The sequence below is a fragment of the Pagrus major genome, chromosome 22, assembly GCF_040436345.1.
Source record: "Pagrus major chromosome 22, Pma_NU_1.0".
NCBI lineage: Eukaryota > Metazoa > Chordata > Actinopteri > Spariformes > Sparidae > Pagrus > Pagrus major.
The window spans coordinates 13321352-13393440 of record NC_133236.1 but is presented as its reverse complement, the minus strand read 5'-3'; the positions used below and the strand labels follow the sequence as shown (position 1 = coordinate 13393440).

Below are 72089 nucleotides of genomic sequence, written 5' to 3'. Positions count from 1 at the left end.
CAATCTTGAGCTTTCAGTTGAATAAAATCCAAATAAATAAAAAGTTTAATGGACAACCTCTTAGAAAGATTACCAATGGTGCTCACAGTTTTCCACAGTTCTTATCTAGTATGAGATGAACCCATCGTAAGAAATAATGATGGTCACTTCTGTCTTGGAAGGACGTATTGGAGAATAATTAGCCATGACCGTTCCAAAGCTGATGGAAGAAGAAATTCCTCTGTGTAATCAAAACAAATCTCAGTTTGATGAAATGAGGCCGACTGCTTCTGATTTGGCTCGACGTAAAATGTGACAAAACAAAGCCATTTTTACTCTGAAGGTCAGTCTGTAACTTTATGTGTCTGTCAGATTTGGAGAACTGCTACGTGACTTCTCTTTCGGCAATTTTTTTTCTTTTTGAGGAAAGTTATCATTAAAACACGAGGCTTTTCTTTGCCTTTTTTGATAGGCTTGTCATTGTGGGTGGCATGAGCCAGCAAGCCAACACCAGTGCATATTTCTCCACACGTTTCCTCCAACTGTTATCTGAGAGTGGAGTGCGTTTTGTGAACATCACCGAGGGCGTACAGTTGCCTTAATGACTGACACATTGAAAACAAAAGTGACATTTATAAAAACAGATAGCAGCTGCAAGTGGGAGGGATCAACTCTAACGTCTAACGATGTTGTGCTTTGAACTCGATTGTTTCAGAGAATTTGGTTGCCAAAAGAAACACAGGCACTTCAGGTTCAGCCGGTTCAGCCCGTGTCTCTATATGAGCGTTAGGTAAATGATGGAAGTTTTTATTTTTGTGAGGTCTGTGTTTATGTTTGTTTATCCTGCGGAGTCAAAACTCAAAGTCAACTTGTTGATCTGTTATCAGACCTGTAGTCTATTTTAGGGGTTTCCAAACATTTTATGCCAAGGACCCACACAAAAGATGCACATTAGGCCATAGACCAACAATTTGAGAGGATACTTTTGTCCCTCGGAATCTATTTTCTAATTATTTTTCAGTTTGAAGATTTTTTTTAAAAAAGTCTTCATAGTCAGTCAGTGGTCAAATTTGGATCACTATACATTACAATCAGTCAAAACAGCCAACCGTGTTTCTCTCCTTCCAACTTCCAAATGTGATAAAAGTTATAATACTCTAATCCTCCTTGTAGTTTGGGACCCACTCAAAGACCCCTTTTGGTCCCCGGACCCCAGATTGAGAACCACTGTTATAAGCTATTCAGATGTAACGGATACATTTTATAATCTTGTTTCGTTTCAATTTTATGTGTGTTTTTCTTTGTGTAAATTGCTCAAATTTGAGTTTAAAGCCAAACATAGTGTTGACTTTACTCTGAAGGAAGCCATATAACAGTAGGTAACGCTGGTGATTGTTCTTCAGTGCTCTTGGAGGACTTAAAGGAAAAGTTTGACATTTTAGAAAATAAGCATATTTTCTTTTTTTCCTGAGAGTTAGCCAGGAAGATAGACACCCCACTCTTGTGTCTGTATGCTAAATATAAAGCTACAGTCAGCAGCTGGCTAACTTAGCTTAGCATAACGACTTAAAACAGGAAGAGGTTAACAAAATATACCTACCAGCACCTGTAAAGCTCACTAATTAACACGTTTATCCTGTTTCTTTTCATAACTCCATCAATTGAAGTGTAAAAACATAAATATTTTCAGGGGTTTCATACCTATTTCTTGGTCAGGACCAGAAACTTCCTGGATTCTTCCCCGGTTGCCATGGAAACTGGTCCTGGCCAAATACAAAAAAACCCCGGTGAAGAGATGAAATTCTTCCTTTACACTTCGGTTTTTGTACAGAGTAACAAAATATAGGGTGCTAATGTGAGCTTAATGTTTGGCTAGCAGTTTCCCTCCGTTTCCAGTCTGTGTGCTAAGCTAAGCTAACTGGCTGCTGGCTGTAACTCCATATTTATTGTAGAATGGTAACAATCTTCTCATTTAACTTAGCAAATAAGCGTATTTCCCAAAATCTTGAACTATTCCTTTAAGTCTCCCACCGCGACAAGCCTAATCTGCCGATCAGCGACAAAAGTGAACACACTTCTGACAGTCCAGAGTGAGGTTGCAGACTGTGCCACTGGTAAGCCATATGCTTCTTCTAATAAGTATAACAAATATTTGAGGTAAGTAAATGGTATAATTCACTCTTGCCTATGCTGGATATTAACCATTAGCCCAGCATTGGACATTTCTACCTCCATCACTCAGGCACATGAAGAAAATATTTTGTGTCCGTTTGCTTTCTTCTGAGACGCTGACATATCAAATTCTCAGCAACATGTCAGAAATGTCAAAACTCAGTGGTCCTCCGGGACAGAATACTTAATTCATTGGTACCAGACTTTTATAGATGTACCCCCATGGCTATGCTGTAGTTGCTTCCTCAACTGTGATTGTTTCTTGTTTTTCTTCTGTTTGTGCACTGTTTGACAATTTCTTACTGTATTTTAAATGATCATGAGCTGAACAACAGTTAATCATGAACATGTTTTTAAAGGTGCTATGTGTAGTATTCTCTAATTAGAGGTGTGTTACTGTTAAAATTATAACTTGGACCACGGATGTGACAGTTCAAACATTACCTCTGGTGATTTGCTCAATATTCATGTGTTTCATTAAACATGTAGTGATTCTTGATTTGCTCACAAGTCCTGGAAAAGGGACTTGATTTTGGAGGAAGTCGGTCACTTTTGCTTCTTTATTGGCAACTACTGCTGGCTGAATCTTCAAAAGCAAAAGGGGGAAAGTAATCAGAATTGCTTCTGTTAAGCCGTTCAATGTGACGATAATGTGTAGCACATATGTTATTCTATTAGTAGTGAGATATTTAGTGACGATCCTACACATAATACCTTTAAGTGAAAGAAGTATTAGGATTTTTCTCATGGTAAAGACATAAAGAAATTTGTCCAATTGTGATTTTTTTTTCTGGTGTCTTACACTGAATTTTTGTTTTAAAAAATGTTTTCTGGGAAAAAAGAAAAGTACAAACATGAACATTGCAGTTTTACGAACTTATCATGTATTTTATGCTTTATTAAAAAAGTGTATACTCATTGTGGGCAGTGTTTTAATTAATGTTTCAATTTTGTTAATTTATTACCTAAATGTTAAAATATTTAACTTTTAAAATATGACACTTGGTACAAACATACAATATATATTTAAATATGATACTTTGCATGTGCACTAACTGTGTTGGATTAAACTGCATTAAGTTGAAATAAAATGGGTTTGATGCCCAAAATGTCATATTTTTTGTTCTGTAATTTGTCAAAATTTTTAGTGTGTCTGTACTTTCTTTGCCAGAGATAGATAAGAAGATTGATACCACTCTTATGTCTGTGCACCTCGTGTCAAGTATGAAGCTCGAGCCCGGAGGCGATTAGCCTAGCTTAGCATAAAGACTGGAATCAGAGGGAAACAGCTAGCCTGGCTGTCTTTGAACCCTTTGAAGCTCACTAATTGATCAAAATACAAACAGGAATGTAATAACAGCAGTTTGTGGTTTAAGAGGAAGTCGTGTTGTCGAGCTACTTCTTGGCGACTTGGGTGCACTGACTTCCTAGAGTGAGGTTGTGGGCAGGTTGATAAAATGCTGTTCGTCAGGACATAGTTAAACAACTTAAAAGGCCATTAAAACCACAACTGATGAGCGCTCCAGGAGCTCACCTGGTACAACCTTTGCATCATGCACTACGGCTGGGTTTGATTCCAACCCACAATATCAATTTTGTCATCAACTAAAAACTAGTTATTGAATGTGTGTAAACTGCTTATACATATCAAATACAGGAAATTTAAAAAATGTGCTCCCTAAATTTTATGTTAGCATAAAGTGGTGAAGCAATTCATTTCACTTTCAGAGAAAACTGATCAGCAGGTGATTAACCTGAAATCCACAGCACTTCCCTGATGCTTTCATGGATCTGTCAGCAGCCTTTATGCCGGCCGTTGATATACATCTTCTGTTATGAACAGACACATTCAGATCAGACAAAACTAGATGTGGATCAGGAAACAGGACGACACGTTTATGCAAAGAATCCCACTGTGGACATGAGCCAACGCAAATGTAAATTCTTCAAAAATCTGATCTTGATGGGCTTCGTGATAGGTTTCTCAGAAATGAAAGCAGGGTTCTCACATTTAGCCTGAGAGAAAATAAAAGCTGTTGTGCTATGGAGCTGATTTTATCTAGGATGATTCAGCAGCGGTGTGGAGGTGCAAGACTGTAGGGAAACAGGAAGAACATTTTTCACTTTTTGCATCATTGCAGACAAAAATGACTCTTCAAACTTCAAAGTCTTCCTCCTTTCTAAAATGTTCAACAGTCTGCTGTCTAATATTTGTTTCAGCAATGTAATAACTGAAAGCCTGATTATTTTCTATATCACTTTCACTTTATTTACTTTCCTTTTTGAAATGCTAATACCTCACATCTGTTGCTTTCAGAAAAGCATGTTGCCTGGGAACAAAATAGCAACAGGTCGTGCTGATACTCCCACTTTAATATCAAAACATGATTCTCTGGTAAATGTCACTCTCGCAGTACGGAAGTACACTATGGAAACATCAGACTGAGAGGTTTTTACTTCATGTTCCTTTAACACTTTGACCTTAACATTAACACTGAGAGAGAAGTGTTTGTCTTTTTACCTGCTGCTGTGTCCTCACCTTGTTTTTGCTGATCTGCTGAGTCTTTCTAAAACAGCTCTAAAGTCTAAAGTCAGCTCGCAGCTTGTTGCTGTATAAGCTCACATGATTATTAGGGGCTTTCTCCATTTACAAACCTTTTTTCCTTAGGTTTAAGATTTGAGGTTTGAACCTTGCAATCCACATCAACACATGTGGAGGGGTCTAGAGGATTTTAGATTCAGGCTTTAATATTTCTTTCACTTTCAGACCTTAAAGTAGGACGTCAACATTTTGGGCAATACTTTTCATCACTTTCTGAGTGTTAGGTTTGACAATCGAGACAGTCTTCTCTTTTAATTACAGTGCAAGAACCACAAGGGATTTAGCTTAGCTTAGCATAAAGACTGGAATCAGCTAGCCTGCTCTGTCCAAAGTTATGACAACAGCCAACATCTCCAAAGGTTCATTTGCATCAATTTCATCCATATTTCTGCATGTTCTCTGAAAGCTTACAGACGAGGACCAACGGAACAGTTCCTCCGGTAGTTGCAGGGGGGTTTTTAGCAGTGTAGCCAAGATTTATAATGTTTGAAACAGGCGTGTCTATTTTCCTAAGTAAAGGAGCATAACGTAGCCATTAAGCTCTCAAATTTATACGCTGTGTCATCTTTTTTTAATTTGAACACATGCAGAAATGTAAAAATGACCACTTGTGGGTTTTAGCCGGAGTCCCCTTGTGTTGCAATTTCTTGACAAGACTCCAGAAAGTTACCGCGCCCAGCTGTTGTTTGCCAAAAGAAAAAGTTACAGAATATACAAATTGTATGAAGTTGAGATACAACATGCTAATCTGTGAGCTTTAAAGTTGCTGGTACGTGTATTTCTCAACTGCTTCCAGTTTTTATGCTAAGCTAGGCTAATCGCCTCCTGGTTCTAGCTCCACACTTGATATTCAAAATAAAGAGTAGAACTGATCTTCTCATCTTAATAACAGAAAATAAACGAGCGTACTTCCCAATATGTCACTAATGTTTTCAGCTAATTACAAAAGTCTGTTACCGTGCTAGTGGTCCTGAGAGGCTGTAATGCTAATTACACAACAAAAAACTTGTGGGCATCAAATGGAAAAGTGTCTGCCCAGTGAGACAAAACAAATAAAGCTTATTCTTAAAGAAACGTGTGTATGAACAATAATTCTGTTAATACATCCTCTCCTCGCCGCCACCCATCCATCTGTAAGAGGGTGGTGGATGGATGGGTACTTAAATTGCGTCCCTGTTGCTTTCATGTTGTAACTGGACACATGGGATGTCTCTGTTCTCCAGAGACCATCTGGTTGTGTGTGTGTGTGTGTCTGTGTGTGTGTGTTACCACAGCAGATGGATTACCGACCCTCTCTCTCTGAATGAGCTCCATTCACAGGTGGGAGCTGAAAACCTGCCCTTTGAAGGAAAGACAAGATCCACCACTGCAGTTAAGAGGTGCACAACACCAGAATGATTCCAGCACACTGACACACTCTCCATCTGTATGTAAATGAGAAGGTGTGCCTTTAACATTGTCAACCTGTCTTTCTTAACAAACCTGCTGAACATCTTTTGTAGACATTAGTAGTGTTCATGAGCTGACTTTCCTCTTTGCCACTTTGCGCCTGTACTGAAACTTTTGACTTACTTTGAGTGTGGTTACCAACCTTTTTGGATACAAGTCCTCTAAAATAAATGACAAAATACATCATTAGTCCATGCCCAGATCTTACACCTCTGTGGTTAAAGTGATAGTTCTGGTCTTTTGATGTGAGGTTGTTTGAGGTACTTATCCCTGGTCTGTGTATCACCTGCTGTAGATGCCCGTCAGCTCTCCTGTGTGGAGAAGCAGCACGTAGCACCGACAGGGAAGCAGAGCATTGTACTGCTAAACGGCATTGACGGCAAGGTGTATTTTAGCCACCTAAAAGAAGGCACACCTAAAAAATATATATCCTTTTACGCCATATTTTGAACATTTTTGGGCAGGTACAGCTGTACCTGTGCGTAGGAATACAGATGTAAGGTTTAGGGAATGTAGTGCCAAAGTTACAAACTGATCGAGGCAGCAGTAGACTAGCATCTCCTTTGTTCTGCGTTCTGCGACTGTTTTGATCAAAGTGGTTTGGTGGAGAGCCCAGATGGATATAACAGCTTCATTTCCCATCGGTAAAATCCAACACATATACTGTCTGTGCAAAGAGCAATCAAGGTTACTCGTCCAAAATTACTTTTGTCACATTGTGTTCATAATTTTGTGTCATTTGTCATATAGTACAGGGTCACGGCAAACATAAACAATCAACAGGTTCCGCCGTGACGTCCATTTTGCACAACATAATTGGCTGATGCCTTCATTTGTGGTGTGAAAATACCTCATTCTGAAACCAAATTATTGTATATTTTTTTTATATTTGCTTTCTGTGTAAAAGTAGAACAAAAAAGATTTGACATTCAAGTTAAAAAAAATGCCCCCAGTGTGTAAAGGCCTTTATCCTGCTACTGTCTGGTAGCCAGGGCCTTTAAACATTAGCGACTACAATTGAATCTCTTGATCGGATCAAGAAATCCATCGTTTCTTATCTACTTTTGCTCCAAACCTACTCGTAAAATCACTACAAGATGTGCTGCTCTTCTGCCCTCGACTCTTGAGCAGTTAGGTCGTAACCTTGGATTAACATGGCATCGCACTTTGAGGAAGAGCAGAGGAGTCTGCTTCAGACTGATAAACAATCCTCGATAGGAACCAGGTGGATACCCACAACCTGTTTCTGTTTTAAAGGGCTAATATCAAGGTGGTCATAAAGGTTTTTCTGCTCTTTTTGTGAGTCCTTGTGCAGCGTCTGTTGGGCCTTATCAGTGACGTGTATTTACGAGGTCCTGGGCCGTGCATGCTGGGGTGGATTAGAGCAAGTCGTCCTTTAGGTATCTCCACATGTGGAAGGAGTCGAAAAGGAAAGACTTATTAACCCTGACGAGGAACGAAATCTGAACAGCTACCACATATCCTCTTTAATCATGTCTTTTTAATCAGTTATTTATGATACGACAGGCGGCTTTTAGGTAATCTGAACATCATATCTCATCTCTTTCAGCAGAGGAGAGGAAGCAGCAGAAACAATAATTCAGGTCCAAAGGCTTTAGGATGCATCCTTCGCAGCTTTATCCTCCTCGTCTTCTCTCAGTGTTGGAGAAGATAGGATATAAACATGGAACAAAATCAAATCAAAGGGTGTTCAGGACGAGCAACCGTTGAGTTTGTTCTCTTGTCAAATATCTTAAAGGTTAAATGGGGACTGCTGTTGCACAATCAGTTCAAGGTATGAACAGGAAAAGCAGGACACACAGTATAAAGTGACATTACCTTACCCGACTGGTTAACAGTGACACGGCGGCTTTTCCGTTCAAAATCAGTTTCAAAGATATGTGTGTGTGGGATGGGGAGAAAGACTTGTGTTCCTGTTCAAACACTGTTATTGAAACCCAACTATGCATTTCCTGTTAGTTTGAAAATGTCTGTCACTTCCCGTCTCCTCTAAACAGTAACATATCACACAGAGTGGCATGGGCTGTATGAAATCTGAGCCGTCCGCATGAGAAAACACAAATGCATACAGTACGACCAGCAGAGCAGAACATAAGGGTACGAGAGAGGTGCGCTTCAGTGTCAGTGGTGGCTACATGTCTCATCTTATCGCTGCGGAAATGACCTTTTAACACACTCGATGGCTCAGTCAACCATGGAAACTGAAGGATGAACTGGGTAACTAAAGCTGATGAAACACTACTGCCTCGTTTACAGGAAAGCTTGATGAGGTCACAGTACTCGTCCGCAAGATCCGTCTTTTCCATGCTTACATTCATTGAGTGGTGTTGTTTGTAGTCCTACAACCTGGAAATCGGTTAGCATTTTTGCACATCCAGTTCCCTCGACTCAGAGTCAATTAGGTTTTTTAATTGTTTTTGGTTAAAAGCCTGAAATTAGGTCTGTGGTTACCACAGACACAGGATACATCACTGAATGCCCCACAATTTAATTATAAAACACTTCTGTGTCATAAAAACGGCGGTTGCTAACAAGTGGCTAAACGAGCCCTCAGAAGTTGTCACAGAGATTAAACGTCATCACACCGAACACGGAGACTCATCTACTCACCAGTCCGTCTTTACAGGCCAACTTTAGTTACAAACTATTCTCACAGAAAACAAGTTAAGTAATTGTGTAGTAAGGCCCTAAGTGGTGTCACACTCGGCATCCGGTATTGCAACATCTTTTTGGTTTACTGTAAACACATTCTGGAAGTGGCTCTAACCACGTTCAACTTGTTTATTCCAACGACTTCTGTCCTCTGCATGTTTATTTTTTTTCTAGCATTTGCTGCATTTATCTGATGGCCCACAGCATGGAGTTACAGGGATCATGGGGAGAGAAAGTGAAATCAATGGCCAGAGTTGAACCGAGGACGTCACGGTTATCTGTCTCCTGCACTTCAAAACAAATCAAGGTATAAGATATCAGTAGTGCAGATAAAAGCATATACTCCCTCACACATGAATCGTGCTTTCGTATCTTCTATCCATCGCTGTTCAAGGGAGTAAAACGTGTTGTAGCAACAGATTTAGTTATGTTTATCAACTGTAAAAAGAATGGGGAAACTGCAGTGTGCACTGTACCAAGGCTGGCAGCAGAGGAATGCAGCTTTACTGGCAGATTGCCAGGTACAGACCATAAAACCATATGGCACTTAGTGAGTACATCAATAAAAATGATTAGACTGCTCTGTCAGCTGCCGTGTTGTTAGCTCGTCACAATGCAGTAGCAGCAACATAAAGCAGACAAAATAATGGCTCATTAAACTCAGTCCAGTAAAATTTAACAACCAAAATCACCATCTTGGACAAACCAACTAGCTATTTCTGTTATTATCATTTAGCTTGTGTGACCACGATGTTGTTCATTTGTAGCCTAATGTTAGCTTTTCACGTCTGGGGATTTATTTTAACTTCAAAAATCATGAAAGTGGTGTTCATCTGTGAAGAACGAAACATGTAAGTGTCACAGAGCTTATTTTCCATAGGCTTTTTGTCGAGGGAACTAGGGTGATGCTAACTTCCGGGTTAGCCTACAAAAATCCCCCAGCAGCACTCTATATGGTCAATAGAGAGCCAGAGTCACGCCCCATCCGGTGGACCCCATGAAACCTTATTTCAGAAGAACTTTGTGTGGTAGTGAATGGAGAGGGACAAATAATGTTTTGATCCTGTTTGAATTGTGCCACGAATCACACATATGATGTCTGTCAATTTGAAAGATCATTTTCCAAGTCAAGAAAGTTGCAGGTTGTCAGAAAAATAATAAAATATGAGAGTGTGAAAATATGTCCTTATAAAGACTACACAGCCAACAGTCGTCTCGTTGAACGGTCACCAAAACCCTCAACTTGAACATTGTAGAGCTGCTCCTGGATGTTAGCAGAACTGACAAATTCTCCTTTCACATAACTGCAGTCGTCAATATGACCAGATTCAAAGTTACAGAGAAAAGATGTGTTAGATTACAGATACATTCAGTAAAAATGGGGATTACTAACTGGATTACAATTTTAAGACAAGAATGGTGTCCTAGTCTGTTACCATGCACACATGACAACACTTCTCAACGGGGATTAAATTATTAGGATTAAATAAAAGTCATCCTATCAATTTTTATTTTCTCTCGTCTTTATTTGCATATGTTTGGTAGTGAGGTACCATTCCGAAAGTAATGAAAGGAGATCAAGTTACATTACTTTGTTATTGTGACACTTGAATTACGTCACTGACTAAATTTTTTAACAGGTAATTAGTGACGGTGTCGTAATACATGTTTAAAATAACCCTCCAACCCTGACTAGGAATGAGCTTGTATGGCGACAGATGACGTTAGCGTTGGTTAGCTTGCCTAATAATTTCTCCAATTGGTCATTTGACTCTTACTCGACACTGTGCGCTGCATCCTGGTATGAAAGCGTTAAGATAAATTAAGATAAAACACACAATACATGATTGTCAGTGGAGGCAAGACCAAATTTGTTGTTCACCAATCCAACCAGGAAGAAAATAGCAGTTTTTCTGGTGTTTTAGCTTTTTCGTTGATGGTTGTCATTTTCATGACAATATGGCATTTTCAGATGTACATCCCTCAGTCTGGATACAGGCCATAAAGGCTGAAATGACTTCATACTGAATAACTTCCTCTCTACATAGAAATCTTAAAGGTCTCTCTAGCTCGAGGGGAACTCGAGGGGAAGGGTGGAGGCCAGGAAACAAGTTTGGTCAATGATGATGAACCTTAGAGGTCACAAACAGAGGTCATTAATTATTCAAAGCCCCTTTTTTAAGAGACACATGTGTTTGCATTAATTCACAAGGGGAATAAACTCCTATTAAACAGCACTGTTTATGTATGGTCCATGTGGAGTGACCTCCATAATATTCCTATGAGATCTCACATCACATCCTTTCATCAGTCTGTGGAAAACACACAAATGCACATCGTCTTCACTGAATATTTAGATTTCAGTAACCATTCGAGAAAGATATAATTAAAACCATGAAACCATCCGCAAATGAGCATCGTCTGAGCAGCCAGTGTGGTAAGATCGTCATTAGAGCTCGATGAAAAACAGCATGTCTCAACCTTGACCCATGCCGCCACCATCAACCCCCCCAAACGCCACCAGACACACACACTGAGTCCCCAAAAGATGCTTAAAGATAAAAGAGAATCGACCCGTCAGCCGTATGTACAGAGACTGGAGATCTGAAAGGAGAAAAGCCATGAAAAATGGATGAGAGAAGAAATCCACTTCACCTCCCCCCTGGAGGCTGGCAAACCCCCCACAGCGCTCCCACTCATAATCCCTTCTCCTGCTGCACACACACTCCTCGCTCTGTGCCTCACACACATGCATGTGGTGTATGCAAACAGGAAGACAAGGTAGGCACACACCACCACCCCGGGCCCTCTGGTAGGTGTTAGTATTCAGGAGATAATATAGTTTGGCGCTAGATCGGACTGATATTAGCCTTTTAGGACATATTATTCAAGATATTATTCAAGGCCAGTGTGAAGAAGCACAGCATCATAAATCAATCTAGAAATCTAAAATCCTCATCTTTTGTTTGTTATATTTCCTTTTGTGAGATCCATTTTGTGTCTGAAGGCATAATGTGTTCAGGTTCCTCCGGTGCATCACTCAGGCTTATAGAGATGCTTAACAAATGTCATTAGTCACGGTTTCAATGGCGAGGATCATATTAGTGAATCATTAAGGTCTAAATGCTTTTACAGAGGCATTTCCGTCTTGACATGAAGCTGGTCTGGGGGTAAGCACTGAATGCTTTTCATTTTCTATGCATGAAAATGAAAAATATCTCTAAAAAATAAAGGTTCAGCACAAGAAATTGGTTATCAAGCAGCCTATGTTCAAGACAAAACAGACCATTGAATATTGCATGTATAAAGATGGACAATGCATCTTCACTCCCTCCCACAGTACAGAATGAAGCCAAGATATCCTGGAAACATGTGCTCCGCACTGCGCTAGTGACGCCATAGTATCAAGTTCTTGCCCATTCACCAGCCCGCTTAATCGTGAGCAGGGCTCAGCTGTCAATCATGACATTTCAGCCATTTTTAAAGCATCAATTAGTAAAATGAACACTTGAACATACATCAATGTGATAAGAATGACAGAAAATGATAGAAACCGTATTTGGGAACAAATTATTTGACGTGTACTTTGAGTTTTCAGATGGCCCATGTACCATCTGTGGGGTCGGATTATGAACCAGCCACCAGGGGGCGATCCAGATGTTTTGGCTTCTCTTTTGAGGAGCTGTCATGTCGTCCATCTTTATATATGTCAATGGAACAAATTGGAGATATACTTGTTTTTGAACCACATGTTAGCGTCGACAACCAACTGTATGGTGGACGTAGTTGTTCACGTACTTGTGTCACCGGAGAAAACCACTAGATGTAACACATGTTAGCTTGTCCCTGCTGCTGCTGATGTACTTACTGACGCCCGACCAAGACCCCAGGAAGAGCGCCAGGCTTTCAAGTTTTTGTAGTGGCCAAACCGTGTAATTACGTCAAGTGATGCACTGGGGCCCCAAAAGACTTTTTCCCATAAGCTCACATTGTGAAAGAAGGGTCTGTAAAATGCTGGATACGTTCATCTCAACCTCCAGGAAATGACTGGTTTCACTGCCATAATTTGAGCCTTTGGATCCAATAACATTGGGAAAGTCCAGAAGAGCTGCGTGATTAGATTATTTTATCCCCATTCAAGTAAGCTGGGTGCTAACCCGGAAGTTAGGAGCCGACTCTTCCTGTCTTTATCTAACTGTTCAATCAGCTGCTGTAGTTGCTTGTGAAGTTCGCAGACTTGCCATTCAAACACCTGTTTGCTGCAGACGTCCATGTGGAGCGTGGAACGCACCATTAGCCCACTGCAGACAGATTGTCCGCCAAATCTCCTGCCAAGTACTTCTTGAAAGTGCCCAACCTTTATCAAACAGTTTCTATTGCCGTATTTGGTTCTGTGCAACAAACCCTCTGGCGCGTCAGGTTACCCTGAATCAAAGTCTGTACTAAAGATATGGTAATCCATCCCAATGTGGTTGAGACATTTACCTCAAATCTGAAAATGTTATCCTGCCGGTGTTGCGAGAGGAAAAGTCTGCGTATTGCTTAAGTTTGTAGGATTCAGCTTCTGGGGACCATTAGCGTCTGTAAACAATTTATCAGCCACCCATCCAGCAGTTGTTGAAATATTTCATTGTGGAGGACACGACCAACTGTCATTCCCACACTAAGAGCCACGCTGCTAGCATGGCTGAAAACCCACACTGGTTAAAACACTACAGCAGACACACACACTCATATACACACAGTCCCTTCACCACCTGAGGCCCTTCACTAGGTGTGATCCAACTTAAGGCACTCACATGTACTTGTGACAGCATGTGAAATGTTCCAGTCAAAGCGGCTGCAGCGGCTCAGGCTATCGGCAGCCTGCTTAAAGGCCTATCTGACGGGCTGGCAGTCGCCTGATGAGGAGGAGACAGAGACATGGAGGGGACGAGGGGGGGGGTGCTGTCACACACACTTTGATTGGCAGCTTGTCTCTCGTGTTTTCCTCGTCAGAAATGGAGTGGGGTGACTTCAGTGATGGCATGGTGTATGTCACTTACACCTGAGCTGCACAACTTCTTGTTTATAGAAATAATAACACTTTATTCATATCATTTTTTTGTTTAACCGTATATTTTTCACTTCAGTGTGGCTGTGAGGTCTCCTGGAAGTCTACTGACCAAGCCAGAACCCTGTAGAACTGGAGCTTGAGAGGCCTACACACAATTAGTAGACAAAAGAAATCACCAAACAGGCTTCAACATGGAATCCACAAGGCAAGAGAAACGTAGCAAGAGATTAATGTCAGCTACCAGACCAAAGACGATGGAGGGCTTTCATCGATACCCTGTTCTTCAGGGTATATAAAGACGTAAGTGACTTTTGCATCACCACAAGAACGACTCATGGTCACTGTGATGGATTACCTGACGTCATTAAACTGTGTGCACACCGATACCGAAAAGAAAGGAAGTCAGTTTACTTTTGGAATGACGATGAGAAGGAAAGAAATGCTTTGGGAAATGCTTATCCCTTATTTAGAAATAGACTCAAGATGCAAAACACTGGCATGGTCCTTTAAATGGGTACAGCCACTGTAACCATCGGCCATCTGTTAACAGAGATCAGATCAGCTGACCAAGCTGTCACTGGCCCGTTCAAAAGGCACTTGTGTCTGGGGTTTCCAGCTGATCTAAGGTGGAGATCAGCTGAAGGAAAACTAGTTGATTCAGTAAAAACATGCTCCATGTTTTATATCACAGCACTGAGGCAGGTGGGACGAGAGGAATCTGAGATATGAGGTCGATGCAGCAGCAGATAGTAGTGGGATACTGCAGAGAAAAACGATGGTGGAATGTAACTTATTATTTACTCAAGTATTGTACTTAAATGCAATTTCGATGTATTAGTATCTTTATTTTACTGCTAATTGTACTTCTACTCCACTACATTTCTTAGCAAGGAGGTTTTCACCCGTGTCCATTTATTTATTTGTTGGTTGGTTTGTCAGCATATTTAGGTGGCGGGTCTCTATGAGTGTGTTATGGTATGCCCTCTGGTATTATGAATACCAACAATAAATCAACTAATAAATTACAATGCATTATTATGAATTAAGCCACCTGGCAGTATATAAGGTAACTGAAATGAGCTCCAACTTAACCGACTGCAGCATCACTGATCTACACATTAAAACATCCCTCCTTATAATCCAGTCATATAATGATTTTGAAAGGGTTTCCATGTGTTTCCTTTGTGTACTTTTACTTAAATAAGATTATGGATGCAGGGTACTTTAAAAAGTACACTGCCAAGTATTTTTTTTACGCTGTGATACAGCAAACATATCTGAATACTTATTCAGCCACTGATGAGAACAAACCAGACTGCATGAAAGAAAGCAATTATTTTACAATAAGAGAAAAGAAACAGGTGCATTTTTTCCACTTAAAGATGAATCCAATATCTAAGAAGTTATAATAACACCAGCATAAGAAATGTGTGTTTCTATTTTTGTATATCTTACTCCCTCATATTAATCAGGTTAACTTGTGACTGATGCAGACAGTAGAGGGCGCTCTACACTACTGCAATGAATGGGGTTGAACTGAGGAGAGCTCCTTGTTAAGTCTAGTCTCATTACTGGAAAAACTGATGTGTTTTGGTGTACTGTGACTCTCAGCAGCCATTAATACTGCAGAAACAGACGAATAGAAGTCAAGAGGATCAAATAGATTCGTAATAATCGCAAATGAGTCAAAAATAAACTGTGTCTAAGCATCATTGGGAGTAAAAGCGACTCGATAATGAAGGAGAAATAGCAGGAAAATCAATTTGGATGCAGAATATTTGAAATAAAACACACTCAGAGCTTTAATCACATCATCATAATCAAATCACATGCAATCAGTCCACTTTGCTGTTAGAAATTTAGTCCATTTTTTAAACTTGTGGTGACAAATGACACCACTCAGAATTAGTTAGGGATATTGGGGACGTGGATGTGCAATAAAAGTCAAATGAAACATTAAAATCCAGATACGTCACAGAATAAACAAGTGAAACAGCAACATGAAATAAACGTGATATTAGAAAGCCAACATAATGACAGTAATTAAATCCAAGGACTAAAAAGCCCTGTTTAATTAAAGTCCAGCCCTGCTGCTGTGCGCATGCTGTAATGCGGTTTTGTCCAAATGAAGCTGAATACAAGCCCCAGTATAATTCAAGTTTTGGGAGGAGGAGGAAGAAGAGGAGGAGGAGGAGGAGGAGGTGGAGGAGCAGGGCTGGTGGGGGTTATCATACTATTGTCCGCCCCTTAATCCGGTTGGCTCAGAGACTGCCCCGCAGGCCAATTTGTAAGTGGTTTGCGGAGCTGCCAATCAAAGCAGACGTCCTCTCCTCAGGCTGTGGCTGGGAAACATCTCAGTTGCTGTGTGGAGATTTGACGGAGGGACACTCCTGTTCATGGACCATCATCACTGCGCTGCAATCCGCCGCCTCGCTCGCACACACGCATGTAACGCCTCGGTGAAATCCGGCCGGAGGAGACGCGCATGTGAATATTGTGTTTTTGCATGTCAGGAGAGGAGGAACTAGTCGCCGGGTCCGCGGCTGCTTGTCTTTTCTTATCGCTTCTCCCCCCCTATGTCACTCTAATTAATCGGAGGCATGTGGAATCGCACCAGGATTAGGAATTGCCTCCCAATAGTGTGCCTGCTGTTGACGTTATGGACGGAGGTAAGAAGGAGCCCTCTTGGTTTTTTTTTTTTTTTAGATATATTTTTTTATTCCCTAAAATTATCACGCACGTAAAAAAAAAAAAAATGTTTTAAAAATGAGCAATGTCAAAAGTTGGTGGGCGTGGGCAGATGTATCCGCTCTCTGCATATTCGCATCACATTAATCGATAATTGAAATTACGTAGCCGTCAGTTGTGGAGCATGTGATCATGTTACCATGACAAGATTGAGGGAATTGATACAGGCTACTCTCTCCATTTTGGTGGAGGGCTCTCTGTCTCCCTGCGTGTTTCTGTATTTTAGGCCTGAATGAAGAAGTTGTAAGTTGCATTGCATCAATTGGCTGCTGCAGCGGTTAATTCGCCCCCCCTCCTCCTCCTCCTCCTCCTCCTCCCGTCTGAGAGTAAACCTTGATTGTCTGAAAAAGCCTCCCATAGGCTGTTCACGTGCTCCATTCATGGTGCAACACATAATTTTGGATCATGCACCCGATCTGCATGAGCTTTACGCTGATTTTAACGAACGTCCAGGCGCAGTTTGGCCACTTATTCCCCCGATTTTTACGCACCACAACCCCACGCTGCAGCCTCTTTAATATAGGCCTAAATATAAATCTATATATTTTTTTAAATGTTGTTTCTAGGTGTCCCAGTCAACCGGCTATTTCGAGCTGCAGCTGATCTCCGTGGAGAATGTGAACGGTGAGTTGGCGGACGGGGAGTGCTGCGACGGCTCCAGGAGCTCCCAGGACCTGCGCTGCACTCGAGACGAGTGCGACACTTACTTCAAGATCTGCCTGAAGGAGTACCAGATGGAGGTCGTCGCCACCGGCACCTGCACGTTCGGAGCTGGATCTACGCAAGTTCTCGGTGGAAATATGTTTTCTTTTAAGAGCGCCAAGAATAACCCGAACAAAGTCGACGAGACTGGCAAGATATTGATCCCCTTCCAGTTTGCATGGCCGGTGAGTGTCATCTCCTCCTTCAAGTTAAAGCTACAAGAGTGTTTTGTTTTTTTTGTTGGCATCATAACACAGAACTCCATTTAGAATTTCAGCGATTTAGTGTTCATCTCCTGATCTATGCCCATAAATGCCTGAGGGAACACATCATAAAATCATTTATGAATGGTTTGAGGCTACTCTCCCATTCAGCATACATTTAGCACACTAGAGCAGCACAGATGTGGATCAAAGTGAACTCTTTCAGAATAATCTGCTGGTTATTTTACTGATTGTCTATAAAATATCAGAAAACAGTGAGAAATTTCTGTGCTGGCAAGATATTGATCCCCTTCCAGTTTGCATGGCCGGTGAGTGTCATTTCTTCCTCAAGTTAAAGCTACAAGAGAGTTTTTTGGCATCTTGTTCTCTGGGGAGAGCATAACACAGAACTCCATTTAGAATTTCAGCGATTTAGTGTTCATTTCCTGATCTATGCCCACAAATGCCTGAGGGAACACATCCTAAAATCATTTGTGAATGGTTTGGAGCCACTCTCTCATTCTGCACAAGTCATTGCAAACTAGGTCTGCAACTAACGATTCAGTTAATCTTCTGATTCATCAGTTAATTGTCTGTAAACATCAGAATACCGGGAGTAATATCCGTCCGAATAAAGTCGACAATGCTGGCAAGATATGGATCCCTTCCTAGTAAAGTGTTTCTTGGCACCTTCTTCTCTGGAGAGGGCATAACAAAGAGCCCCATTTAGAATTCATCAATTCATTGTTCATTTTCTGATCTATGTGCACACATGCCTCAGGGAACACATCTTAAAACCCTTTTATGAATAGTTTGGTGCTACTCTCCCATTCTGCATACTTTCAGTACATGACAGCAGCACTGATTTGGATAAAAATTCACACTTTCAGAATAATTTTCATGTTTTTTTCATTGCAGACTACAGCTGCATTTAATGATTCAGTTAATCTGCTGGTTATTTGATTGATTAATTGTCTATAAAACATCATAAATTGGTGAGAAATATCCCTCTAAATATACCATACTCATCAAATTTCTTCTTCTTTTGTCTGACCAAAAGTCCAAAACTCACAAGATAATTAGATTTGCTATGATGTAGGACCAAGAAAACTGGCAAATTTTCACATTTAACTACTTAAACGATTGATGGATTATCTTGATGATTAATTGAGAAATCATTGCGGCTCTTATTGCAACCATCTTCCTGTGCAGGAGCTCCACAGCTCCACAGTGGAAGGCTTGAAGGAAAGAAGTTGAAATTTTATCCAAACAAACTGCAGCTAAATGGATCACATCGGTGCTAAATTGACCGTAAATCATTAACAATCTGGTCAAGGTTTTGGGGGGCCACATGTATGTGCTCCTCCAGAGAAGATGGACCTCATTAAACGGGATTCTTGGCAGCATCTTGTCCTTATGAGCATCGACACACATCACTGCTAAACGATCGCATGCTTCACGAGGATCCGATTGCAGCTACAGTGGTTCGCAGTGTCATCCGGGTCATCTTTTAAAGTTGCCCTGATATATGAGGGCTGGCTTTGTTCCAATCCACCAGCCTGCACCTGCCAAGGCCATGATAGGGTAATTAGACTGGGGGAAACGCTTCGATATGTAGACCCTGGAGGGGGAACTCTGTTACACCTCGTATGGAGGAACGGTTAGAAAACCTGCTAACTTCTGAACATGACAGTTAGGGCAATTTCAGCAAATTACAATCCATCGAGAGGAATTTGGTAGATTAAGACTTCAACCTTTAGGGTTGGCTGCGACTGCCAGCTTTCTTGGATGATTGTGTGACATAGCAGTTGATTTATGTAGAAATAAGTGGTGTTTGATTTGCATGTTGAGAACAGTCCATGAGGTATCTAACTTTTACTTTTGGGCAAGGCTGCAAGTAAGCTGCCAAATGCAGCTGGTGTGATGCACGCGAATGGCACGCACTGTATTCGGAGGTGCAGCCTGGTTGCGTGTGTTGAATGGACGTTCCAATTAATTCTCTATTATCATGATGAATGGGTGACATTATGCTCTGAGAATGAAATGTGTGGAGCTGAAGTGAGCGATGCCTCTGGGCAGTGGTTCTGAGCAGGCTGCCGGCTGGTTTTGACACCTTTCTCCCCCCTCCCGTCTGCACCCAACAGCTTCCTCTCCTGCTGTGGGTGCCAGGTGGCCCCTGGTGGCCCCTCCAGCGCAATTAAGCTAGTCTGACTGCAGATGAGTGATAGCTGATGGATAAGGCACGTGAATAAGGTGTGCATGCAGTAGTTAAAAAAAACATCCTGAGTACTGAAGCACTGACCACACTTTAAAACGTCCACTGTAGTTCTTGTTTTTGTCGAGTTTGAATGAACCTATTGTACATTTATTTGGTGTTTTTAGAAATTAAGCTGCTATGTTACATAATATTTTATTTCCGATGTTATTGTAGTGGTGTTGGATCAGACCAAAGGAACTGGACTGTAATGTGAATATATTTTGAAGTAAAGCTGATGAGTTGATTGAGAGAGAGTTATTTTCAAAGCAAAAATGCCCTTTAGTTTCAACTGCCACCTCTTTATTATTAACAGTTGGCTGCTCTTCTCTGTTTTCTTTGTTTTTATGTGATTATAAAGAGAATATTTGGGGGTTTTGGGCTGTTTGTTGGACAGAACAAGACTATTGAAGACATCATATTGGGTTGTGGGAAGTTACGATTGCGGAAAAATGTAATTTTTTTGACGTTTTTCTAAACAAATTGATCGATTAATCAAGAACATAATCAGCTAATAATGAAATGTGCATAAGTTAGAGCCCTAGATTAGATGATCGACAGAAGATTAATCATTTAAGGCATTTGATTAAACAAAAATGGCAAAAATATCACCGGCTCCAGACTCTCACATACCATACGATATGATACAACTTTATATTCATGTTTAGCGTTGTTCAATATATTCAAGTTTACACACAAATTAGACTTACAGATACACATTCATGTCATTCAAAAAGCACATCGAACAGTCGTGACCATGAAACGTATCGCATAATATGCTCGGATCCAGATTTTCTTTAGCAGCGCTCTGATTTTGGTTTTAAATGTGCAAAGTTTCTGGTCAACTTCATCGTCCGTCATAGTAAACTCCATGTCAGTGTGTATTTGATTATAAGTCACACAAAAAAAAAGACATTTGAAGACGTCACGTCATTTGCTCTCAGGACTTGTAGGACTTGGCCGATATTGGGCTATCAAAGGTAAACCGCAATCGGCTTACATGATGAGGTATCATTGCCAGAAATGTGTGTACATCATCCGATATTTTGATACCAGATATTTTTTACTCGCTAATATCTTTCAGGTATCAGTCAGGCTGTGCTTGTGATGTTCATTTTTCTTAATATAACCACATGAATAAATGATTAATCGAAAAAATAATCAGTAAATCATTAGTTGAATAAATCTTGAGCTGTTTTTTGGGGGAGAATTTCAACCTGAAAGGCTTTGATGATGATTTCCAGGTCCAAGTAATGAGATGCTCTGTGTGTTAGCAATGTTCTCCTGAAAGCCTTTTTTTTGGTTGTCTTTTGTGTTGAAGGCTTCACATGCTTGATCCAGGTTTCTTCTTTGTCTATTTAATGATGTGAGGGTTTCCCACAGCAGTTTATAGCAGAGGCGGTCCACCTTTAGTGAATTAACGGCCGCCCCCTCTCACGTATTTCAGCTTCAGGGTAAAATGTCAGAGGTGTGATTTCACACTGTAAAGGCCATATATTTAATGAGGGAGGCTGTTGTTGACACCATCAGGCTGCTGAGGTGGGTTAGAGGCAGCGTTTACCACCTGCTCTAACCAATTTTCTGGGGCCAACCCTGGATTTATCTTGACGCTACTCATATATAAAACATCACACGTCTGACATTCAGTATGAACCACTCGTAGTCTCTTATGTGACTCGTTGACTGACACCTCGAGGCGGAGGTGAAGAGGGCTATTCTGGTGTGTTGTCTTTCTGTTAAGTGGCCCGGCCTGATAACGGTGCACTATTCCAGTGCCAGATGTCACAACAAGCCTGCGGGGTCACTTGCTGTGGCGTTGTCGCTTTCCCGACTGAAGAAACAAAGATGCAGTGTACTATTGGCTGTGTCATCTGGCCAACTGCCCGTTTAAAGCCCCATGGAAACCAATGAGGGCCGGACTCTTCCGTCATCCGAACACAGCATCTGAAAATGAAAGTTATTTTGCTTTCGGCTGCAAATTCTGAAATATTGCATCTCTTACTGATGGCTTAAATGTCACAATGAACAGAATAAAGCTGCACAAACCAATCTCCTGAGACAGCTGACATAATCTTAATAAGTTAGTCATGTTGGAAGTTAAAGTGATACCTTGATTCAATCAAAACTTAAAGTAACTTTTATCCCTAAAATGTTCATAAAATGTGGTAAAACTGTAGCCTTTGAGGTCTACAAACACTGATGTCCTTCTGATGTTGGGCTGTAACTAATAATTATTGCATTGTCAATTTAACTGATTATTTTCTTCAGTCTATCGATTAGCTGTTTGGTTTATAGTCTGTTTCCCAAAGCCCAAGATGACGTCCTCAAATGTCTTGATTCTCAGTTTACTGTCATAGAGGAGTAAAGAAACCAGAAAATTCATTCAGGAAGCTGGAATCAGAGAAATTGAACTTTTTTCCTGCTTAAAATTACTCGTTCTAACGATCATCATAATAGTTGGTGATTAATTTAGGAGGAGACATATTCTGCTCATTTTCAGATTCATAATATTATTTTGGGTGACTGCTATAATAGATTTACATGCTTTGATGCTAAAAAAAAAAACCCACCTGGCTTCTCATACTGTCCAGTACTGCAGCTGTGTATTCCCCCTCTGTCTGAAATGCTCCGTCTTAGCTCCTGCCTCTTTAAGAATACCTAGTCTCCTCTGATTGGTCAGCTAACACATGCCTGAGCCATCAACGCTCACCGTGTCTCCAGTCGGCTCTGTCGTGTTTTCATCTTACGGTTAGCTTCTCTTCCACTGTAAACGTAGGTATAAATTATGAAAATGTCACAGAATTAAAGGCGAATCCAAAGACTTAATTAAGACTAATTTTCCCGCAACACATTGATTCTTATTGACCTTGAAAGCCTGAGTTGTGATAATAACCTTTGAAGCCTTTAATTTTCTGAATTGGAGCTCATACCAATTCTCAAAGAGCACTCATCATCTTCCAGTCTATTGTAGTGCAGTCGAGCTCTGACAGTGAAAATCCCCCTGCATTTCTGGGAAAGGCGTCTTCTTCTGTGAAGACACTGAGACAGAGACATCACAGCGTCTTCTCCTCCCGGCCCGGTTATCATCACGCCAGTGTGATGCAGTCACTAATGGCTGCTTTGACTCAGATTGCATGATGCTTATCCATTCTTTGGAAGTCTTCCAGTGATTCTACAGCTCTTGTTCATCTTGCCAGCAATGCCGGTAAAGAGACTGACTATTGATGCTGCTGCCACCTCTGAGCTCAGCCCACACTCAGTGTTTCCCCACAGGTTTGCATTTACAGTAAACGCACACTGCTTCTGCTTCCTATTCTCATGCATTTATAGTCCGTTGTTAGGGTGTCATCGTAATAAACTTACAGTGAAAGCAGTGAAAGCACTTTTAAATATATTATGTACTTCAGTCAACCCTAATTACTACTAGTTTTTAAAGAGCTTACATTTCAAGGAATAGTTCATTTTGGAAAGTAAAGCTTAGAAAGGCAACTGACTCTTTTCTCATTGGTATTAGAAGAGTTTGCCTTTTTGTTTTTATTTCTGGTGTCATGTTCGATGTCACAACTTCTCTGGAAACCAGGGAACAGTAGAAAGCAGCGTGGAGGTCAGTGATGTTCTCACCTGTGTCCGTCTGCTGGTTTGTTGGTTGGTTTGTCAGCAAGATTTCACAAAAATTACTGAACGTATTTCTATGAAACTTGGATGGAGGATGGCTCTTGGCCAAGAATAGACCCCTTTAACTTTTGGTGTGGATCTGGATTAAGGGATCCAGTAATTTATCCTCGCTTTCTTTAACATTCCAAGACAGGATTTGTTTTTTCGACATTTTCATCAGTTTTTAGTGCTTGAAAATCATTCAGATGGCAGAGACTGATGGAAAAGTATTTATGCACCAACGTCCTTCAACACACGTCATAGCATTGCGCCGGAAAAGGGGCGTAAATTGCCGCATCCTCCTGTGGTGTGACTGCCATTCAGAGCTGCAGCCAATAAATACCCAGCACTACCACAGAGTCATTTGACCCGGGAATAATGCTGCATTCACATGCTCCTCAGGTGGTCCCATATCCCAAGTTGGGAACTCGTTCTTCCGACTTCGGTGTGTTCATGTGTGTCATGTCGGAATTGGGGAGCAAAATGGACGGCAAAAATATGTAGACATGACTTTGGAAAAAGTTCATTTCCGCCAACCCAAATTTGACTTTCATCCACCATGTTTCAGCGTCATAAGAGGTCAACTGGGCAACTTGTGTACCAAAATTTTCTCCGACTTGCTGTCTCGAATTGAGATGGCATTCATGTGAACGTTCGCAGTCGGAAAAGCGTTTTTCCGATAATTCTGACAGCACATGAAGGCACCATAAATGCTGATTGTACCCTTTTCCACTGAAGACAGAAGCCAGATGTTGGTGTGATGTCCAGTGTGAAAGGTGTATAAGAGTCTACAGACATGCAGGTCTGTGAGGCTATACTTACACTCTTAGTTTAGCATGTTTATGCTAACGTTAACTAACTAGCAGTACAGCAGCCCACTGATGGGAATGCCGTTAGATTTTTAGCGTTAGCATAGCTAGAAAATTAGCCTCTGCCAGCATCTCTAAAGCTAACAAATTACTATGTTTGTACATATCTTGTTGGCTCAATCCCTAACTCCCCCCCAAAAACCCTAAATTGTTTTTAAATTTCTGTTTGTGTAGCTAAGGATTAAACAAACAAGATCTGATGTTTGATTACCACATTTATGCTAAGCTAGGCTAATCACATCCTGCCACGAGCTCTGTAGAAAACACTGGTGTTAATTTTGTTATCTACCTCTGAAATAAAGAACATTAACATGTTTCCATCCCCCCAAAAAAACAGTTCTTTAAAAAAACAGAGTTTGGATGTGTATTACCAGACGGTGTCAGTCGTATGTGGCCCATACTGTACCTCTGTGTTTAACATGGTTCAGCAGTCAGCTGACCAAGTTAAGGCCTCGTTAGGCCTGATTGAGTTTCCATTTTGTTGTGCTGTGTGAGCACTTCAGAGGAGAGAGAGAGAGGGAGGGAGAGGGACACGTCTTACTTCCATTTGATCACTAATGAAATTGCCGGTGAAATTTCTCTCTCCATCCCTTCCTCCCTCCCTCCCTCCTTCTCCCTCCCCGCCCCCCAGCTACATCAGCCGGACGTCCGTTTGATACAAGCCTGCCTGTAACTGTATCTGCTCTGAACTCGGATATGTATCAGACCTCCCTCGGCTAGTAAATAGATGCATGTAGTCTGACCTGCAACAGCCACCAACCTCATCAGGGAGCGTCATTCTTACAGCAGAAGCTTGAGCGGTTTGTTGTAGTGTTATTTTAATAGACCGTCAAGGCGATTTAGAGCTCTATATTCCTGTGAAAATAACACTCAGCCTCTGGAGTGTCTCTATGATCAAGGGATGAAGTGTGTGTACCAAGTCGGTTTGTTTGGTCTGCTGCTCATGCTCTCCCTCAGCGTGCTGTCAGTCTCAAGAGGCTGATCGTCTCAAAGTGGGAGGCATGATTGGACGATCTCATTCACATTTAAAGGAGGTGTTTATCTGCGCAGACCTGCTGAAGATTGTTTTTCTTGGAACAAACCCAAACTATTTGAATGGCTTTGGCTTGCTGCTGTGGCCACGTGTACGTCAAATGCACACAGTGTTGCTGTCCCACTTATTTTGTGCTACTGTGAGGCTTTGTTCTGCACGTCTTGTTTTCTTCTTGTAAATCAAAGACAAATACTTGACTCACTTGAAAGCCAAGGTCACACTTACTTCGCTTCTACGCACTGTTATTTTCTCAGTGAATTTATGCTTGGACTTTGAAACAACAGAAGATATTGTAATGCAGTTAGGGGTGCAACGATCAGTTGATTGATTGATAAGTCAGTCTTAAGAAATTTAATTGGCCACTAGAAAACTGATGGTTCAGTCATTTTTCAAGCAAAAATGACACTTTCTGGTTCCAGCTTCTCTGATCTAAGGATTTGCTGCTTTTCTTAGTAGTTGAAGCAATTTGAAGATGTCACTTTGGGCTCTGGGAAACTGTGATGAGCATTTTTAACAATTTCATGTGACATTTTATAGATGAAAACTGGTTTGTATAGCATGTTGTTTGGCAACATCTGAAAGCAAAAGTGATTATAGCCTTTTGGAAAGGCCCGTTGCGTCAATTTCTCCCTGTGGTATATTGAATATCGAAATTTGCTTTCTGACAGTCAAAATTTAGCTAGCAAGGATAAGTCATGTGGATAAAATCTTCTGAAATGGGGCTCATTGGCTTATTGTCTCTATAGATTTACAACTCTTTATTATTTGGATGTCCAAAATTACTTAAAGTCACAGCAAGCAATTCAGGACAATGACAGTTGATTGTTGTGTCTTATTCCCTGGTCGTTGGAAACCAATGCTTTGGATTGGTGGCAAGCCCGATTCCAACCTAAAGTGTTATTTGACAACCTGGGAATAAGACTCAACGATCAACTATCTTACTTTAAGGGTAGACCGATTATTGGTGCCACTCAGGTAAAGTACCTCACAACAGTACCTTACTTGAGTTAATTGTACTTTATTTCATCACTGGCTGCTCGAAATTTTGACACAAAGATTTTCATTTTTACTGCAAATGAATATCGGTCCTAAATATCAGTCTTCAGTCTCCTTGATTTCTAATAATCATCTCTTCAGCGCAGCTCTTCATAATGCTGATCTATTTGGGATTCCTGTTCATATGTATTCTAGTATTTAATCTATATTCTGTGAAAACATTGAAAAAGACCCCCATCACAAATTAGTTTTACACTCATTTATGTAGGTTTCACCTGACAATGTTGTTTCTATTTATCTATCATACAAACACTTGCAGTTGAAGCTGATGCTGAGCTACATGTGAGGGGGGGGGGAAAGTTATTTTGGATGCACACACACTCACACAAAAAAAAAGCTAACGCAGGCTGCCATGGTTAGCCTCACCTGATGCGGAGCTTGTCAGGGCTGTTGCTAGGAGACGGCTACATAGGCCTCTAGTAAACAATTATCTTCCCTCTCTGCGGCTCCCTCCCCCATCCTTCCTCCTGTGGTCCCAGGGCTGCTGCGTTGGAAAGCCACTTACACGAGTCTCACCTGTGATTCAGCTCGGCTCTGTATTGATCGGGCAATTACCCAGGCAGGCAGAAATGACAGCCTTTTTCTAAAAGGAGGTGCTTAGGGTCTGATATTTGGATTTCAAGGTTGTAATTGCACACGTACATGTCGTCTTTGTATGTGCTGCAAAGAGGGTTTGCTGTGTAATAACTTCCAGCTTTCATTAGCTTATTTCTAACAGCAGACCGTTGAGGGGCAAGCACAATTCTGCGAGGAAGCTTTAACCTCATCCCTAATGGTCCCTTTACGACGTGTTTACTGTGTGAATTCATGTTCCTGATTTGTGACTAACTGGATGATTTTAATGTCTAGCCTGCTCGTAATGCTTGAATCACAAAGCAGATGCTTTAGTCACAAAGACTGCATGAAATCTTCCTGCACTGTTCCAACAGCACACTTCTGTTCATGATTGTATTACCTCCACCAAGAAGGTTATGTGTTTGCCTATTGGTTGGCTTGTCAGCAGGATAACACAAAAAATACTGAAAGGATTTCCATGAAACCTCGATGGAGGAGGGGTCTTGGCCCATAATAGACCCCATTAACTGTTGGTGTTGATCTGGATAAAGCAACGGAGCCATAGACTTTCTCCAAAATTGCAGCGTATTCCCCGCAATGCTAAGAGTAATGCATCTTATTCAACCTAACACAATTCGTAAAACATGTCGTCCTAAACTGACATTTATTTTGTGTAAATCTCATAGAAGGTCAGAGAATTAGCATGCAAAGTTGGAGCAGAGAAAACATTCAGGTGCTCTTTGCTGCAAAAATCAACAACTACAAGCCTTCTCACTGCTCCACCTTCATTATCATTTTAGCCCCACGCTCTGATTTCTTCCCAGCGAGGCCTTCCCCCTCAGACACTGCACATTCTGTGTCTCAGAAATCTTACGTACTGTTGCCTGTCGTCAGAGTTTACAAGTCTGACAGACATCTGTGTTGTTGCGTTGGCTGCTCATCAACAAAGATGCAGTGTAGTAGTGGCTGTGTGATCTGGACAGCTGCCCTGTGGAAACTCGTGTGCGCTGAACTCCATCTGACTCTGACAACATTCTTAATATTAAATGGATCGGTGTTGTGGTGTAAGGGGGCAGGCGGCGGGGATTTCCTCTGAGAACACTTTGTTTTTGTTCATAAGGTACACAGTGTACAAGTGAATTTGTTTAGGGTCCGGTAATTAAAAGGTAGTTTTCTTACCTCAGGGACATGATGATGTTTTAACGTGTGTTTTGCTCTTTAATGTACAACTTTGGATCAACAAGGATCTGGTAAATAGGTCTGTAATCAGCTGGAAGTTTCTCATTATTTTCTCAAAGTATTTTGAACGTCAGCTATCAATAAAGCATAGCCTCATTTTAAATCCTTTTTAACTTTTGCCCTTGTTCAGATTATTTGAACTTTGTTTGATGGCGTACGTGTTCGCTGTTTCAGTGACTTTCTACTAATTTTGGACATATTTCTGCCTGTGCCAAAATGCGCCAGTTTCCCTCTGGTCCTGTCCTCCTTACCTAGTTTACTTGCAAAGCTGCCAGTCCAAACTTTATCTACAAGTTCAGTTATTTCAACAGCTGTCCTACAAAGTAGGGTCGGGACTATAGATGATGCCATCCTGCATCGCCGATGGCTGGCAGTCATCGATCATCGTAACATTGTAATTTAAAAGGCGCCCCACCAGAGAGCACAAAAAAGTAGTGTGTCCCCTCAGAGTTGCCGTAAGACAGGAGTTATTGGTGTTTGTCTCTGCTAAATGCACTAAAGTTGTGTCTCCACGTCCTGTTTTTTATGTTCTAATTAAACCTACCCTGTTTGGCGAACCCAAGACGCTTCATTACGTTGATGGCAGCGGTGTTACTTCTGCAGGTCGCTGTTATTGTGCTTCTTTCAGTCATGCCTTTTGTTATTTGCATTTTCTAAGCTTAGTTCCTCAGTATAGCTAGCAAGCTAACTTTGTCTGAAGCTTCTGTGGCTGAACACAGCTACCCGGCACAGGGATGTATATCAAATGCTTGCCAGGAAGGGATGTGAGAGTTGATCTGACTCCCCTTGCTCATGACAGAAGACCGTTTCCTTGGCTGGGTGAGATAATTGTTGGCCTCCATCGTGTCTCTTCCCTCTGTTTGCATGCTACCAACTAAGGTATTCAAAAGCAAATTGAAAGAGATGCATCCTGTGGTCGCTGTGTATGAAAATACTTGTATTCCTGTTCAGGTTGATGCCTCACTGCAAACCACAGTTCAAGCAAACCATTGCACTGTGAATGGTCCATCACTACAAGTGGCCTCATTGTTTTTGAATGTGTAAACCAACATTCAAATTGGTTTTGGGCTGTAATGGAAATAGAAATGTTTTGCATCAACAGGATCATGAGGACTTTGTGTTGAGATGATTTGAGTTTTTCGTGATAAATGTACAGTGTGTACCGTTTCCCCCTTCAGTGAGAAAAACAACCTGAAGGTGCGTGTGATCTGTGCCTTTTAAAGAGACAGTACCGCTCCATGTGTTGTGACAGTGCAGGTATTCCTTCGGGTGCATTCATAAGCACGTTGGCGTGAGTAGTGTCTTTTGGGTCTGAACTCGTGACACTTGAGGAAGCTCCACAGTGTCTGAGGCCAAAGTGATCGTGTTGTGTTGGCCAATCAGAGAGTTACTTTACCTTTTAACTGTAACCTAAATTTATCACAATGTTTGTCCTTATACTGCAACGAGACTCTTCCTCATCCCAACATTTTTACAGATTGCACTGCTGTATATTCGGATGGTGAACATCGGTAAATCAGCACGTTAATTGTGACACAGTCATATTAACTTCAGTCTTCTGTTAAAGAAACTGAGAAGACTGGAAGCCTCTACAACTTTATTTCAGTTGTGCATGCTCAAGGCACCAGGCTAACTTTATTAATTCTCTGTCCCAAAACAACCTTTAACCACCCCGAAGTGAATGTTAACGTCCCAAAACTCAAGTTTGCTCATGATAGTATTCATACAAAATACCTTTTGATCCTAAATGCATCCTGGGAAGGCCTCAGATTTTCTACAGTACCTCGGATGACATTGGTCCCGAGCCCTGCGCATGATGGTGTGGGAAATCTGCCAAAGCTTTATTTAACAGTCGCCTATTTAATTTGCGAACAATGCACAAAGTTTTTGCCATCTCTAGTATTTTAACATGATTGTTTGACGAGGGTGGGAAGGTAGACTGAGAAGTTTATTTTGTTTATTTATGTCAATCCTCATTAGCTGCTGAATCGCAACAGCTATTTGCATTCATGTCCAGAAATGAACTCAAACACACTGACAGTAAAAAACATTATACCACCAGCACAATCATATTATATCAGTGACGGTACAACATTCAACACGTACAATGAGGTCCACTTTTCTCAAACCATTTCCTATCTTTGTTTTTGGTGTATGTAAAAAAATGAGTTTTCCATACACAAGAAAGACTGTACATAGTCAGTTTTAGCCTCCAATAAAGGACTCAAACTATTGCATGAGGCGGGCTGCTCAAGTGCTGCTGTCAACACATATTGTTTAACTATGAGGTGCACAACAGATGTGTAGTGATATGTCTGTGCATGAGCATATTTCTGTTGTCGCTCTGCACTGATACACTGTACTGAGCGTGTTGCTGTGACCCTCTGCATGTCCTGCCTCTTGTTAAATGAATGGTCTGCAGGTGCTCGAGGCTCCTCGTGGGGGTAATTAAAGCATGTCATTACATGGGCAGTTAAATTGTCACTGTACTGTTGAACCTGTTTGAAATGATAATGGCGCTCGGCTGGAGGCGGTGCTCTCCAGTCAGGCGCCCTGTTGCTTTGGATCAGGAATCAGCCTGTTAATGTTTCTGAAGCATGTCCATTGACTTCTTCAGGCAAATTAACACCTCAGGAAGTCATTGACGAATATCCACGAGAACCGAGCTCTAACCTGATTGTTTGTCACGTGTTTCTTGGCACACGTGATGATGAAGATACCACATGTCTTCTTGTTTTGATACAAGAGCAATCCTGTCTTTGATAAAGGAATGGAAAAACTGCCTCTGAATCGTTACATTTTCCCGTTTTTAAGCATGCTAGAAATCTACATTTAAAAAGTACAACATGAATCAACTCTGCTTCTGTTTTGGCAGCATCGCCTTCCAATCTCTAACCACTGTGAAGCCTTCAGTTTGTTTTTCAGTAGGTTAATTACTAGCCGTCTACTCTGACATATCTGTGGTTTGCACGTGAAGCCGTTTAGCTCTTCTATGCAAATGTGTGTGTGCTGGTGTTTGTTTTACGTGTTGCATCGTCTTGGATCATGCTGGTTAATTAGCACCAGGAGGGGAGGGGTTTGTTGTATTGGAAGTGCATGGGTAATGACCCTGTTGGCATAGTAGCAGCATGCTCAATGGGCCGTGCGTGTGTGTGCACAGCCGGTACACACCAGCCGGCCAAATGCCTTGCCTTCAGTGCGACATCTCTTGGCACACGACACTGGCAAGCATTGTGTTCGTCGTGTGCCCCCCCCCCAACACCTCTCTACCCAGCAGAGATATGACGGTCTGTAACCTGCTTTCTCAACCACACGTGTAGTTGTAGTAGTGTAAAGGAATATTGTCTTGTAATGCCTTGAGTCATTGGTCAGTGGAGTTTGTCCTGTCTGGTTTCATTAAGGAAGAACACCAAAGCTGATTATATTACAGGTTTGCCTACTTATTCTCTCAGGTTTAAGATGTCAAAATCTGCTTCCTTGCATTGTGTTTTGATTGAGCTTTGATGCTCTGGCCTTTGGTGAAAAAACACTGCTGTAAAAGAGGGGATGAGGTTTAGTTTAGCACATACAGTTACTGCAGACTGTGATGGATTTTTGCTAAGGAAAAACACCACTGGTAGTCCCACTGTAGAGCTAAAAATAGAACTTGACAAGAAATTAATTAATGTCATTCAGTCAAGCAAAAACAGCCAAACAATCAGTGTTTCAAGACTTTTTCAAATGTGAGGAGTCCCTAGTAGGGCTCCAGGGTGCAACTATTTTGGTTGCACGTGCGCCCAAAAATCCCTCAAGCACGACTTATTTCAAGGAGGTCCCATCTCATTATAAACTGAAAATTTGGGGGTTTTGGACTGTTGGTTGGACAAAAACATACATTTGAAGTTGTCCTAATTTTAGCGTTCAATAGAAGAGTAATCTACAGAATGATCGATGAAGTTGGTAAATGCAGGGCCCGTCTTACTGCAAGGGGACTCAAGAGTCTCTGGCAAGTTGATGTGAGGTGTTTTATAAAGGAAACTGAGATTGTATGTAGGGGTGGGCGATTTTAGCCGTCCACAATCCATGTTTCAGACAAATCATAGAGGTCCTGGTATTTGATGTATACTTCTTTAAACTATCTTTATTGCAATGTTGTGTTTAATGAAACAAATGGAGAAATTCATAGACTTTCAATTTAAGATGTTGAGCGTGATGGTGTTCAATAGTTTGTGATGGGTCATCTTTTTGATTCTATCGTGGAACTTTAACTCAAGCCTAAGGATGCAATAATATGAAAAACAAAACAATTTTATGTCAAATGGTATCAAAACATGCTCAAACTACCTTGGCTTTATTCATTCGTCTGGCACAAGTAGAAAAGTGGAATATTAATGAGCAAGACTAAATATCCTTTTATGTTCGACATTTTAATGGTTTGATTCCACATAGTCAAGATTGATTATCTGATTTTGTCTACCAGGAATCATGGGTTTGGTATGGATGTCGAAAAGGGTCAAAAGCCTTCCAACGTCTCTGCCTGCCAACATCATCGCCACATTCGCAAGGATTTTACCACCGGAGGTCTTTGATCCTTGCCTCCGAACAGATTGAGGATGATCAGAAGAAGCTGCTCCCCCGACCCCAAAGTGAAAACCCAAACAAGCTCTAGTCCCAATGAAAAATTGGAGACATTCAGCCTGTTCAGTGTCATGCGTTAATGACCATCAGTATCATTAGGAGTTAATGATACCAAATTATTTCGCTTCCAGTTAGTTTTAATGACTAATTAGAATAAAAGATGCGTCTGAACATTTCAGAGTTGATTAATTTTATGGGCCCATCTTTCATTATAATATTCCTCATATATAGAGATGGCTTTTATCCGTTAATGCCCATTAACAGTGGGCATTCATCCATATTTTTATCAGTAATTCCAAAGATCTGTGTCTGAAGAAGGTAGAAGGTGCATTACATGCTGTTGTGCCCACTGCCCTTCCTATTCAGCAGAGACGATGTAGCTCTATGCCCTTGCTGGAATAGCGTAGACTCAGCCCTAGTAAAACCAAAAGCTGGGATTGACATCACAGATTAATGAAGATTACATGCAGCGATTACTGGCCACGGGATGAATCGTGATGACCTCATGTCCCATCAGAAGGCAATAAATCAGGAGATGTCAGTGGAACTCCCCGTGGAGGAACAGGGGAGGTGGACATTCAGGTCACCTCTCAATGACATGGGAACAGAAATAGCTCAAGGTTACAGAGAGTTTTTATAGGGGAGAACACATCTGTGCTGCATGAAAGGCATAAAAAACAGCTCCTCTCAAAGCTGAATCAGCATTCGAGCTCCCAACTTTCCCCAAGAGGCAGAAATGAGTCAATTAAACCTCCCATCCACAATGCAGACGCACCCCTCCATTGATGCCGAATTGTTGGCAGACTGGGATCTTGCATGGGATTACACACCAGGCCTGGATCTCACATTCTTAGTATTCTTCGAATGCAAACATGCACATCGCCCCACATGCAGAGGGTTGACCTCATCTTTTGAAAAAGAAGCGTGCAGATCCCATGCTTAGTGACCCCAACCTGCCCCGGCTTCCACTTCCCACTGCCACCGCTCTCTGTTCCCTGTCCCTTCTTTATTCCAATGACCACCTCTCATCTGGCGTGGGAAACTACACCTGTGGCTCTCCCCAGACGTCAGCAAAACAGCCTTTTGTGATGACCTGAATGAGTCTACCTGTATTTAGTGAGGTGATGAGTTTTGGTTAATTTTGTGGCATGCCATGCAAAGATGGCACAAACACAGACTCGAATTCATGACACACAAACATCCAATTTTTTTTCCACCATGCCCCCCTTCTTGACTTGAAAACTAGGATTTCTCCAAGTAAATCCTCTAATCCATTAGGGGAAGGGCTGGGTAGGGTTTTGGAGATTTGACTGACAGAGGATTCTTCGCAGTCTCGGATAAAGTATTTCACACTGTCGGATGTAGTTGAAGAGTTAAGGACAAACGTCAGGTAATGAAATTAGGATATTTTCTGCATTGTAGCACAGTTGGATGTAAGATCAGGCAACTTTTTCTGACTTCGCCCGTGCAACTGTCCTGCCCAGGCTCAGTAGCACACATGCTGACACTAATTGTCCCCGTGCTGACTGTGTCTCTTCATGGACAATGGTTTTGATTGGGATGGGGGTGAGTTATGGTGTTGGGACAAGGGTCTTTGTTCAGTAGCCTTTCCCCCTTCCCTCCCCCACTCCTCCCCTTTATCCCCCTGCCCATCCATCTATCTTGTTCCAACCATTTGGGCAGCTGTCACTTAATCCAGCTAATCACAGACTGGGATGGTCTGTGGGAAACCAGGCTAGTCCGTGGCTTTGCTCAACCCAAACATACACTGACTCAGGAAACGTTTACAACATGTAGGCATGTGAACAAGCCTGGATTTTAGATGAACCCAAACGGTGGAGGTCACAATATGGCCGCCTCTTCTTTCTCTGATCCCTGATACCATGGTTTGTCTGCAGCTCTTTGCATAGCCTCACGGTACAAGCATCGTTGCAAGATCTCCTGCCACTAATGCATGCATTGCCACTCATGGCTCCTCTTGTATGCACTGGCATATGCACACACCTACCCACATGCTCAGACTGGGGCAGCTAGCCCACCCTTTTGTGGTGGGGGGAGGGGCAACGGGTGGAAAGGTCAGAAGCCGAGCTACATGTCGTGGGATGATCCACGTTCATGTCAAATAATCCATCTTTGAGGCTGCATCTGTTGTGCGTCTGAGGTTGGACGGGTTGGCAGAGCTTCCGGCAACAGCAGCACGAGCATCGCCCTCCACCAAAACCCCCAGACTCGCTCCTTCCTTACCCCTCTCCTCCCCTACCCCTGCTTAGTTTCGTCCTCTCACGTCTCACTGGTAGCTACAGTCTCACACCGCTGTACCCCCCATGTTCAAAATCCGACCCGAGCCCTTTAGCTCACCCCTATCCTGTCATCTTCCATCCCCTTCTCTTGTCACCCGTGGTCTTCCACAATAACACTCCCCTCCCCTTCCTCCCACCACCACCCACAGCCAGACAAGCCTACTTAATCCCACAGCCCAGCAGCAACCAGCCTACCAGCTTGTTGGTCCCCCAGATCAACAACACAGACTCGACACACACACACACATTTTCCAATCCCCCTCCCTGTGATTTCTCTTTCCCGCTTCATTGAAGCAACCGCAAGTCCCTTGAATACTTGCCTTATTTTTCTTTGGTACCACCCCCCCCTCCAGGCCAACGTCCTATCGGTGACATTACAGTAGAGGTCACAGCAGTCACTCTGTGGCTACTACAACTGTCACTGGTGGTGACGTAATGAGTGTTATTTAGGTCAGCTGGTTGTCTAGCAGTGTGCCCTACAGCACACCAGCTAGATTACTCCTGCGATGCTGGTTAGCTTGGTTAGTTTCCATCTGTGTGTATAAGTGTGTGTCTGTGTGTGTGTATTTGCTCATGTTTACTCAAACCAGTGTCAGCTGTGCAGAGTGCTCACATTTTTGCTACATCATTCCACAGAATTTTACATTTTTTTTTCATACTTTTTAAGAACAATCCCCAAATAAATAGCCATAAAGTATCAATTACATTTTGTCAATTTAGGAGCTTGTGTACTTGGAGTCTAGAGCTGCAACGTTTGATCGATTACTCGATTGAAAGAAATGAAATTGTGAGCTATTTAGATGATCGATGAATCATTTCAGTCACTTTTTCAAACAAATTACAAAAAATTGCATATATGATAGTAAATGAAGAATCTTTTGTTTTTGGACTGTTGGTTGGACAAGAGAAGCAATTTGAAAAAGTCTTGACGATTATTTTTCGCAATATTTTTGGGATTTTATAGACTAAATTTATCAAATAATTGTGAAAATAATCGTTTGTTGCAGCTTGGTTGCAGTGCAGTAGTATTGGGGATCCCAGGTAGAACCAATCAATTGTTAAAATGTTATCATGTAGAAGATGAATCAACCAACTTCAGTCCAAAACCATCTAAATAAGAAAAAAAGAAAAACCAGGAAAAAGTAGCAAAACTGCAAAAAATGTTGTTAATCAACTAATCATTTCAGCACAGGGTAAACCTCTTTACTAAATGCACCACCACTATTACACCGGTCAACTGTAAAGCATAACTTGGAGTAAAACAAGATAATCCCCTTAGCTGCTGATTTACCTCACTGTCTGACAACCAAGGACAAAGCCAGGCAGAGTTCGTCTCGCACAGCTAATATCGGCAAAGTGACCTTCTTAATGGACATCATACCTGCTGAGGCTTTATTTTTCCTGAAAACACGGTTAAGAACCTCAACATTTTTTATTTCGTTTTAATATATTGATCGTGTTACAGGAAAGCTGAGATGGATTAAAATTAGAAGTGAAGGAGGAAAAAAAGGTTCAAGTGGCTTTCATAGGTGGTTTTTCAGAAAAGAAGAGTACTAGCCAGCGGTAAGCAATCCTGTCAGGTGACTACTGTGTGCATGGATCAGATTCACCCAGCTGCTAACAGTCAATGGCTATGATGACTAAACGCATGTCAAAGGTTTATCTTGGGAAATATGCTTATTTGCTTTTGATACCCTGACAAGTTGTGGTTTTAGTCACCATGATGTTGCCGCTTACAGAAGTGAAACCATGTTTCGGTCCTGGCCATGTAGACAGGTTGCTAATGCTAGCTACTAGCCAGCCATCTGCTAACAGACTAGACTGAAGCGTCTAGCGCTGACAGTCCATGGTTGTGTGGAATAACGTGTATTGTTTTGAATATGTATAATGATCACAGCTTTACCAGGTCTTTTATATTTTATAGTCCTATAGTTATAGTTCCTGCATTTTGCATGGAAAAAACATCCAGATTTGATCTTAATGGTGTTATTGCCAGGCCTCAAAACTAGCCAGCAAACCCAAAAATATAACCGTTCGATCTCAGTTACTGACTTATCGTTATTGCTGCAAATCAGCAGTCGTCTCAAAGAGGAATGAAGTACTCTGAAATCATTTGATGTTGTGATTCAGCAAAATGAAAACCTGAACATTGTTGCACTTGTTACCTGTACCTCGACTATCTTTATGCATCTGTGGCCTTTGCCTCAGTTGAACCGTGACGCATCTCGATGCTGTGGCTTCTTGTTGCCAGGATTTCTGTATCACAGCTGCAGAGCTTCACTGATAGGCCAGCAGGAGTACATACAGGTTCATATAATCACACTGCAAACTGAGCCAGAGGGAAAGTTGGTGCTCTTCCCTTGTTTTCCCTCCCTTCTTTTGGCTTCTTCCCACAGTTCTACTCAACGTTTCTTGCTCTTTTATCTCTGAATCATTGGGTTTCATTGGCAGCGTAACGAGAGCGTACCTCCAGGCAGACCCAGGCTGCATATGAGACTCTGTCGTAGCAATGAAATCGATTTTTGCATCGTGTGTGTGTGTGTGTGTGTGAGAGAGAGAGAGCTGATGGTTGTAGAAGAGATGCATGACTGGCTAAAATTATAATCCACATTATAATGAACTCATTGTCATTATCAGTAATGTTTACTTCTCTGTGAATCTGGATTTGGGAACAAAATAACAAAGGCCTGTTAAATGTTCCTTCTTTTACAGCGGAGAGTAGACAAGGCATCATGATTTATTAATGTCATCAGCAACTATTGTTTGAGATTTAGCAAATTGAGTGATAAAACACATTTAACATTCAGAGGATGCCTTTATGTTGTAAATGGTATATATTCTGTTTAATATTTGGGTGAAATGCATAAATTAATGTTTCTGAGTTTCTTATCATGCTCAAATGGCAATGTTGGAATACACGTGAGCTCTGACTGGTTATAGTGGTCGTATCATACCTACCAATGAGCCTGTAGGTCATTTGAGACATTGTTTACTGGAATAGCATTGTTTTTTGATTTCTGTCTGGGGGATTGTGTTTCCTCATGTTGTTGGAAAGTTTTGTGCTGCTTAGTCTTAGCATAACCATTGTCATTCTGCATGTTTGTATTTCTTTAAACCCATCACAATGGTCTTTGGTGGCACATAACCTCGGCATGCAGCGATGGTGCCACTGGAAAATGGAGCCCTGGCATTAAAATGGCTAAGTACTCGCCAAAAAGGTAACAGCTGCTGGCTTGTTTAAGTCCGTACTGTTAGTGGCCAGGTTAGTGTCAGGATGACTTGCTAAAACAGGCTTTGACCCACCTATAGTGCTGCCAGTCTAAGGAGCCGCTTGCTATTTTGTCTGAATTTCGCCTGACTTGTTTCTCTTTTCCTTTCTTTCCAGCGGACGTACACGTTGATCGTAGAGGCCTGGGACTGGGACAACGGCACACGCAACAGTAAGTCTAAACTTCACACACATCTAAATGCTTTGGCTTCTATAAACTGTTGCAGATGAAGATAAATGTTGGCAGTTAAAAAGGATTATCGGTAAAATTTCTACCAGTAAGTCGAAGCATAAAGACTATCCTACCATTATAAGGCTGAGGAGCAGCACCCAAGCTGTTTGGGGCACCAGCTAAGCAGAAGACGTCCTTTTTTTAATAAAATTTTTGGGTGTCATTTATTATCTGCTCTGGCTTTTCCATCTTTTGGTACAGATGTAGTAAATAATAATGGTCGGTTAAAGTCAGCTCTACATCGAGAGGGTTCATGTTCGTATCTTGAAATGCGTTTCGTGAATCCTTGTCTCAAGTCGTAAATGGAAATTTAATTGAATTTCTGTTTCAACACTTTACTTTACACTGTAGCTCCTCAAGATGCTTCATACAGAATATAGTCCTCGGTTCGCCTCCGATACGTTGGCTCTGGCGGTCACTTCTGACCAGCTGTATCCTGTTTCCCTTGGTTATGTCCGCTGGGTGGACTCCTGTACAACCCCTTTTTCCCGTCTGAGCAGTAGCTCAGTCTGGGAGGAAGAGGACCCATTGAGGACCATGTCTGTATGTGTGGACGTGGCTTTGATCTGTGGACACGGTGGCATTTTTCACAAGCATCTAGTACATTTCTGTGCATGCCACTGTGTACATGAATGCAGTTATATATCCATACTGTTCTCCCCCAGTCTAAACTTGCTCCTTTATTTATGTGAGGTCATTACATCCTGTTTTGTCCATAACATCAAACCACTTCCACCCCTGAATGCAGACAATGGAGAAGAAATAGATTTTGACATCACAGCGCTTTGATTAGACTGTGTTTCTGCATGTGGGCCTCCAGTAATTGTGCGCGTTTACAGTAATTAGTCTTGATGTTTCTGATGGATGTGAGGCCTTAATGTTGTTTGAGAAACCGTCTAATTGATTTCCTGCCAGCTACTCGCGCTCAAGTCTCAGCCAAACTGCTTTAAAGCGGCAAAATAGATGTTTCCAGTGAAAGGATGCAAGACATAAGAGACACATTACCGGCACTTCCAGAGATAAGAGCAAGGAAAGCCCTCCGTTTTTGATTTTAAGCCTAAATGTAGAAGAAATTTGATTTAAAAAGAGAAACAGATTTCATTCATTCATTCATTCTTTCTAGGGTCTGTATGAAAGCCACACTGAGGCTGCTGTGTGGTCACAGACATCAGCTGACTTCAACCTTAATGTCATGGGTTCAAGAAACACAAACGTGTGGAACAAGTGCTCCTTTCACCCTCTGTGGAGGATCACAAGGGAGTCTGATCAGAGTGGCAAACCTCTGTGAGGTCACAACGAGTTGCAGCAGAGATCGTAGCCTTTTTCCTGCCAGGTCAAGCTCATGATGTTGATTTTTAGCGCAATATGTAATGTCATTGTACACGCGTCACTCCACTAACATTTCGTCTGTGAAAATCAGAGCTTAATTTTCATGGGTCGTGGTCAAAGATGTGCATGAGAGCACTGGATTACCACTTTTAAACCAAAATTAGTGTATATGCAGATTCTTAAAATGGGGTTAAACCTGCTAAAAACAGGCAGTTTTTTTAGCCCGTCGTATGTTTGTCATCATGAATGTAATGAAAGGTAACAGTGGTTACCTTATTAGATATCTTTTACTTGACTGAATGATGTTCGAGTGCTGCTTGAACAGAGACAGATGAAGTATTAACAAGTCAGTGGCCTGTTTGTTTTTGTGCGTCTACTGTGGTTGAGTAGGCTACGTAGTTACATCGTTTAGTTATTTATCTGCTTTAAGTGTGTTTATTGGTTATTTAGGGCGTTGTAGAGTGTGGTTTAGTAGTATACGTTCAATATGAACCACTCTTTAGTGATTGAGCTGTCACTGGATCGAGCGAGAAGCTTAAACGCCTTCAGACGAGGCTGCAGGTTCGTGTTGTGGCATGTTATGCTCGTCTGCAGTAACATTATCTGTAGACATGGCATTTTATTTCATACTGTAGCAATGTAGACAACAAGCTCACTGATGTGGTTTTTAGTTAGCTATCCAGTAGCACCGAGGACTGGATGTCCACCAGTTTCCTCCAGACAAAACAGGAATCTGAGTGCTCAGTTCATTCCACCTCTCCATGTTTTAAATATTGAACCTGTTGTCAAAAACATACATGGGATTTCTGATTGTGGCCACGATTTTGAAAAGGTCAGTCATCATCTCTTCTTCTTGAGATCTGTTTCATATTGTTCAAGTGACAAACTCAGCAGAGTGCAGGGCAAGAGTGAGGGCAGTAGAAGTGACATACATCGGGGAAGATCTTTTCCTTGTGAACAGAAACTGAGAAACACTTATTTGATTTGAATCCCTTTGAAATCCAGAGATTAACGGGAGAAATTACCAATCAGGAGCACAGCGGGAGAAGGGTTAAAAGCAGGGAGACACTGGCAAAAATCAGAAGTGTTGGAAGACCTGCGCACGTTATGTCTCATGTTATATTTTCACCATTGCCTACATGAACAATTTTGTTATTTGACGGCAGCAGTCAGTTTCAAGAACATGTTTCTTTCCTTGCTTCTGTCCCTGTCGTCTGGTTAACTAGTAAGAGTACTTGACCTTGAGGAGATAAAGTGATTGTGGATTGGCAGAACAATAAAACCTTGAGCTGATCTTCATGTGAGATAAAATGTTGAAATGCATGACGGTGAGTTTCTGCTGGACACTGGAAGTTGTTCTCCGGCCTGAGTCAGCAGCAGCCTCATCATATCTGGTCCTACGTAAGAGCCCATCGTTGTGTTGGTCTGTCACTGAGATTCCTCTCCTCCAGCGTCACGTCGTCCGGTGTGCGTGTCTTCCCTTCCCCCTGTGTCCTCAGGAAAGGCAGCCGGCTGTTTTCCTTGTGTTTATCGAGCAGGAAGTTGAGTGGACTGGGCGGCCGGGCTCAGTGTTTAGACACCGAGGTAGCAGAGCCCGGCTTGGGCCCGGAGCCCATTGTTCTCTATCTGGCAACTACCGGGGGTTATTTCTGTTATTGTTGCTTAATTCTGTCTGACATTGTGTCAGTCCCCAGCAGAGGAAGGTGCGTGTATGTGTGTGTATGTGTGTGTATGTGTGTGTGTGTGTGTGTGTGTGTGTGTGTGTGTGTGTGTGTGTGTGTGTGTGTGTATGTGTGTGTGTGTGTGTGTGTTCCCTGCTTGCTCACTTCAAAATGTCCATGGTGCATTGCAGCCCAGAGCCCCGGAGCAAAGGAAATCACAGACCCCCTATTTCCATAGAGATTGTTTGCCAGCTTCGATCCCACTGCGATAAAGATTGCTTTCTTTCTGGAAGCCGGCGCTGCAGCGAGCCAGACGGAGGCACACAACTTATTTAATGCGAGTGTTTGTGTGCGAGAGGCTAAATGGTCGCAACCTCCCGACATGACAGTGCATGAACAGAGAGCTCAGAGCTCAGCGGTGATGTGTGCCGTCGCCAGAAAATGGATCAATTTGCAGTCAATGAATTTCAATTGCATGCTTAAAATTCAGTGGGTACTTTTCACACACACACACAGGCACGCACACTCACACACACGCTCACACGATGTGATATCAAAGCGTCTGTCTGCTGAATAAGAATGCGCTGCTTTATCTTAAGAAGGAGTGACTTTACATTAGAATAAAGGAGATTCCACATCGGATTTAAGGTAACACATTTTTATCCTCCTTACTAAATGCAGTGGTTTAGTTTGACTGTTTTTCGGGGGGAAGACTGAGAAAACCACAGTTGTTTAGGAAAGAACTCTATGTAGTCCGCTGTTCCATGTCTGTCCTGTCACCAAAAGGACAAAAACTGCGATAGAAATACATTTTCCCCTCAAAATGGACTCACATTTGTCAGATTTCAGGGACTACTTGTACATTTCTGTGGCTGGACCTGATTATTAGACTGTTCAGGTATTTGTTTGAAGGGTACATACAGTTATCAATTTTGGGATTTGGATGAGTCCTTTATGAGTCATTCTCAACCCTCTCTCCTCCCAACCCAAGCTTTCAATATTCGCTGTTGATTACTACCAAAGCTCTGAAGCCCAAGAGGCTAAAAAGGGTATTCAGGACAGCCCTATAAATTATGTACGTGACAGAATATTCACACTCGACTAACTGATTTGTCTTCGTCTGCTTTGTGTTTCAGATGAGGGGGAGCTGCTGATTGAACGCAACGCTCACACCGGTATGATCAACCCCGGTGACCCCTGGCAGACCGTCCTGCACGACGGCCCGGTGGCTCGCCTCATCTACCGCATCCGAGTGCGCTGTGACGAGAACTACTACAGCAGCAAGTGCAACAAGCTGTGCGTTCCTCGTGACGACTACTTCGGCCACTACCGCTGCGAGCCTTCGGGGGCTCAGGTGTGCCTGGACGGCTGGATGGGCAAAGACTGCAGGACAGGTGAGTTGCCAGACTTGGTATCCACAATAACTGTTAAACTTCGTGAAGACAGTTTGATGTTATGTTGTTCATATTGAATCCACCAAGCCGACCAACTGCAGGCATCACAGGAAGACTTTGACCTGACTGTGACCTACTTTTTAGAGCTGCGATGATGAATCGATTAGTAGTGTGCAGAGTGCTCAGATTACTTGCTAAAGGCATGAAGTTTTGTCATTAAATCCTTAAATACACTGCACTAACTTGATTGTCAGACATCTGGAGAACAGGATCTGTAGACCGTGACATCTCTGCAGCACCACAGTACTTCATTATAATGCGTTTGTCACACATTATGTCAATGAAAGCAGCCTGTACTTATTGCAGTTTTGCGTCAATTTCGATTAATTGCGCTGCCCTAATTGTGTCTCTTCTAAAAGTGCACAACAGCATGAGTAACGGTAATGTATCTTTCTTTAAAATTCATCGTCCGAGTGCCATTTTTAAAGCGCCTGGTAGAAATGCACTGCTCTGCCTGCCGATGTTAACATGCAGGAGCGTCGGGTCGTGCTTGTGGGTGGTGTCGGAGAGAGTGGGGGGCCTCAATAAATCACCCAACTGACCTTAGAAGACGAAGGTTGAAAAGAGGAGGGGGAGAGGAGAGGGTCTGGGTTGTTTTTAAGGGGGGGGGGGCGGGGGTGTTGTACATGTAAGCTATAAAGTTGTCCCTTCCTCGCCCCCCTCGCCTGGTCAGGGTGCCATGAATTCTCACGTCTTGTTGGACTTGTTAGAAAGATGGCAAACAAACGAGCTTCTCCTCCTCCCTCCTTTCCGTGTCGTCGCCTCCCTTCTTCTTCTCTCCGGTCCTCCGTCTCAAAGAATAATCTCTTTTTATGGGAAGAAATGTAATGAGACATGTCTCCCAGCGGAGTTCAAATCACACCTTTGAAATTGTTTGTCTCTGTCTTCTTCTTTTTTTTTTCTCAGCAATCTGCAAGCAAGGCTGCAACCTGTTACATGGCAGCTGCCCTGTCCCAGGAGTATGCAAGTAAGATAAGCATGAATATCTTTCATGTACAGAAATGTGCCTGTTCAGATCTTTACTTCTTTTGATGTCCTGCTATTATCCTGAAAGAGATTACATTTCTTACATTTCTTTGACATAATATTAAAGGAATGGTGCACCCAAAAATGAAAATTCAGTCGTTATCTGCTAAACCCCATGCCGATGGAACGGAAGAAATACAACTGTAAAGAAGTATAAAATTTCCCGACAAAATCCAAGTCTCCAGAAGCCCAGAGATTCCCAAAAGACGTTATGTACACCCTGTTTAAAGCTGAATTTTCACTGTAGAAGACTTTTTTTCCCAGTATTTTTTTACGTTTTCAAACAAGTCCCCCTGTACTTCAGGTATTTAGGAGAATGCTGCAGCACTGTTTTGCTGCAAAACTCCAAAAGAGTTTTGTAGACTCTACTTGAACTTTACTTGACTTTCCATTGGCATGGGGGTGAGTAGATAATGACAGCATTTTAGTATTTTGGTGAACTTATCCTTTAACACAGTGAGGTTTTTCATTAAGAAATCATCATTAATGTGGATATAATTACTAAGTGGGTACAGACAACTATTAGAACAGTCTGGTTAAGTTCAGAAGGTGCATCACTTTACTGTAGCGCAGCCTTTAAAACAAGGTAAACACACTTATATCTGATGATTTACAGTAACAACATCCAAAATCGGTATACCGATATATTACCCAGTCCTTCTTCATACTGTACATGCAGTTAGATTTTTTTGGTTTGTAGTAGAAAGGTGGCCTCTGTAACAACTGAGAAGGCAACTGCAGTGATGTTAGACCCCAAAATCAGACCAGCAGTTGAGCTAAATGTGTGAAAGACAAAGGAACGATGGATTTCAGAGGCGCCTTCACTTGTCGTAGCCTGTTGTTTTTTTGTGTCAGCCTTTTTCTTCCCTTGTGGGCATCTCCACCTCGGTTCAGAAGAGAAGGGCAACGCCGCGCCTGCCTCTTTGTATTTTTAGCCACCTGAAATCCTCCGCAGAATACCAAGCGTCTCATCAGCTCTCTGCGGCTCGGACCGAAGAAAAGGGAGTCGTTGGTGTGTGAATTTGACCACTGTAAACGTGCCGGGAATTGTCATATCCCCTCCCCATCCGCATTGCAGTCCTCCTTGAAGGGCAGGGGGCAGGAGAGGAAATGAATATCCCACTGTGTTATGTACATTTCTCAATGTGGAAACGACAGTTAGATAAAGTGACGTAGGATGGCCCCATAGGTCCACATTTCCAGGATGTGCTACATCCCGTCGTCATTTGTAAAACCCCGTCCCTCCCACCTGCCAGATGGAAAGAGACACTTGGCTCGGAGCCGAGGAATAACAGGGGATGACCAGTTTTAGGAAACTGCTTCACATTTTTTTGTGTCTGCCCGGATCAGTGGTCTGCAGACAGACAACCGGGGGGAGCACCTTATTCTTCTGAAATGTCAAGTCGCAGTCAACAGGAAAGGTGACATGAATAGAAGAGCAGCGGTGAAGAATCTTCCTGCAGTGGCATGAATTTAATGAAGCCTCAGGTCACAGAAAGCTGGCATTACAATCCCTCGCCAGCTCCTTTCATTCCCAGTTTTATGGGCTTTGCCCCGCTTGCCACAGGCTTTTAAGAAACACAAAAGCTGGTACGTGCCTGTTGTTACGCTGCTGCATTGAGCCTTTTTATTAGCGCACGTTAGGCTTGTTCTGACACATTTGTCAAAGGCTTGCCGTGTCTTAAGAATCACTTGGGTAAGCAATGTAACACATTTTCCACCTCTCTGAGCGTTTCTCTCTGACATTCCAACATCACGCCTACACCCGTGAGGGCTTTAAGAGTGATCGTGATATCAGTATGGCCAAGATTTAAACCACGGGACGCCTCTTTTGATGCCTTCGAGCTTAAAAAGCAGTCAGCGAGTCACCCTGCCAAAGTTCTGTTAGTGTTGTTGCTGCATTGCTGTCAGACCCTCTGAAGCTAATCATATACAGTGGAAGAAGCATGCCAAGTATTCCCCGATGCCCCTTCAACCCCCCCTTACAGCCTGAGAATGGCAGAGATGTCTGAAGGTCTCTCAGAGAGACAGCGGTGCCGTCTGCAGGAGCCTCAAAATAGCCGTCAATTGACAAGACAGCTGGCTCGACGACACCGCCGCCTCGGAATAGCCGAGCGCTGTCATGAAGCTGCAGGCGTGTGCACACATACACTGCATCGACACGCACACAGACGCACACAAGCGACTGTAGCCACCCTCGTAGCCCTCAGCCCCAGACTCCAACTCGAGGACGGGAGCCGCTGGAAGTATTCTTAACCCTCCTGCCCTGGAATGTCACCCTCAACTAAGATTAGTTGGCTGGAGGCCGTGGGATAGGTTGACGCAAGAGCAGATACAGTATTAGGTGTGTTTCCACTGTTGGGCAGGTTGCATCCGAAGGCTCGCTGCAGCCGCTAACAGACTCTCTCCATCCCTTCTGCATCTTTCAGCAGCTCAGAATGCTGAACCAGGGCCTAATAGATTTCATCAGAAGTTCTTCCTCCCACAGACTTCCTCATAAATGTTGTTTTCTTATTATTTTTAATCGTGCATAAGATAAATTGGATTTGAAGAACTTGGCTTTCTGTGGCAGCTTCTCACTGGACCCAAAAACCCAGGATAGTCATCTCTCAGAAAACTGGATTGTAAGAGAGAGTCAGAAATTAAGTTTTTTTTAAAAATCTGGTTTCTTTGACTTAATTTCATTTGGCTACATCCACAACAGAAGGAGGAAACTGTGCACAACAAAATCAGTATAATCGCTAAGTTTTTCGACTGGTAATACTTACCGATATGATATAAATAATATGATAAGAAAATGATTTGTCATACTTTTGAAGGCCTATGAAACGACCCCAGAATAAATTTGTTGGATGAATGTTAGTTTTTTTCATAATTAAAGATGATGACATGACTAGGCATTTTTCCCGTTATTGGTATTTTCTGCCACAGAAGTAAATAAATGACAAAAAGGCTGTTTAGTTACACGTCATGAGTAACAGCCTATCGACACTGAGTAATCTGAATCTGCAAAGTAACTTGTGACTTCAGTTATTAATTAAATTAAGCTGGGTAAAAAGAAGAACCCATAATGTAGTGGAGTGTAAGTACAAAGTATCGGTACAATAATTGGTACAATAATTGGTTGCATTCAAGCCCTGGTTATTCTCCATTTTTGGCACCAAGACTTTAATTGTTACTGCGAATGCATATCATTCCAAATATCTGTTATCGGCATCGTTGATTACTAATAATACAGAGGTCTAGGGAACGATTGTGTAAGAGAAATAACAAGGAAACAAACAAAACAGGCAATGAAATATGGATTCTTCGAGATGTTGATTTATGGTCGTGTTTTGGCATCTGTGTTTCGCAGGTGTAGCTACGGCTGGCAGGGCCAATTCTGTGATGAATGCGTGCTTTATCCTGGCTGCGTCCATGGGACCTGCAACATCCCCTGGCAGTGCAACTGCGAGAGGAACTGGGGTGGTCTACTGTGCGATAAAGGTATGGAAAAGTTTATTTATTGTGTTTATTTCATCACCTCCCACTCAAGAGGCTGGCAAGAGTCCCTGCTCTCATTCTGCACGTTGCCACAAGCTATACTTTTCCTGTGTTTGATGAGTAACGGGTTAGCAAGAAATGCAGCAGTAACGACTTCTGAGAAAGCATCAAATCACCACGTAAAACACTGCAACACCTGAGCTCTGGTATGTAGGTGCAGTGCAGGCATATTCAGTTTAAAAGTTTATAATTTTATCACGTCCAGTCACCCAAAGGCCATCTCAGAGAGGATTAGAGCGCGATCATTTCATAAAAATGTGGTCATGTATTAGAAGAGCTAACATACCTTTTATACAAGGTCCAAATTCTCTCTTCTCTGACTGAGGAGCAGCAGCTGGATAGTTTTACTGCCTGTGAGATCTGAGCAGTAGCAGGGACACTCGATCCCCCCACATCCCTTCGTCACTGAGGGCTCTTCGGGGGATGAGAATGGGTCCTAAGATCCCCGGTGGAGACAGATCCCTGCTCTTTTATTTACCAGCCTGTAGGCTGACCTGGCCTTTAGCCTGAGGATGCTGAGCAGGGATCAAATAAGGTTTACTTCATTCTGTACATGGAAATGTACAAGACAAAAGTCTCTGACTGAATGATGGCTGAAACTAAACCACTTGGCTGTATTCTGTAAATACTGTAAAAGCTCTATCATAATGCAGAGCAGCAGAGGGGCTGAGAAAACACTCTGTGCTTCCTGTCAAAGCTGACAGCTGGTGCTCCACACTGAGTAAAGATTCCTGCAAGCTTCCTGGGAAAGTCCGGCACCGACAGGATAAAATGGTGAAACAAGCGAAGAGCTGTCTCACAGGGTCGATCCAGTTCACAAAGTCTGAAGGCACGGATGTGACTGACATTGAAGGTTCTCTCAGAAGGTCTTAGATATGAATTTACAGGAGTTTATCTTCATTACTGAGACCAATAAACACTGATGCCCCCTTTAAAAAGATGGTGTTGGTTTGTTTTTGTCTTGAATTACAAGATGATACTTCTTAACAGATTTTGATATTTTTCCCATTATATTTTGCATGCACAGGTTTTCAGTTAAGAAATGTCATCACCTCCATGAAGGGTGATCTTTATGTAGATGGTCTGTGAAGACCGGCACCCAGAAACACTCTGCTCTAGAGGCATCCTTCTGTCTGTACATCCATGGCAGCATCCAAAAAATGAAGTGACCGTTTTTTGGATGCAAAATTAGTATTGTGAAGAATGAGTCATCAGCAATTTTATTGTTTTCCAGGAAATTACAAACTCTAAAATACCATTAAGAATACCTACAAAATGACTTCATTGCGGTTTTTGGGTCAAGTCGAGTGAGTCACTGTTCCCAACTCGTAACATTCGGGAAATGCAAATTAATTGCCGTTTTCTTGAAAGTTGGTTAAAAAAACCTGCCTAGCATCTTTAACTTTGTTTCAGCACTTTATGTGGCAGCATTGCATCACACAGTAAATAAGAAACAGAGTATGTTAATGGTAGATGGTCAGAGAAAGCTGCATATTTAGCATCATGATGCAGAGATGCAGGGGTTATACTGTAGAGATCAGAGTCCTTATTGCGGAGAACTCAGGCAGGATGGATGAATTCATGTTGTGCCGTTTCTCAGATCTAATTTGGAAATTTTGGTCCAGCACTGAATTAATTTCTCGCTGTGTCTGCCTCCAGATCTGAATTACTGCGGTCGCCACCAGCCTTGTTTGAACGGAGGAACCTGCATGAACACCGAGCCTGACGAGTACCACTGCGCCTGTCCGCCGGGATACTCGGGCAAGACCTGTCACATAGGTGAGAGAGAAGCCACAGTCGAGACGGGCCTTATGCCATGTACACAATGTTCCCTCTTAATAGCAAGCAATGAATGAAATTATCAAAACATATTAGAGCAGCAACTACTTATCATTTCTTATTTATCGATTAATCTGCAGATTATTTAAAAACGGCCCAAAAATCTGAAAACTGTCTTCCTTGCTTCTTTTTTCCAACATCCTTGTAATAAATGACAAAGATCCTTAAATCTAACAAGCTGGAACCTGCAAATGTTTGATTCATTTTGCAGCGATCGGAGAAGTGATTACTCAACTTAACATTGCAGCTTCAAAACATACCAGCTTCACTTTATATGTAGCACTGACAAACGATGCCATACATCATTCACTGGAAATGACTGAAGAACATTCCCCATCTCTGTTTACCATCAGCCGAGCACGCCTGTGTTTCCAATCCATGCGCCAACGGTGGTACATGCCACGAGGTTCCCGATGGTTTCGAGTGCCAGTGTCCTCCGGGCTGGGAGGGTCCGACCTGTGCCAACAGTGAGTCGCTGCACTACGGATCTATCTTCATTTGGAGATGAATTTTTGCTTCTCAAAGTCTAAATAAAGTCCAACACTTCCTTCATATGTGGTTAGAAAGAAGAGGAGACTGAGTCAAAGTGTGTGTGTGTGTGTTTTCTCAGATTTGGACGAGTGTGCCTCCAGTCCGTGTGCTCAGGGTGGAACATGCATCGACCTGGAGGACGGCTTCGAGTGTGTGTGTCCTCCACAGTGGGAGGGAAAGACCTGCCAGAGAGGTAGGTTTTCAATAACTACACCTACACACGCACATTTTTACTTTGTTCGTGCACCTCTCACCAGAGGTTGTTAAAAAAAAAAGGATTTCCTGTGTTCAGGATTTTTTGGCAAACAGAAGGTATGTTTTCTTTCCTGTTACAACAAATAAGACCTTTAAGAGACACACAGCACTGCTCGCTGCTCAGGATAACTGTGTTTTTCAACCAGCAACCTGAGCACCGTGGCCTGAGTACAAGCTGTCAATATCCTGGACGAGCTGGCAGCTGCAGGGATCTTTTCTTTTTTTTTTTTTGTCAATGACTTTATGAGCCACCGTATGAGTGAGTCTATATCCGGCTGTTTGTTTGTCGCCGGCGGTGGCATTCGTTTCTATATCGCTGCCATCCCGAGAAGCGGACGTGACCGGCATGAAGCCAGGAAATGGATTACGACCGGTAAACAAAGTTGGGTTGTGTGTGTGTGTGTGTGTGTGTGAATGTGTGTGTGTGTGTGTGTGTGTGTGTGAATGTGTGTGAGAGGGTGAAGGTAGGAAAGAGATCCCAAGAGTTCAGTGTCATCTTACCAGCTCAGATCTCGGCTTACAGGCAGCCATTGGCCTCCTGTCTTACCTGGCAATTGTGTGAGTGTGTGTGTGCATGTGTGTGTAGTTTAGGGTTACAGAGAGAAGACAGGTGTGTGTGTGTGTGTGTGTATGTGTGTGTGTGTGTGTGCGCGTGTGAGTGAGCACAGCAGGACTCCCTGCAGACTGCCCCCCCACTCCTTTCCTTTGAATATTTGAGCAGCGCTGCTTTTTCTCTTCTTTGTCGTAACACTTTTGATGTGTTTGGATGTGCTGAACGTTTGTGGAAGAAGCTGTGCTGTTAGCAGACATTTCATCCGCGTCGAACAGATGAAAACTGTCAGCGGTCGTTTCTCAGAGGCTTTGCTGTGACACTTTTTAGAGGACTTGATGGTTGGGTTTTCCACACAGGACCCGGTGATATGGGCTCACGAAGAAATTCTCTTTCAATCTGTCACACAGCAGGAAATGCCACACAGTGTATAACTGAAATTTGCTGCCAGAACAAAAAAAAATGGGTTTATAGTTTCGCTTACTGGCAACAGCAGGTTTTTGAGCCTTTATTGGACAGCTTACAGTACAGACCAAAGGCAGTAACTACTGGGGAGGAGAGTAATGAGGGTTATGGCCCAGGTCACCGGACACCAAGCTTTTTTTCAGTCACAAATGCTGAACATTCTCTGCTTCTAGCTTTCTAAATGTGCTTTCTTGGGATGCACAATATATAGCGGGATTTGTATTATTGGCTGTCGACCGACATTGAGGATACGGGCAAGTAATACAGCCAATACTGCAAAGCCAGATGGTTTTTATTGATTTGATAAGCGCAGCTTCTACACAATCCGATGGAGGAGAAGAAGATGATTACTACATCTTAGACTGTCCTACCGTAACGTGTCCATAAACTACAGGTTGAATCATTCTGTATTTGACAAACACTTGAAAAGAAGTTAAAAGAAGTTGAAGGAGTAGTGCAGCGATCTAATGAAGTTTCAGGACTCACAGATCATTTTAAATTGAATCAACAGCTGCTGAGGTGTTCTGACTTCTGCTCCCTAGAAAAGGTCAAGCTCCAAAAACACTGGATCCTACATTTACCAACATACAACGAATGGTTTATGTGACTGTGAATGTCCCTTTTAAAATGCAAGTGAGCACACCTACAAGTTAATTGATTTTTTAAAACGTATTATTTAAAAAACAGTCTCTGGCTCCAGTGTGTGCTCAAACATGGCTCCAACCTTTTGATTCTGCAGTAGAAATGGGGCTGGTTCTGTAATTTTGGCGCTAGCGAGGCTTCGAAGGTTGAATTTCTGGTCTCTTTTCCTTCTCTGTGTCCTCTCCTTGGTTTGTTTCAATTGATGGACTCGGTCTCCTTCTACATCCTGCCTTTACAGATGCAAACGAGTGTGCAGGGAAGCCCTGTGTGAACGCTCGCTCTTGCAAAAATTTGATTGGCGGATATCACTGCGACTGTTTTCGGGGATGGTCCGGACAGAACTGTGACATCAGTCAGTATTTCTTTTTAAAAGTCACTTCTACATTTCTGTCCTTCCACTGGTGTCCTCTCCCTCTGGCCATTTTAAAACCTCTCACTTCCAGGACACGCAGCTTAGGTGTAGTTTATCTTCACTCACTTTTCCCACATGTGGTAACCCGTTTCTTTCTCTGCTTGGCAAAACTCAGCTGGCAGCTGTGCCATCATGACTGAACTTGCATGCCCAGTTCCTCTCTCCGGATCCGATGCATGCCCAGTCACAATCTATTAAAGGTCTTTCTGGCACTCTCTTGGCTCCACTAGTTTCTTTTTCCAATCTTTGACCCAATCTGTGCACATCCCACAGTGTAGACTGCACCTGAAAGATGGCCCCAGAATGAATTCCTACGTGGAAACAATTGAATGTTCTTCTTAATAATCAACTCTTCTTCCTCTTCAGGCAACAACGGCTGCCATGGTCAGTGCCTGAATGGAGCAACATGCAAGGTATGGGCTTCACCCAGCTCTTTTGCACTTTGCACTGCTGCACATACCAAAACAAAACAAACAAACAAACAAAACAAAACAAAAGTTTAATCATTTCCTCTTTTGTGTTTTCTGTAGGAGGGCCCGGGGGGTCACCACTGCCTGTGTCCTCCAGGTTTCGTGGGCGCTCACTGTGAGATCCAGAGGAATAAGTGTGATAGCAGACCATGTCAGAACGGCGGCCAGTGTCACACAGTGTTGGACGGATTCGTGTGTCAGTGCCCACCAGAGTTTGCTGGACAGCTGTGTGAGGTGAGTGTCATGTTCCACATCTCACAGCGCTGGATTATTGCAGATTCAGTGACTGTTAAGAAAAGAAATCAGCAGATGAAAGGTCAATTCAGCAAATTGAGAAGGGGACCAGATACAAATCGGACACTTTCAATACAGCTGCCAAGACTGTGTTAACAGAGCAGCACTTAACTGTGACAGGAAGTTCAAAGCTTTAAAACTTCTTGCTCAAGCAAAGTGAGACACTAGACGGTCTCGGAGATGGACAAGAGAACATTAGAAATGCAATAGAGGATGCTCCCTTGGACAGCGACTTCCATACAGACCCAGAGGCAGTTGTCTAAACTATGCAAGACTTTGTTCAGACAGCAGACGAATCAGATTAAATCAGATCTTTCACATTGTTATTTGCAAGGGATGGGATCAGATTTAAACGTCCAGACATAACAACATCTGTATGGGTTGCCCAGTCGTTCGGATCCACCTCTATCACTCTGAATTTGACACTTCAATACACTTTCTGGACTGAGATGCATCTGTACACATCAGATTTGAATCGTTTTTCACCCGACCTTAAAATGTGGCTTGGATCTGATTCTCGAACATCTCGTGTCGTGTGTTTATGTTGCTGCTTCCTAAAATCAATCTGGAATACAATCTGGATATGCCAAAAACGAGTTTGAGCTGGCAGTCTGAGCTAGGCCTCAGTTGCCATGGCAAAAACATGCCAATAAAATCAAACAATCTAAAGAAAATGTTGTTGAAACTCCTGCATGCCATGATGACGATGGGGTGAAAAGAATATGACCTTGGCAGCTTTGAATTTGGACGATAGACACAAAGCGACTTGCAAAGCTGTAGAAGTCATTGCAGCAGTGATCTGAGCCAACTGTCCATCGCAGTGTGCCAAATTACTGCTATGATCTGCCTAAAAGTTGTCTTACGTTATCAGCCCGCTAAACCAAGCCCAGGTGGGAGTTCTGTTGTAATTGATTACTTTATTTGGTATAGACATTACATATCGGTGTCCTTGCTGCAGCCTTTTATATTTGAAGTGTGTGTTTGAAGCTAATGTAGGTTAGCAGTGAGGAAACCGACACTTCCCCGAGTCTCTCGGGCCCTGAATGGAGGACATTGCTGGTCAGGAGCCAATCCTGTTTTAGCATCTCTACTATAAATACAAGCCTCTCTGAATGAGGTGACGCTGGATTTCTGCCCGCATACTACTGAGCTCTGATGCCTGCTATGGCACGGTGTACATTCCTGCCCTGCGGTGCCAAAACTACAACGCCTCCAGCATCATATTTCTCTGATTAGTGTCTCCTCTCCAGTCCGGGAAGATTTGGTTGTGTAATGGTGTTTTTTGCCCGTTCCTTATCTGAACCATGACTTCAGAAGTATTAAGGACAACTTGAATCCCAGTGGAAATGAGCCACATTTACTCTCTTAGTAGGTGACATGCTTGTCTTGATCATGCAAAGCCAGTTTACAAATTTTGTGCCACACTAGACATGACATTTGTATTTTTACTGACTTCAGTTTGGTATAAAATATGTCAAGAACTGTTGCAATTGTCATGAAATTTGGTACAGACATTCATTATCCCCAGGTGATGTATCCTCAAGATTTTGGTGAATACACCGTCTTTCTTTTGGCGCCACCAGCAGGTTGAAATTTGTTATTTAGAGAAAAATATCCAATCCAATTGCCAGAATAAATGTTGGCAAAGTACATTTCTGCAAACCACAGACAAAGTTGAAACTTGAAGTTTCTTTAGCTTCAGTTTTTTATTTCATATTGTGGCAACAGTGTGCTTATGGTCTGGTTAGGGTTAGGAAAAAAAAAACCTGTTTTGACTTAGAATACCACAAACCAGAAATGTGGCTGGAGACGGCCCAACTTCTTCTCAAAAATATCTGCTGTGTTCGGGCACAAACTGAGCTGGAAATTTCCCTGAAGCGGTTTCACACTTGCAAATGTTGAAGCGCAGTCTCAAACTGTGTCGCTGTGTCACTGGCTTTGCAGCTGTGTGTAACTCCACCACCGTCCCCTCCACCTCCTGAAATGAAAGGTCATAGACGTGTAACCTGAAAGTGATTTATTGATAAAAGAAGGAGAAAATAACCTCACTGCAAGGTTTGTCTCGTAGCTGTTCTGGAGCTTTCGATTACTTCCCATGATCTTCAGGAGTTGTCAAGTTCTCATAAAGTTGTCAGGAATGATAGGAAGTCTTTAAAGTGTTAAAAAATGTGAATATCTACAGGTAAACTCTGGACTCACCCCGTAGCTACATAAAACACACTTTGATACCAATTTGTGAATTTAAATCCATGATTTCAAACCATTCAGCTTCTGTTCTCACCTGTTTTTATTTGGATTGTTCTTGTATCTATTATGGACTCTATTTTGGATGGTATTTATATTGCCTATTGTATTCATACACTTGGTCTTATTTTTGTATATTTTTACTCGACATCATTGTAAATGAGGGGCCTGTCCTCAATGATCTTTCAGTTTAAATGAAGGTAATGACTAAATAAAAAAAGCTCCAGAGCAGCTACTAAATGGACCTCATGATCAGATATTTCTATTTTGTTGGTTAAGAATGAACTTGTTTTAAATCTCCTGCAGACAGGTAGAATCCTTTTGAACGGTACAAGCAATCACCAAAAGTCTTAAAAGCTCTATTGCAGAATGTAGTTTTTATGGTTGACCACGAGTAAATCATGATGTCGCCTTGTGGTTTGAATAAATTCTCCACCTGTCTGCTACAATGAAAAACGTCCTCTGGCTGCCGTGAACAGTGCAAACAGTTACATTAATGTGCAGAAGATTTATAGCCACTCTTGCCCTCAGACACGATCCCCTGACCACACACGTACAAATAGAGAGGAGAGAAAAATGTATCTGGCCCTGACACTTGGAGTAAAATAAACTGAGTGTGACCACAGACTTCACCCACCCTGTCGCCCCACTCTTAACTCTCGCCTTCAGCACCTTAAATGGCGAAGGGGTGCATCTCAGAGTTTACGCACAGTAGGCGTCTGTTTACATAGACGGAGAGATTTTCACTCCAACCCGTGTGTTGCAGCGTGTAGAAACAGTAAAAAATGTCACCGCGGCCTCCAGTCGGGTTCTTTCTGTGTCATGGTGGTGTAACAGATGATTTATCTTTATTATATTCACTGTGTCTCTGCATGATGTTGGACCAGAGTCAACGCTCACCCTCATAATGGGCTCTCTGTCTCTTCACTGCTCACTTTCTCTTTCTCTTTCTCTCTCTCCTTCTTCTGCCAGGCTTCTGTCTCACAATAATCTTGCAAGATTAAGCAGGGCAGAGATGTAAAACCAAATGCGTGGATTCCCTTGATGAGCTTAGGGAAAGTTTCTGAGGCTTTACTTCGCTCGTCCACTTACTTTCGATTTGCTCCGAACAGTGGCGGTGGCTTGAGCCGAGTTAAGCCGCTCACCTACGTAGACTTTAGATCTGCTTTATCTATTGCTCATTTGGCTTCACTTGTTCGACTAATCATTTTAGTGAGGTGATGACGTTTGGCGAACTGAGTCAGTGTGACAGCAGCAGTCTACAGTAGCAGGCCTGTGGCCAAAGATCAGCTCAGATCGATTGATAACAAGGAAACCGTCTCACCTCCCACAACTGCTGTCAGAGAGACTTTTGGCAAGTCACCATAGCTCCATCTGATCCAGTGGAGCTGCTCATTGGCAGGAGAGGGTTGTAGTTGTCAGTCAGCACTTGTGAAGGAGTGTGTTGGTGCTGCTTATCTCTAACATGCGAGTTTGTGAAACTTTTTGATTGTCAGATAAGAATTTCAACAACTTTGCTTGGATAAATAATACATTTTTAGAAAATGAAAATAATCAGCTGAGAGATGCTAAAATACTAATAGTGTCTCACATAATGGCGAACCCACAGCCATTTCATCCATTTTTAATATAAACACCTTGATTTGTTTCAGTTCTTCAATTTGATCTGTATATATTGTTTGTAATGTAAATACGATATCTTTCTCTCCTCAGATCTCCAGGTTCCCTTCAGATGCTTGTGATCCAAACCCTTGTGAGAATGAGGCCAAGTGCCACAGCATGGACCAGGACTTCTACTGCGCCTGTCCTGAAGGCTACGAGGGGAAGACGTGTGAACGGCTCAGGGATGACTGCCAAACCACCCCATGTCAAGGTGACTGAAGTCGACTGCAATCATAAACCGATATTAAACAAACCGTTTAATTAAAGAAAAGTAACAGATTTGAAACCCTTTATTTTTTGTCTTGCAGTCATTGACAGCTGCACGGTTGCTATAGCAACCAACGACTCAGCCGGAGTGCGGCACATCTCCTCCAACGTCTGCGGACCACGAGGACGCTGCATCAGCCAGCCAGCCGGAAACTTCACCTGCGAGTGTGATCCGGGTTTCAGCGGCATCTACTGTCATGAAAGTACGTGGAGACTTTGGATTGATTACAACTGCATCATAGTGTATAGTAGACCTTTTTATAAAGATTTAATTACTTATAAACTAGATAAAATAAAGAATAACCGAAAATCTTTATTAAAAAAATGTAAAAATATGTTTCGAAGCCTGCTGAAAGTATGTTGTCTATCTAACCTGACTTTTTCCAGATATCAACGACTGCCTTGAGAATCCCTGTGGAAATGGAGGGACCTGCATCGATGGAGTGAACTCCTTTCAGTGCTTCTGTCCTGAGGGTTGGGAGGGTCGACTGTGCGACCTCAGTGAGTTCCTTGCCTCCAACAAAATACAGTTATTCATCTTCTCAGTCAGTCTGTGCAGCATTTTAAACAAAATCTCTGTGGTAGAGCTGTTTTTTTTTTTTTTTAAACTAAATCAAAGACGGGTTTGGGAAAATTCCAATCATCAATCAATAAATCTTCATCAGATGTCAACGAGTGCAGACACAACCCGTGCAAGAACGGCGGGCGCTGCGTTGACCTGGTGAACGACTTCTACTGCGAGTGTGCCGACAACTGGAAGGGCAAGACCTGCCATTCCCGTGAGTCATGTGGACTGTGTGTTAATGTGTGTGTTTATGTTCAGAGCCGGCTGTGGCCCCAACTTCACTACGCTACACATCTTTGTATGTTTTGACAACTGAAATATGTTTACATGATGTCTGCACTGAGCGTATGAACTATCCTGTCTTACTGATGCTATGAATAGTCGCCTGAAGATGGTGTGTGAGTGTGTGACCTCGGTGTTTCTTTGTAATCCCGGCCAGGCGAGAGCCAGTGTGACCCAACCACCTGCAGTAATGGAGGCACCTGCTACGACCACGGGGATGCCTTCCGCTGCGCCTGCCCACCTGGCTGGGGAGGAAACACATGCAACCTAGGTGAGGCCTCAGGATGGAGTCTGTCGAGGTTCGAGGAAGCGAGTGATTGATGGTGTAGCTTACAGATTTACGTGGGTTTGCCGAATTTAAAATGCCTCAGATATTATTCTGCATTTTAAAGATTTGATCATTCTTGTAGGGAAGAGGGTCAGTTTGTTTTGCTTGAACCAGGATTAAATCCATACCAAGTGACAAGACAAAATTTTGAGTCTATCAGCAACTCTTTACAAGCCTTATGTTACTGACAATGTGTTTCTACAATGTTACTGATTTAGACAGATTTTAAGATCCTCAGGTGATATGTAAAAATCAGGTTAGAAAGAAAAATAGGAGAAAATAGCGACGTTATAGTGTCGTGTTGTCTTGCAAAAACCTGTGTCATCTTTGATTTACTGCGTGAGGATGCTGTGTAGATGTTTACTCTATTTCTGTGATGTCTGACTAATACTTTCTCTTCCCACAGCCAAGAACAGCACATGCGCCTCCAGTCCTTGTTCCAACGGTGGAACCTGTGTGGGAGGAGGAGACACCTTCACTTGCATCTGCAAAGAGGGCTGGGAAGGCCCAACCTGCGGCCAAAGTACGTTTCTCTATGTAGCTTTGCATATAACTGTCACCATGCTCTCAGCTGTATAGTACTTCAGTATCTTCTGACCCACACAAAATGATTACTTTGTGACTGTGGGTTGGATTATTTTGGTTTACTATATTTTATTAAATGACCTGCATACAGCTAGAAACTTTAAACGCGAAAGTATCCTAAGTAAGACAAGCTAATGTGTGATTTGTCCAAGACTGCAAACTTTGACAGTGGTATTGAAAGGGATAGTTCGACTCTTTTGATGTGGGGCTGTTTTAAGGTACTTATCCCTAGTCAGTGTGTCACCTGCAGTAGATGACCATCAGCTCTCTCCCTGTGTGGAGAGGCAACATGTGGTGCCGTCAGGAAGCAGTGCACTGTACTGCTAAACGGGACCCACAGCAAGACGTATTATAGCCACCTAAAATACGTCCCACCTAAAAAATATACATCTGTTTAAGTTTACGTTACGTTTTGAACATTTTTGGGGCATTTCGTTGCCGTCAAACAGCCTTTTCCTTTGGGACTACATTCCCTCAACCGTACAGCATCTGTATTCGTACACACAAGCAGAATGTAGTGCAGAAGGAAAAGGCTGTTTGACGGCTTATTTTAGGTGGTTTAAATACATCTTGCTGCTGGTGCAGTTTATAGCAGTAAAGACATGCTGCTTCTCCACACAGGGGGAGAGCTGACGGGCATCTGCTGCAGGTAATACACTGACTAGAGATAAGTACCTCAAAAAACCATCACTTCAAGGCCTCACAGTTAAGGGACTTCACTGTGATGCAATAATACAAGTGGTATATAAGAAGAGATTATAGATTATGTTTTTTATAAATAGTTTTGACTGGTGGGAATGATCATTTTTGCATCACAGTCTACATTTTCACTGAATAAACTATTAAAAAGCATTTGTTGGGTTCTGAATAAAACAAACTACGAACGATAGATTAAAATGAAAGCTTCGAACACTATATGAAGATTGACATAACTATAAAGGAAACCAACAGTGAGTCTTTTTTTGTAAAAACTCAACACTAAATGTCTCTTTTTTTGGCGTTCTCTTCCACAGATACCAACGACTGCAACCCTCATCCATGGTATGTCCCGTTTCCTCCCTCACACCACACTCCTGTGGCGTAACCAAACCTTTCCCCCCTTTTTATCCCCGTCCTCCTGCCTCCCTCATCTCCACACTTCACACAGGCCTCGCAGGCTGGAGGGGTGAAGGGCTGCTAAAAGCAGTGGAAGTTGTCCTTAAATCAAGCCTCAAAGGGGCATCTCTCAGAGTAGGGGGGGCGGCTTGGATATTGAATAGAAGGTGGAGAGAGAGGTTTTTCTGTGGGGGGGGGGGGCACAAGACTCCCACCTTCCCCATGGTGAATGCAGGTGGGGGGTGTAGAGGCGGGGGGTGAGGGCATACGTGTCCATTCTTCCCGTGCGACCTGGGGGGGAGCTCGGCTTTGAGGAGGCATGATGAGAGGAGGGGAGGGGAGGGACTGGACACGGCAATTAGCATCTGAAAGGTGGAGGCTTGTATTGATGAGTTGAATTGAGGCTTGTGACCCCCCTCTACCGTCACCACATACACACACACACTGACACACACACACACAAACGATGTGCTTTGTTGCAGCTGGAAAGGATGTGGCTCTTAACGTTTTTTATTTCTTCCCTCTCTCAGTTACAACGGCGGCATCTGTGTGGACGGAGTCAACTGGTTTCGGTGCGAGTGCGCTCCCGGTTTCGCCGGACCAGACTGCAGAATCAGTGAGTAAAGAGGCTGTGCTGTACTTAATCATACAACATAGCAATAACAATGAAGTATAATCAAGAGGATGGATGGATGGAGCGAGGAAAGACCTTTAAGTAAAGAGGGGAGGACAAGGAGGAGATGGACACATTGACACCTAAATGTAAGACCGGGACGCCGCCCTCTCCCTTTTTCTCGATCCTTTAACGCCTCAGGGGTCAGAGGTCGTCCCTCCTCCATACTCTCAGAGTCACACAAACACACACGGAAGACAAATTACCCAGTGACCCTGAAATTCTTCTTCTCTGCTCCTTTGTCTGGGCCGGATAGCATTCACCTTTTCTGTCAGGCTTGAATTTGAGAATTCTCATCCAGGCCGTGTTCATGTGGGATCTGGCTGACAATGGCCGACATTCCCAGTGATTCTGGTGGGAAGGCACAATTGATGTGTGTCGCTCAAAAAGCTGATGGGTTGGTAGTTAAACATGTGGAGACTCAGCTCATTTATGAAGTTAAATGTGGGGATTTAAACTGTACAGTTCTTGGGTTTAATCCTAGATTTATTTCGCCATAACTGAAAGTTTTCTGACCTGACTGTAATGAGATGATTGGCAGAGTTGGTAATACGAGGCAAAAACATGACTGCCATGCAAAATGTTGGTGTTTTTCATGAGTCTGAAGAGTTTTATTTATTTGGAGCCTTTCAAGTCGCAATCTGAATATCAGCTCATGTTATGTAATTGGTGGCACGCAGAGTCACACAGTTCACCAATAATGAGCTGCCTTGACAGTGCCGCCCTTCAAGGGAACAGAGAAGTTTGTGTTGAGATGGTGACCCCAGAGTGACAAACGAGTGACCACTCTAACCCAAACCAGGATCTTTCCCTAACCCTAACCAGGAGCCACATCGTTATCACATGAAACATAATTGGTACGACATGCACAATATAGAAAATTGTACTAATCTCACAAGAGGTTTGCATATCTACAGCTAGCATCTCCTCTGTTGGAATATAACCAGTTCCACAAAAGAGGAATGGTTATTCCTTCTTCGATATGAAGAACATACAAAACATTTTTTAATAACAATAAACTACCATCAGTTAAGAAAAGGCCATGCACATTAGTTTCAAGAAGAGATTTAAAGGAGGATACAGAGTTTGGCTGTCCAAGATGTTTTAAAGAAATAGGACAAATTCGGCTGTGCCACTCTGTGGTGTGACCAGGCCTTTACCCAGATAGCACATATGCGTCTTGCAGACATTGTCCCAACAGTACAAGTTACGTTGGGAAGACGTCTTGCCAACGTCTTTCTAATTAGCCAACGCTCCCCATATTACATCTTTCCAACATGACTCGCGTCTCTGTGAGACGTATTGGTGCTATTGGGGTACTTGTCTATCAAAGGTCATGAGGTAAAACATGTCAGGATCCAGGGTCTGGTGTCTAACCTACATTTTATGCTCTTTGTCCTTTCACAGATATAAATGAGTGCCAGTCTTCACCCTGTGCCTACGGTGCCACCTGTGTGGACGAGATCAACGGTTTCCGCTGCATCTGTCCGCTCGGTAGAACAGGAGTCCGATGCCAAGAGTGTAAATACATCTCTGTTCAAATGATATTTAACTCATTGATTCACTCCATCTTGTGATTTATGGAGCCAAAGTTTGGATTCTTGTTAATGGAGAATTCTAAAAGTCGACGTCCTGCTACAGAAGTTAAACGTTCCTCTTGGTTTCTGTCTGTGTGTAGTCGTGGGTATTGGGAAGACTTGCCACTACGCTGGGCTGCAGTTTCCCCACAGCAGCCGCTGGGAGGAAGAGTGTAACAGCTGCCATTGCATCAATGGCAAAGTGGAGTGTTCAAAGGTAACACAGCCCTTCTTAAAGCAGGACAGCAAATGAATTAATGCATTAACACATGCTGGTTTTCATAAATAGGCAACACACAGGGTAGCTGAACATTTTGACCCTGTGACACCAGGTGCTGTGTGGTCGTCGCCCCTGCCGGCTCCAGTCATCAGGCCAGGACCAGAAGCAGCAGGCCTGCCCGGCAGGACGAGAGTGTGTGGAGCACAGCTACCTCACCTGCTTCTCTCCCCCTTGCAATGAGTGGGGGGTTTGTTCCATGGCTGGACTCTCACCTCCACAAGCAACCACCAAGTGCCAGCCGAACAGCGGGCATTTGGACAACAGCTGTGGCCGCATAACACTTGTTTTCAACAGAGACAAAGTACCACCAGTGAGTCATCTCTTCACTTAGAACTTGTCTCATTGCAGTCGTGCAGTCCTGAGCACACTTTGGGTTTTGTTTTGTTGCTGATCAGTGTGCGTATGTGTGTGAATATGCAGGGAACAACAGTGGAGAACATCTGCTATGAGCTGAGGTATCTTCCTGACACCCGAAGCTTGGCAAAAGACCACGACCTTCTCCTGCTGTGTGACCTCTCTCATTCGAATCAGGATGCTGTAGAGGTGGCGATAGTAAGTGAATGATCAAAATTTGCTTGAATTAGAATTTGTACATGATCCTTTTCTTGGCTTAAAGTACAACCCAGATTCCTAAAAGTTGGGATGCTTTGTAAAATGTAAATATAAACAGAATTAAATGATTTGCAAATCTTTTTCGACCTATAATAAATGGAATGAAGAAGAGATATTTAATGTTCAAACTGATAAACTTGATTGTTTTTTCCAAATATACACTCATTATGGATCCGACTCAGAGTGAGAAGAACCACAGTGTAAAACCTTTTTTTTTGGAATTTGAGTTGTATTATTGAAAGTTTGCTGAGAAGCACCACAGTGTCTGAGGTCATTGGCTCTTACTGTGGCACTGTGGCTGGCAGTTTTACTTGGTTGGGACCCAAACAACTACTCCTGCTGTCTGGCCACAGGACAGTCAACCCTTCAAATGCTTACACAATCTGTTAGATTAAAGGCAGGAAAAGTGAACCTATCTAACCCTTTTCGCCTTTTCTAAACCTCTAGTGTTTGACTGTTTGTTAGTTTTTAGTTGTTGTTTTAGGCTATTTAGACAACAAGAACATGACCTAAGCATAAACACTATGGCAGCTTTATAACACATGAATGGTGAATAGATTAAAAAGATGTTGTATTGTTGCTTTTTGCCAGCCATTATGTCTCATTTCTTCCTTGTGCTCTGGTTCTCAGTCTTTCCAGCCAGAGGATCTACCAGACCACAGTCTGATCCAGCAGGCAGCCAGCGCCATAGTGGGCACCCTGTCCAAGCGGCACAACAGCACCGTAATGCTGGCAGTCATTGAGGTCAAAGTGGAAACACAGGTCATGCCCCCCTCAGTGGGTGAGTAATAATTAACATAGGTGTCCCACAAGGGTGTGTTATCGGCCCTGTTCAGTTCCTCATTAGTTACTTTTCATACTTCCACTGATTTTCATGATCTTGATGTCCACAGATTACCTGGTGCCTCTACTATGTGCGGTGTTCTGCCTGCTCTGCCTCTTCTGCATCATTGTGTGCGTCTGGTGGACGCGCAAACGGAGAAAAGAACGTGAGAGGAACATGAGATCAGCCGCTGACGACAACGTGAACAACCAGTTGCAGCCACTTCGGCTCATCGTGGGACGTCAGCAGCAGCAGCTGAAAGAAAGCAACAGGGAGGCCGAGCAGGAGCGCAAAAAGCTCATGGGCCCCTCCTATCGGACGTGTGAGGGGGAGGAGGAGGAGGAGGAGGAGGAGGAGACAGAAGGCGAGCTTGAGCTCGAGGATGAGTGTGGTGGAGCAGAGGCGGGAAAGCAGCCCGTTAGCAAATACTCTAAGACTGCAGTGCAGTCCAGTGGGGGATTGATCTGTACCCTGCACAGCTCCAGTTCACCCCTCAAAGCACCCCACCGGACCCCAGGCTACAGCCCCAAAGACAACCGCTGGAAAAATGTCAGTGCCGCCTTGACTGGTCAGAAAGACCACAGAGACCATTGTGTATAAGAAATTTAAACAAAGGACTCGCGCTGTGGAAGCGAGAGAAGCTGCGAGGCAGCAACTACTCTTATTTTTGGACTACTTTTGGGAAGAAAAAAAGGCTTTGTGTTTTAAAAAGCCGTTCTTTGCTTTGATTTCATGTTTTTGTCACTGTCACCTGAAATTATTTTTGATTCAGGAGGCTAGAGCACAGTGAACATCCTATTTTGCTTCTGTTCACTTATTTTCTTTTAATTATGTACAAAAGGAGCTGAAATGTTACCAGGAGGCAAAAGAAGCTCTCTGCAATTTTTGTTTATGGATTTGTACCATTAAAGAAACGATGAATCATCGAAAAGGAGATAAAAAAAAAAAAAACAACCTGTATAAAGATGTTTTTTTGTTTACAGAAGATTATGATTTTGTTGAATTGTCAGCGGGCTCCTGTTCAGTGTCTGTGGGGGCGGGGGGCAGACACACACACTAAAGGGACAGTAAAGGAAGAGTTTTGAGGGAAATGGACTGTTGCAGCCACAGTAACAGAGGAAACCCTCCCTTTGCTCTGTCTCTTTCCGGCTTTGCCCACCAATCCACCTGTGGCCGTCATATGCGCCAGCCTTACCAAAACACTTGGCCTGGAGGGGAGAGGGGACAGAAACCCCAGTGCCTAATATGTGGCCTTCCATTTTTTTCTCCTGTCTCTCAGTTGTCTTGGCTGAAAGCTCTGTTTGAGGATTTTTTGCAGTATTTGAGTTGGTAGCAAGTGCCTTTCTACGAGCCCCGCGTCGAGGCTCCAAGTCGCGCTGCCCAGTTTGACCTCCTTGTTCTCAAATCTCAAAGGGATATAATTGTACATTTAAAGAGTTCAATTTCACAGCAACGCCATTCAAGGTATTTGATCAAAACAGAAATGAATACTCTGTACATATGTGTAAATACTAAAGGAGTCGCTGTGTATATTTGAAATAAGTAACTTAAAGACAAGTCACACATTTTTATTATTATTATTATTATTATTGTTGTTATTATTATCATTATTATTATTATTATTATTATTATGACTGATATTATTTTTATTTTTTTTACAATGCCATTCCTTTTATTTATGCCAGTCAAAATAGGCACGTTTTATAACACTTCATATCCAGAGTCCCATAGTTAAGAGTCTTTACAATGAGGTACCACCTATGAGGGAATTTCTGAAGGGTTTATATATGGTTTGTCACGACGATGCATTTCTTTTTTTTTGTGGAAAAACTGTCACATAAATGGTTTTTGCCGTGTCTTAAGTGATTTTTAGTTAGAAATTCAACATTATACCCTGACCGTAAAATGACTTTCATCAGGAAAACAAAAACATTGCTCCTCAAAACAATCTTTTTCCTGGATTTATGTGGTCTATCATTACTAGATCTGGTCTTTTTTATTTTAATTTGGGTGCATATAAGTCCCAATTATTTTGTACTTTAATTTTCTCCATTAAAGGAAACCTGTAGTGATATCCGGAAGATGCATAATTGATTGACTGTGTTCTTAGCATTTCATAGCTGCATTACAAAACGGACAACATTTTAACTTCGATAATTTGGGAAGACTGTATCAAATGAGGCAGAAAACAGCTTCCATACTGTTCTTTAAAAGCAGGAACTTCCAAGAAAGTTGTCTTCTTGGCCACTCCTTAATCAGTGATGTCGCTGCGACTGTTTTCCTGACAAGGAATCTAAAAATGAAGGGTCATTACGTCACCGAATCTCACAATCTCAAATGCCACACTGTGGTGACAGCTGTATTGAAGTCTATGGGAGATGTGTGGAGAAACGCGCTATAACCCAACATGTCTACGTCGTATGACTTCTGATGAAGAAATGCCTCCAGAAAATGAAAGACATTTCAGGGAGTAGAATAACCACTGATTTCTTTTAGACACGTTGCTCGTCCCTATTGGGATGGCGATAATCATCGACAATAATGACCCGTTTGGTCACAATATTATCAGCCCTGTCAATCATTTTGGGGGGAAAAATCAGTCGTTCATTTACTCTCTGAAGTTTATTCTTTTATTTTCTTGGGGCATTTCTTCATCAGAAGTCACAAGATGTAGATATGTTCTGTTTCAATATGTTTCTCTATACTAACCCTGACCCTCCACCTCCCACAGCCTGGCACCAAAGCCAGAATCGTTAACTTAATGACCCTTCTTTCTTTTTTAGGTTCCCCGAAAGCTAAGGGAGAACGTCCGCTGTGACATCACGAAAAGGGGTGTGGCCAGATGTTACTTTATTGCAAGTTCAGGGTTTTCCTGCCCGTAGAAAGCGGAGCTTCTACTTCTGTGGTATTTGATCCAGTCGTTACCTCCCATTGGACTCTCATTTTTAACTTGCTTTCTGTTAGAAATATCAACGATTTTTCTTTTTTCTGTTATTTAATCAGAAGAAATTCAGCGGTAGTGTTGCAAAGCTGCCGACATTACAGCCTTAAAAAAGTTCTCAAACCATTTCTAAACCCATCTCAAACCCTTTTGTTTCAGGTGCCTTAATGTAACGAGCAATGCATTATTTGTGTAATCAATGGTCATCTTTTTATGTTGTTGGTTTGTTTTCACTATTAAGGAAAGTAACTCTTTAAAACATTGTGTGTTGTATAGTGGCGTGTTTTATTCGCCTGAGTAAAGTGCTCTTCTCGTCTCACTTTGCTATCACGGAGATTTCTGGAATAAAACGCCCGACGGAGGATTTATAGAAAAAGTAAAAAAGAACAGTCCACCGTGGCTCTTTTTGAGTGTCAGGAATGTGGATGTCAGTAGGTCAAATGTGGAAATCATGCATTAGCTTCATGTTTGGTTTAAAGGCTTTAATGAAGGGAACAATATTTGCAGATGTTTTTGCTACCATGCAGATGTTTTGTTTTTGTTTTGTATTTTTTTTTTTTTTTTTTTTGAAGTTACCAACTCGGTTCAAAATGACCCCTTTTCATATCATGTCACTGTCTCAAAAACGCCATCGTATTTTCTGTAAATGGGACACAGCAAAATAAAGAATTAAAGATGCATCACTGCTGGTGTTAAAAGCTGAATATGCATATTGTATACATTTTATTCTACAATGGACATGAGTTAATTTTATACAAAGTGAAAAGGTTTTCCATTATTTTAGTGGATGTTTCATTGTTCTAAATAATCATCCCAGTTATTTATTAAAGCAGTTTTGACACATCTTGATGGCGCTTGTAATATTTGGTCTGCAGTACACAACACTGAAATGTAACTGTCCGGTAAGCATCGAGCAGCCGGATGAGGGCGTGGCAGAGGAAACCTGAGTTCACAAAACACTTTGAAGTGAAGGTGCACTTACTTCGTGCTGGAGCTTTCGACCATCCTTCATTAGCCGATTGAGTTTGCTCTGTCATGCTGATGTCGATGCTCGTAATTTTCCATTCAGAACTTCTTATTGTAGGAGCTTTTATCCATGCTTAAAAATCGGTCTTCAGTTCATCCTTGACTTTAGAAACAGCTGTTGACAAACTTAACTTCCCTTAAAGGGGCACTATGTAGCTTTAGAGAAGAAATTCAAACTCAGAATTGTAATGTTTACAGTATTAATGAGGTAATAATACAAACTAAGACATTTATTTTTTCTATAACTAAATAAACAAGCTGCTCTCAGAGGAAAATATGGTCTAGAAAGGTGGCAGGGTCCGCCACATATAAACAAAGTAAAACAGTATGAAACTGTGTTGTCCTTTTAAGGTCAGTTTGTTTATTCAGTCATGAAAACAAAGAGAGTTTCTTAACTTAGTTTGTTATGGCATAAATAATCAGTCAATGAAGATTTCTGCACCAAGAGTATTAGAGTGCATCTTAAATGTGTGCTTGTTTTATATTGAGTGTATTCAACATGGATCAGGTGCTGATTTTGCATTGGTAAATCCATTGTGTTCAGTTAAAACTCCTTTTTTAAGCTAAAAAAAACATTTTGGTTTAGTTTCCTAAGAAAATTCTGCTGTAATTGAATCTGCAGTGTTAATTTACGCAACAAAATTGTGTATCATGACACAAATTGAAAACATCCCATCATCCAATTACAATTAGACATTTAGATTATCGTGTCACCATATCTTAAAGCTGCAGTAATTAATATTGTTATATAATTGATCAAATGACTGTACAATATGAGAGGTTGCTTGCATTGAGAAACCAACAGGGAATTATTACCAACTGACTTTTAGCGTCTTTCAGCTTATTGTTTTGGTTTAAAGATTTTAAAGTAAAACTGTTCACCTACCTTCACCAGGTAGATATTTCCTTTGTCTTCCAACTTTGATGCTGGCATAATTAGCCACTGGCATTTAGCAAGCTAAACAGCCAGATACTTACCATACCCCAAGACTTGGAGTAGCGGAGGAGACCAAAACAGTGATAAAAGAAAAGGGAATATTGGGAACATTGGCCAGAAACACATGCATGAATTATGCTAATTGGAGCCCTACCAATCATTTTATAGGGGAAAGATGCTGATGCTGATATTAGGGATATGTAACTGAGGCATGATATTTTACAGTTTAATAATCAACCTTATGTCCAAAATGCTGTTCACATGGCTAATGACAATAAATATTTCACTAATATTCCCATTCTACCATATCGCAAACTCAAATTAACGAACAACCACCATCGTGAAAAGGTCAGTGCTGTGATATTTGTGCACATCCAAAACCCTGTTGATATTCAAGTCTTTCGTAGTGTTTCTCCTTCCAGCAAGATATGTGGGCTTTTTTTGTGCATGTGTCTCTATCATAGCCTCGCAAACTCTCCACAAGGCAACGCACAGAGCTGACCACAAACAGGCAGGAGGCCATGTGTCAAAAACTGCATTAAAGACCCCACTGGAGACGCATATACTGAACTCTGAATACACGTCTAAATAATGCTCCTAAACCTGAATAATATTGGGATATCCCACGTGTCTTAATCGGAAAATGCTACAATTGGATTAGAAGTCATGGTCCTGTCATTTAGTTCACTGTAGGTGTGTTTTGAGTGTTCTTGTGGTTTTTCAGTGTTCTGTTTTCCCTCCTGTTTTTTTGTGCTCCTCTTGTATCTGTTTAATTGGCCCAGCCCTGTTACCTGGGTTTCCTCCCCAGTCTGCTTTCCCTCCACACCTGCACAGCTCTTCCCTCTTCCCAGTGTTTTTCCAGCCTGTCAGCCCCTTCCCTGTTCCTAGTGTTTTTCCATTCACTACCCTCACCTGTGTTTCTCCGCCTCACTCCACCTGAACCTCACTCCCTCGTTAGTTGTTTCTACATCCGGTCTTTTGTTCAGTCTTTGCGATCCTGCTGTTCTGTTTCATCGATGTTCCATCGTGTTCGCCTGTTCCTCCTATAGCTGTGATCCTGATTAAAACCTCATCCACTGCACTTCCTGCCTGCCATCTCATGCATTCTCTGCTTCAGCGTGACAGACCAAATCCAGAATATCCAAACAGAATATGCTGTTGACATGACCCGTATCAAACAAGGATATTGTCATATTCTGAATAAATGCAGGAAACTAGTGTGCAAATGTTCTCCAATGCTTCAAAGGGTCACCTGACCCATACGTCCACTGCTTCTAACACATTAAACAATATAACTGATGTGGTTGCAGAAATCTTAGAGACATTTATTTCAACAAAGCAAAGCAATCTGCACAGCTAGATATTAAAGCACTGGCTGGACAAAAGTCAGCTGCACTGTAAATGTAGCTCTGCTCAACTTAGTAGCTCTATTACAAATGGGAATGTGAATGAAATTATGTTGTCTCTTAACTAAATCATCTTGCATTTACACATCAGATCACCCCAGAATGAACTCTCTCATCCTCTAACTGTTGCTATTTGCACCAGAACAACAATCCTCTGAAACCCTGCAGTCCTTGCCCTTGCCCTCGTCTGTGTGGGCTGAGGACGGCGTTGATCGATCGATCCATAACCTCACCAGCCTCCTGCCATCACTCTCACTCCCACAACACCAATAGAACCTCCTCTCCTGTTCTGGGCCGATCCAGCCTCCACCAATGGGAGAATGGCGTGATCATCCTCGCCACATAAAGATGTGAATGTTTCATGAGTAATGTTATGATGCCGGGCGGAGCGGTGGTGGGGTGGGACACTTTTCCTCCTGAATCCCATGGGTGCTCCTGGCTGGCGCTAATAGGACCTTCTCTTGTCGGAAAGACCGGATCGACTTACAGAGCTTTGTCGAAGTGCTGGAGTCATCGGGGGAGAGGAGGAGGGAGATGATGATGTTTACGGATATATTAATGTATGGATGACTATAAATTCTCTTGAAGAACCATTTGTTCCTGTAGTGCGATATCATTTGATCCTATGAAGGGAAATACATTAACTACTTAGATATCAGAGTATTTCGTTTTGTTTCTGTAGAAATGCATCATGTCTTCATTTCTTTGAATCTGTATTTGTAGGTGCCAACTCTCACACAGGATGAAGGCTCAGTCCCTGACTATTAACAGTGATAATACCGAGTGTCCATTATTTATTGGTCTTTTCTCAAAATGTGACCTAAAGTGGTCAGATCACACCACCAAACAAGGTTACAGTGCTGAGAAATCCAGCTAATATTTATTCTTCTGCTTCTAATTCTGATTATTTATTCTGACATCAATTAGTCTGATGTATTTTATGGCAAAAGTTTTGAGTAAGTTTGGTCTCGAGATCCCATGAAGGGAAATCTTGAAAGAGTATTGCACCAATTTGGCATTAAAAGGACTCATGATGTTCAGTTAAAGAAAGAGATCAATATCATTGTAGCAGAGCCCAAAATATCATCTTTTCTCCCCACATATTCTTCTTCTTTGCCAAAATCTGCTGCCTACATCACCCACAACAGTATCAACAGTGTGCTTTCAACTTGGTAACAACAGTTTAGGAAGAGTCCTTTCCCGTGTCCGTACCCACCTGCACAAAGTCAAGTCCATAAAGAAATGGATTTACGAAAAAGTTGAGAACTTTCTTTCCAGTATGTATATCAAGTAATTTGGTCCAAGTCTCAAACAAGTCCCAAGTCATTTTTCCATGGGCAAGTCAAGACACAGGTAGCATCAAGTCAATTCAAGTCACTGTTTCCCCCCTCATGATACTGCAGTCTTACCTGCCATATCCTGTATTTATGAAGAGAAAAGACAAGGTATTAGTACCTGTATAATGATGATGTTATTGGCCAATATATCTAAGTAAGACAATGAATTGAATTTGGATTGTAATTATTACCATTCAGTGAAATAAATGTAATTAAACAGAAACAAATAACTTAAAACATAAAATGAACACAGACAAGTTGTTCGAGTCATCATGTCATCATGTCTCAAGTCAAGTTGCAAGTCATTAAAACAGTGA

The 72089-nt window shown here is 42.3% G+C and overlaps 1 protein-coding gene across 1 annotated transcript; it reads left to right on the top strand.

Moving 5' to 3' along the window:
* Positions 1 to 16319: 16319 nt before the first annotated feature.
* Positions 16320 to 67890, top strand: jag2b (jagged canonical Notch ligand 2b). Its single transcript, XM_073493397.1, has 26 exons — positions 16320 to 16600; positions 17246 to 17566; positions 38547 to 38601; positions 42788 to 43045; positions 44012 to 44072; positions 47487 to 47617; positions 49334 to 49453; positions 49867 to 49980; positions 50124 to 50237; positions 52195 to 52308; positions 52735 to 52781; positions 52899 to 53072; positions 57090 to 57249; positions 57347 to 57508; positions 57693 to 57806; positions 57971 to 58084; positions 58310 to 58423; positions 58887 to 59003; positions 60079 to 60106; positions 60691 to 60776; positions 62241 to 62354; positions 62512 to 62627; positions 62743 to 63000; positions 63111 to 63242; positions 63933 to 64083; positions 64196 to 67890. The coding sequence occupies exons 1-26, from the start codon at positions 16532 to 16534 to the stop codon at positions 64723 to 64725; spliced, it is 3774 nt and encodes a 1257-aa protein (XP_073349498.1). The 5' UTR covers positions 16320 to 16531; the 3' UTR covers positions 64726 to 67890.
* The last annotated feature ends 4199 nt before the right edge of the window (positions 67891 to 72089 follow it).

Excerpts from the sequence above, each read along its gene's own strand:
- jag2b (XM_073493397.1), top strand. The coding sequence starts at position 16,532 with ATGTGGAATCGCACCAGGATTAGGAATTGCCTCCCAATAGTGTGCCTG. Across the intron at positions 16,601-17,245 it reads TGTTGACGTTATGGACGGAG|GTGTCCCAGTCAACCGGCTA; the intron begins GTAAGAAGGAGC and ends TGTTGTTTCTAG. Across the intron at positions 58,085-58,309 it reads GGGCAAGACCTGCCATTCCC|GCGAGAGCCAGTGTGACCCA; the intron begins GTGAGTCATGTG and ends AATCCCGGCCAG.